Genomic DNA, 61,143 nt, shown 5'->3' with positions numbered 1-61,143 from the left:
ACCTTAGTTGTGGAAGCAGGTAAGGGCGGTGATCTTTTCTAGACAGCAGGGGGGAAGACAACGTGTGTGTGTGTGTGTGAATGCTATCCTGTGTTGTGGAGTTTCCGCATTTTATAGATAATATCTGGAGCACATTCTGTGACAGGGAAGGTATTTGAACTATCCAGTCCCTGTCATAACCAGGAACGTTGATGCGCTGGTCGCAGAGTGGAGCTAAAAAAGGCTTACAGAAGGCAGGGGAAAGAGATGTTGCCAATCGCTTAAAATAGTCACTCCCAAACTGTGTCGGAATCCAAAAGCGGGTCGAAACTCTCTTACAGGTGGGTCCCAAGGGCAGGAGAGACGAGAAGGTGGCAAACATGGGTTCCTCTCCACGTAAGGTATGAAATGGTTACAAAAACTGAGCCCGGTGCTCCGCAATGATATCTATTTATAACTAACGGTCCTGAAAAATCATCTATCAACTGGTTCAAGATGCAGTAAGATTCGGATGCTTTATTTTGGGGAGGAAGGTGAAGTGGTGTGTGGGGTAACTGTGCAAGTGGGTCCTATAAGAGTACGTTTAGAAGTGGGTTCTGCCTCACAAGTCCAAGAACCCTCAGATCTAAAGACTGAAATGCAAGAAAAGGAGGTTTATGTCACCCGAGCTATTGCTCTAATTCATGGACTGGTGCTAAGAAAGGACAAACCAGAACATTATTGTTATATGGATACATCAAGGATGTGGTTAACTAACAGACTTTGTGGACAGATAGCAAGTCTTTTTATTATCACAAGCAATTAGCAAATTGTTGAGCAGATAGGAACAGCAGAATCCTTTTAAAACTGATTGTGTGAGTTAGGTTTAGAGATATTAAAATAAAGGTGCTCTTTTTTTGGTTGATTTTTTAAATGTAAGTTGTATTCAAAATGTCAGTGCTGATGCCTTAAGTCATGATTGTAACTATCCAACTTTGTGATCGCCTGGTACAAGTTATGGTCCCCTTGAGGTGACTAAGCAAGGGAGATTTTTGCAGACTGGATTATGGTTGGTTCGTTCTGGCCATGTAAGTGATCTAAGGATTGAAGCCCCCTTCCATACAAGGAAGGGCTAAAGAATTTGGAACTTTTCATTTGGTGGGGGGGGGGAGACTATCAAGACATGATAGATGTTTTTCAAAACTGTGCATGGTTTGGAGGAAATGGATAAAGATCCATTCGTATCCGTCTTCCATAATACTAGAATTTGGGGTTAGCAAATTGGCATAGATTCAGGACAGACAAAAGACAATGCAAGATTAATTCATAGAATTCACCACCACAAGATGTCATGGGGGACACTGAATTCAGTGGCTTTTCCAGGGGTCCAAAATAATCTTTGATAGAACAGATCTATTGATGGCTATTGGTCCTGATAGCTCAATGAAACTTCCACGTTCAGCAGCAGTGTACCTCTGAATGACAATTGCTGTGGGGAGGGCAGGAGAAAACTGTTTCATGCGCTACCTCTGCACTTCCCAGAACAAATGTCTGGCTTTGGGGAAAACAAGATAAACCTTTGGGGCCTGATCCAGTGGGGCTGCTCTTATGTTCCGGTAAATAACTAATAGGTATATATGAGTGAGCAGGTTAGTAAACTATTTTGTTGGCTAGTAAAGTTTGTGGACTTCTCTGTTTTAAACTGGCTTAGAACCTGTCTTACACTGCCTTAAACTTTTGAGCTATTTTGAAAGTGTTTCTTGGTCATTGTGTGAGGTCCACTTTACAGTGATCAGTTGAAGTGACTTAGACAAAAACAGCCTTCCACGCAGGCAATTTTTTCGTTCATTTGTTTGTTTAACCATTTATTGGGGTTTTTATTTGACATTTCATTCCAAAAGTCCCCAAAGAGATCTCCGGCTTTCAGGAGATGAGCTCTCATCATTAACTCGCATTGGTGAAAGATCAGCCAACTAACTATTAGCAGCAATTTGTCAGCTTTACCAAAAAAATGGCCAGCCAGCAGTGTAATGTAATGAGCCACGTTTGTCCCCCCCCCCCTCCCAGCAGCAAGGTGATTTTTATAGTCATTTGATGGAGGAATTCACATGGAACTGAGAAATTTAGACAACAAATTTAGATGTAGACAACTCAACAGATTTAGACAATGGGTAGCAATACCAGCCAGAACCTCCTAGAGCCTAACAACAAAGAGGTACAGAACCCCTTGTTTGAACTTCAGCAGGTTAAATTTTCCAGTGCCAAAATCAATTTGAGCTTTTCAAAAAAAACTGTTTCATTGCAAACAATAGAGCGGATCCAATCATCCTCCAAAGAACCTTCCTTCCTATTAGAAATAGTTGTATTTCGTTGGGTAGCCAATTTACCCAGTTAGAAGCATTTTCCCCAATGTGCACTGATGAATACTTCAGGCAATCAAATTGTAGAAAGAACTCACAGTTTATTGCAGTAGATTCCATTCACAGCAATATCCTGGAGGAGAAAGAGTCCTATTTTAAAGCATTACTTCTCCTGTGGCTCGGCCAACTAGTTCAGCATCAAGGCTGCATGTGAGTGTGTGGATTCGCCCTTCATTGTCAGGAGCTCTGAAGAATACATCTTTCTTTTGGAAGTCCTAAGGGAAGAGGGAGAATCTCTCAAAAGAAACAGAGAGAGTGGAGGAGCCAGGAGGTGTTCTTACTTTAGACAAAGCAAAGCAGGTTACTTATCAAGACAGGAACACATGCAGTGCCCCCCAACATCCAAGGCATGCTGAGTTACCTATCACAACACTTCCAGCCTCCTTCCAACTTAAGTAGCTCTTCCGCCAATAGAAGAGCCACTTAAGATGGTGGGAGATTCCTTAAGCTGATAACTCCCAGAATTCTTTGAGGAAAGCTGTGAGCTGCTTGGAGAAATGGGGCAGGGAGATAAATAATAGTTATAATTTTGTAACATCCTTAAAGGGTGAATCAGTGGCCAGGGCATGTGCTTTACACATGTTTTTGACCTCCATTCCAATCTTGACAGTAGGCCGTATAGATCCATATGGATGCATATTCCTAGCTAGATCAGGAACCAGATGTGCAAATGGGGGTTGCATACATGGATCAGGTTATCAGGTCTGTGCACAAGGAACCAACTTCAGAAAACTTATCTTTTTTGCATCGAGAGGTTCTGGATTTATCCACCCTCTTCCTCCTTTTTCTGATTTTTGCAGTTGCTGTTTTTCTGATAAGGCTCTGCATGTCTTCGGACCTCTTTTTCCCCCCCTTTAATCCACTTAACTTTGTTAGAGTTTAAGCTCCTCTTTAGTCTAAGCCTCTCGTGAATCGAGGTATGTGTTTAAATTGTTTGCATTAACGTAACTGTTGTTTGCAATGTTTGAAAATCTTAAAAGTAAATCCTTTAAGAAAAAATTAGTTATGCAGCGAAATGCAGCAGCCCTGAGCCCATTCGTGGGGAGGGTGGGATATACGTCAAATAAAATTAAATAAATAAATACAATGGCTTTCCTTAGAAGAAGAAAGGTATCAATTAGTCCATATAGCTGTTGTTAAGCCATAACTGTAGAAAAGATTCCAACAGAGCTCTGCGCCTCTCTGCAGTCCAAGCAACCTACAAGAACTTTGTGATTCTGGGCTATTTCCTGTGAACCTTTCTACTCCGGGATGCTTTATTTATTTATTTATTTATTTATTTATTTATTTATTTATTTATTTATTTATTTATTTATTTATTTATTTATTTATTTATTTATTTATTTCGACTCATATCCTGCCCTCCCTGCAAGGGGGCTCAGGGTGGGTCACAACATCATAAAATCATTAAAACCACAATTTAAATACAAAAAATAGTTAAAATAATTAAAAATAATAATAAAATCGACAGATTTCATTAAAAGTGGAGCAGAACAAAGGAAAACAGGCAAGGGGCCAGCAAGATAGTTCATCAGCTCCGCAAGCACTCTCATAGGCGTGGCGGAACATCTCCATTTTACAGGCCTGACGGAACTGTAATAAGTCCCACAGGGCCCAGGTCTCAACTGGGAGAGCGTTCCACCAGGCCAGAGCTAGAGCCAAAAAGGCTCTGGCCCTGGTTGAGGCCAAGCGAACATCCGTGGGACCAGGGACCACCACCAGATGTTTATCTACAGACCATAATGCCCTCCAAGGACCATACAGGGAGAAACGGTCCTGAAGATATGCAGGTCCCAGTCCGTTAAGGGCCTTAAAGGTTAACACCAACACCTTGAACTTGACCCGGAATTCTCCCAAAGTTCATGGAAAGACTCCCACTAAAGTGAAACAAAATCTGGCCTCATCTTGTCATACTAGAGAGCAGGGCTTTTTTTCTGGGAAAAGAGGTGGTGGAACTCAGTGAGTTGCCCTCAGAGAAAATGGTCACATGGCTGGTGGCTCCACCCCCTGATCTCCAGGCAGAGGGGAGTTTAGATTGCCCATGTGGAGGGCAATCTAAACTCCCCTCTGTCTGGAGATCAGGGGGCGGGGCCACCAGCCATGTGACCATTTTCAAGAGGTTCCGGAACTCCGTTCCCCTGCATCCCCCCTGAAAAAAAGCCCTGCTAGAGAGACAGAACTAGCAGGGGAGTTGAGGGCATTGAATAGCAAAGTGAAGGAGACAGCTCCCCTTGGGTCAAGAGAAGTTATGGGGCTCTGGCTTAGTGGAAGAGCCTCTCATCTGCATGCAGAAAGTCACAAATCCAATCTCAGCCATCTTCAGTTAAAAAGATCGGGCAGTAGATGATGTGAAAGGCCTTTACTGGAGACCCTGAAGAGCTGCTGCCAGTCCGAGTATACTATACTGGCTTTTTAATAGACCAGCGGTCTGACTCTGTAGACAGCAGTCTTGTGTGAAATAAGCTGCAGGTAGAACTTTCGTCCCGTTTCAAATAAAAGGCTTTGTAATGCTTCAGGCATTTGCTTTCCAGTTGAGGAGTGATGTGTCATCAAAGTATGCACACTGGTGAATCAGCACCGAGTCACCAAAAAGAAACACAGCCCGAAGCAAGGCTGGGAAGTTATCCGTACGTTGAGAAGACACTGGTGCCACTTCTATTATTAGACTGATGTCCAAAAATATTAATCATTCCTCTTTTAGAAGAAATAGAGGCTCCCATTAGTCACCATGGTTAGTAGCCATTGACGGATTTCTCCTCCATAAATCAAATCAGATCACTGATCCATCTAGCTCAGTATGAACAAAGAGCGTAGGCAGCTATAATGGTCCACAGAAGAATCCCGCAATCAAAGAAGTCAAGACATTTATTTATTTTATTTATTATTTATTTATTTTATTTTTAACCCGCCCTTTCTGCAAGCGGGCTCAGGGCAAGGTGCAACATTGATTAAAATACAGCTTAAAATCAATTATAAAAACAGATAAAATACAGATAAAAACAGATAGAATACTGTACCCCTTTCCAGGGCAGCCAGCAGTGGACTCTCCATAACCCCTCATAGAGGGAGACCGGTGGAAGGCTTGGCAATGATGGGCTAAAATTAGCCTCCACCATATGCCTGGCGGAACATCTCTGTCTTACAGGCCTGCCTAAATGATACAAGATCCTGGCGGGCCCGAGTGTCCTCAGACCGAGAGTTCCACCAGGTTGGGGCCAGGACTGAAAAGGCCCTGGCCCTGGTAGAGGCCAGCCAAGCCTTCCTAGGGCCAGAGAGCACCAGTAGATGTTTTCCTGATGAACTAAGTGCTCTCTGGGGCACATACAGGGAGAGACGGTCCCTTAGGAATGCTGGTCCCAGTCCGTTTAGGGCTTTATAAGACATACCTTTGGACAGAACCAACCAAAATATCACAGAAGAATAAACAAGCATTTAGATCCCAGATTTCTTCAGACTGGATGTTCAGCACAAAAAAGAGGGGGGAGGACATGATGGTTCAGGGCATGGTGGAATAGACCCCATTTCCAGAACCTTAAAAGAGAATACAGGTATTTTTATGCAGACAGATTTGGGCTGTCATCCAGGCTGCCGGGACAGAGAATCGGGGGTGGGGGGGAATAGCCACACTCCCTTTGAAAACAGAAAGCCCAGAAGTTAATGAGCTGTCTCCCCAGCACTAGACAGAATCCACAGATCGCGTGTAAGCCTCGGCATTGCCTGCACAGACTGGCAGTCGCAAAGAATGGCAGCTGCTCTTCAGTGGAATCAGCTGCCTAGGGAGGTGGTGAGCTCCCCTTCACTGGCTGTTTTAAAGAAGAGGCTGGATGAATATTTGTCAGAGATGCTTTAGGCTGATCCTGCACTAGGCAGGGGGTTGGACTAGATGGTCTGTATGGCCCCTCCAACTCTATGATTCTATGATTCTATGATGAGGGTCTTAGACAGAGAAAGGCCCTGACAGCAGTGACGATTCTGCAACTCAATGTGAGTCATAATATGAATGTGCACAGATTGGAGGAGGGAGGGGAGGAAGGAAACAGCCAGTGCTAGGCTCTCGTGGCCCTTTTTCACATGCCATGAGGAATGCCAACTTTGGGGTCAGGAAGGAATCTTCCTCCAAGCCAGATTGGTCAGGAATCCTGGAGGATTTTTTCTTTCCTCTGGGTATAGAGCAGCAGTCACTGGGGGAGATGGAGGGGCAGTAGTTGTGAATTTCCTGCATTGTGCAGGGGGTTGGACTAGATGATCTTTGGGGTTTCTTCCAGCTCTCTGTTCCTATGTTTCTATGTCTAATGTGTTGACTCCATGATGGGAACGGATGCACAGGTTTACACAGAGCATTGCAGTCATTCAAAGTTCTGAGGAGGGGGAAAGTTTTATAGATAAGTACTAGTATGTCATAAGGAAAAGCAAAATGATATAGCCTTATATCGTCAGATCTCAGAAACTAAGCAGGCTTGGCCCCTGTCAGAACTTTGATGGGAGACCACCAGGGAAGTCTGGGGCCGCTCTGCCGAGGAACGCAATGGCAAGCCACTTCTGCTTCTCACTTGCCTTGCGAGCCTCTTGCATAATTTGATGGCAACTTGATGGCAACCTATACACATACATAACACACATACATGTTAGCATGTCAAATGGAACTGGGAAGCAAACAGATAGAAAATAAACGAGTCGTAAAATGGAGAAGATGTTACCATGGACGAAAATCACTGAGAGGACCACTTTGGATAGAGTGGTCCTTCGAGTGACCTTTTGTCTGTGATCAATCTCAATATGAGGGAGAACCATAGAGTCTTAGGGCTGGAAGGGACCTCCAGTGTTATCTAGAATGGAAGAGGAGATACCCCCCTGAGTTTCGTCCATGAGCTCAAAATGAAAGAGGGAGAGCAAAAAGTCAGTGCAGAGAGCTTCATGGACAGCCTAGAGATCTGAATAGTATTCTTCTATGCTGCCTAACTCTTTGGTTACTGGTTACAAATGCTTAAAAAAACAAAAACATGAGTAAGTTTCACGTGTCAAAGTTGATTATAATAATAATAATAATATTTGATTTATACACCGCCCTTCAGGACAACTTAACACCCACTCCGAGCGGTTTACAAAGTGTCTTATTATTATCTTCATGACAATCACCTTGTGAGATGGGTGGGGCTGAGAGAGCTCTGAGAGAGCTGTGACTGACCCAAGGTCACCCACCTGGATTCAAGTCATGGATTGGGGAATCAAACCTGGTTCTCCAGATTAGAGTCCTGCTGCTCTTAACCACTACACCAAACTAATCGAGTTTGTGTGACCAGACTTCTTAGGCTCTTGCCCCCAGGGAGTGGAACTCCCTGCCACAGAGACCCATTTTACCCCTTCCCCTTATTATTGGCCCTTTTGACAAAGGGCCTGTGGGTAGCTGAGCAACACTCCCTGTTCTTGGTTTGATTTTGTAGATGATGCTGATTGTATTGCTGAGTTTATGGTTTTGGCCATCTGCTGTTTTTACAGATGTCTGCTACTTGTCAGTTTTACTGCCTTTTTTCTTCTTAATCTCTTGGGTTTTATGATTGCGCTCCTTTTTGTTATGGACTGATGCTATCTTGAACACATGATTCCATGAATCTGCCTCATTCTAAATCAGACCATTGGTCCGTCAAGGCCAGGGCCCTTTTCACACTACTTGCCTGCTTGTGGAATGTTGCGAAACATTGCGCAAAAAACGCGGAAGATAGCATCTTCTTGTGAGAGTTTTCCGCGACATCACGCAAAACTCTCGCAAGAAGACTCTTATCTTCCGCGGTTTTTGCGAGATGTTTCGCAACGTTCCGGGAACAGGCAAGTAGTGTGAAAAGGGCCCAGTACTCAGACTGACAGCAGCGCTCCAGGCGCTCAGGAAGAGTTCTTTTTACATCACTTCCTCCTACCTGATCCTTTTAACTGGAGATGCCCTTTATGCCAAGCAGATGCTCTACCATTGTGCTATTTTAAATGTTGAATGTTTAAAATTTTTATTGCAGTGTTGATTTTATTCTTTTACCTGTTTTTTTTTCTGGAGTGCTGTTGTTGTCATTGTCGTTGTCGTTGTCGTTGTCGTTGTCGTTGTCGTTGTCGTTGTTGTATACCGCCCATCAGGATGACTTAACACCCACTTAGAGCAGTTTACAAAGTATGTTATTATTATCCCCACCACAGAAGGAAAGCATAAAAATTTTCTGAAGAAACCACTAATTTCAAAACGTCTACTAACATAGCAACTCACACTGGTACTAGCAAGCAAAATGACACATTCCTTCTAAAATGCACATTCAAATTGGAAAGGGGAGGCAGTCTATAAGAAGCTTTAATGTAATTCCACCGTGTATGAGATGGAAGCATGATCTGAGCATATTCGGTAGGGAGGAAAATCATGGGATTCGCAAACCATGGCCACACACACAGCATAAACAAACAACACTTCCTTCCTTGAGAAGCCAAGAGGTGGCGGAGGAGGCCCTTGCAGAGGACATCTTTTGGAGCCAGCGTTCTGCTTCCATTCCTTTTCTCAAGTGACAAGATTTTATTTTTCCTGTTCTGGGACTGGTTTTGAGAGAGAAGAGTGTGGGAACTCTTTCGCAAGGGCATAGAATGAAACATTGGCTTGACTTCCAAGTGCAAAGATTCCACAAGGGCATCATAAAAAATTAGGACATAGAACATAATATAAGAAAAGCCCTGTTGGACCAAACCTGGGGTCCACCTAGTTTAACATCTTGTTTCACACCAGGGTTCCCAGCCCACGCTCCCTAGCGTCACTCAGCTGGCTGGTGGGGGGAGAAATGGTGGGAAACGGGGACTAATCGGCCACAAGGCATGCTTGCTGGTGACATTATTATTACATCGCTGGGGATGTGCTGTCTTCACTTCCTGTATACCTGGAAGTGATGTCGTTGCTGAGTGAATCCCTGGTATTTAGGCAAAAAACCCAGAGTTTTCACCCAAATACTAGAGAGGTTCTGGCGGGCCAGCAACATGGTGATGTCACTTCCGGAATTGACATCAGCATATCACCAGTAACATCAATACATCATCAGCTAGAGTGCCCTGCAGCCAGTAAGTCCGGTTTCCTGTCCCCCATAGTCCCCCTGCTGATTGCTGGGGGGACGTGGCAACCCTATTTTACACAATGGCCCACCAGTTGCCCTGCAGGGGCACCCTCAACAAAGAGGGTGTACTGGCCAGGGCTTCCCCTGATATTGCCTCCTTCCATTCAGAGTGTCTCTACATGAGACTCCTTGGTGCACATTGGTCGAGTGTAGGGAGACGCAACGTTAGCCAGGAAGCTTAGTTTAAAAAGATAGAGCAGACAGAAATCACTCCTCAGATGGTTTGTGAATTTCATCTTCACCTTCTCTAAGGGCCAAGCTACACATGACGAATGACACTTGAATGGCAAGTGTATTTCTCCCTGTTCACTTGCCCTCCACTCAATCCACTTGCCGTTCAAGTGTCATTCGTCATGTGTAGCTTGGCCCTAAGGCTCTGTCAGTTTCACCTCTTGAGTCTAAAACTGTGTGATATCTCAACCAGAGGGCAGTGAGGAATGGAAATGGGCTGGAACTGCCTTCCAGAGCCAGGCTTGGACCTGGAGAGGTTATCATGGGCTGAAGTTTCCCTTCTGGCATTTCACAGCCCCTTCACGCAGCTCCAGTGTACAGCAAAGCCTTTGCCCTGCTGCTGGCTATGTCTTTTTAAACTACCCTTCCCAGCTAACATTGCATCTCCCGACACATGTTCTTCACATGTCAGATGTCTCAGGTAGAAAGACTGTGAATTTCAGAGGTTTCCTCTAAGTTTCGTCTCACTGGTTCTTCCCTCCTCTGCCCGCTCTCACAGCAGGAGAAAAGGAAGAGAGATGACATCCCCGTTGCAGAGAAAGGCAGGGTATAAATAATAAATAAAATAAAAATAAAATCAAGCCACTGGAATGGAATGGACAGAGTTGTGTTTTGTCTTTGGGTGTTTGTTTGGTTGTTTTTGCATTATGTGCTTGCAGTTGGCAGAACAGCATGTCAAACCATTCATGCAAACAACTCGCCGCGCAAAGGAACATCCATCAGTAACACACTAAAACTAAACAGCTAAACTGCCCCCCAACCCTGCCGCTTGATGAATCAACTTGATTAATCTACCTAATCTTATTCAACCCATTAAAACTTGCAGTCTTAATTGTTCCCAGCTCATAACTGCCAGCAAACCTCTAAAAAACAGACATCCTGGAAAGCATATTGGTTTTGCAGTGCTGTACACACACAGAAGCAACGTAGCTTGGCCATAAGGCAATGCATTGTGCAGAGAAACAGGACTGCTCCTCTGCCTTTAACTACAGCTTGATTTGCAAACAGTTAAGAGGCAAAGCTTGTCCTAACAGAAAGGGAGAATCATAGAATTATAGGGTTGGAAGGGGTACCCAGGGTCATCTAGTCCAACCCCTGCATAATGCAGAAAATTCACAACTACCTCCCCCCCACACACACAGTGACCCCTGCTTCATGCCCAGAAGATGGCAAAACACCGTCAGGATCCCTAGCCAACCTGGCCTGGGGAAAATTGCTACCTGACCCGGAGGCAGCAATCGGCCTTACCCTGGACATGTAAGAAGGGCCACCAGAACTAAGCACTGCTTTCCCTCTCATGATCTGCCCAGGTTCACAGAATCAGGATTACTGTCAGATGGCCATCTAACCTCTGCTAAAAACCTCCAAAGAAGGAGAGCCCACCACCTCCCGAGGAAACCTGTTGCTTTGAGGGACCACTCTGTCAGGAAGTTTTATCCATTACGCCAAGGATCCCCAACCTTTCTGACCCTGTGGACATCTTGGGAATTCTGACACAGAGGGCACAATCACAAAATGGCTGCCACAGGAGGTGGAGCTGACTGCAAAATGGCTACCACAAGAGGTGGAGCCAAACACAAAATGGCTGCCATGAGAGGCAGAGCCAACCACAAAATGTCAGCAAATGAGGGTATGTGTAACTCTAATAGTAACTTTTCAACAATTCAGGCAGAAACTCAGTTTAACAGGATGTATCTTAACATGAACGTATTGTTTAAAAATATTTTCTTGCATACACGCAGCTTACCTTCAGTCACGCAGTGAAGATCCTTGTGCTGTGGTGGCAAATTTTTTAAAATCTGCCCAACCAATCAGATCTCCGATGGTCAATCAGCAGACTTGCAGGACAAAAGTCCCACTTCACACCCGCCACTTTCTAAAACTTCTTGGCCGCTGCCAGGAAATGTGTTGGCAGGTGCCATGGAGCCTACAGGCACCACGTTGGGAACCCCTGTACTACACCATCAGAAAATAACTTAGCTATTAAAGGCAGAGGAGCAAGCCCCGTAAAACTTTAGCAACCGTGTATATGAATTCACAATACCATTCAACTTTGCTATTTAATTTTGTAACAGGCAGGAATCAAGATATGATTAAGGGAATCTTTAGATCCAATCTGGAAAGGGACCGGAGCCTCTCCTGTCCTTGGAAAAGGTGGACATCTTGCAAACATTACTGCCTTTCGCTGCTAGGCATTTGCAACACATCGTTAGCTGTTCCTGCGTGCTCGTTTTGGAAGACGTTTATTTTAAGCCCTGTCATTCATTTCTCTGGAAAGTTATTATTGCCGGCAACCCCGTTCCAACAGCAGTTCATTATTGCCCTTTGTGTGCTCCCTGGCGGTTCCCATCTTCCTTCTGGAGCCATTGGCCCACTTGCAGATCCGACATTGTCCCCTCTCAGGCCTGGCATCTGTCAAAGAGGATTGCACGATCGCATGGGAAACCTGCTTCTCTTTGGCAGAGTCTCACGGCCAGTTTGAAACTTTACAGCTGTCACTGGTTGCGAAAGTCCTCTTTAAAAGATAGCCAAGATGGTGGACAGATAGAAAGGGAGGGGGTAGCATATGGCTGTCTCCCATGCAGAGACAGAGAGATATGCCTAATTCCTGGATGGTTCAGGAAAGGAGGAGAGGGGAAGAAAACAAAGGAATTGAGGAGGAAAGCTCTAAGGCTGTAGCGAAAGAGATACCAAAAATGATGGAGCACCATTAAGGCAAACCTACACATTGTGTGGAATGCCTGGTTCTTTTCCTCTGTAGAATTTTTTTCCACCTAAAGGATCTGAGCACTCTGTGGGCCAAGCTAGAAGTGACGAGTTACACTTGAATGGCAAGTGAACAGACTCACATGTATTCCCCCCTGTTCACTTGCGCTCTGCTTGCACTCCACTCGATCGAGTGTGATCAAGTGGAGCTCAAGGGAACAGGAAGGAATACATGTGAGTCTGTTCACTTGCCATTCAAGTGTAACTCATCACTTCTAATTTGGCCCTCACTTGTATTCCTCCCTGTTCACTTGCACTCCACTTGCACTCCACTATGTGATCGAGTGGAGTGCAAGTGGAGCATAAGTGAACAGGGAGGAATACATGTGAGTCTGTTCACTTGCCATTCAAGTGTAACTCATCACTTCTAGTTTGGCCCTGTGTGAGCTGGGAAAGGCTACTTAACCCTTTCTCTTCTGGTTCTCTCCCCACTCAAATTCCTACCCCTAAACTGCTTTTTCATGAGAGAAGAGGAGAAATTTGGTCCCTATTACCTTCTTGTTCTCTCTTCCCCCTTGTGGGTGCAAAAGCAGCCCTGGAGAGTGATTTTGAGCTGGAAAAGAACTAGAAGTGGTAAAGAGAGGCATGTACCCAACTGCTCAGAGCTGCAGGCTGTCTAGGCCGTCGTCACATGGGCATCTCTTCCGTTAAATTTACAGCATATAGCGTCCTACCTGTTATCGGCACAGTAACGTTTCTTTGGGTCACCTAACGGCTCTTCGCGCCACCAGCTGTCCACACCGAAGCACTCTGTTCTGTTCTCTCTAACCGCGCAGAAGCAGCTCCTCCCCCCCCTTTTTTTAATTATTCTGGCGTTTAATTCCGCTATAACGGAATAACAGCATATAAACATTCCGTTAGAGCAAAACATTACGACCCTTTTGTTTTTCCAACTTTGAAATTATATAAATACCCCTTTGCCCGCAGAAAACTCCCTGTCTGACATGATCCCCATCGCTGAAGACTCTGCCATGGTGATTGAGTTATTTTTACTTCAGCAGAAAGTTTGCATTGTGTTATGTCATTATGGCGTTATAAGGACATAATAAATTTTTTTTAAAAGGGGGGTCGCAGGAAGAAATGGATTCTGGGATTGAAGGGAGGGCATAGGACGTTGCGAGGCGAAATACATCGATGTGAGGCATTCACACTGAGGCACAAAATAGCGCGACTATCAAGCACAAAGCAGAAGAGAGAAAATCGCTACAGTGTTGGAATAAGGTGGGTGTTTGCCGGGAAATAGCGCCATTTTAGCGCTAAATAAAAGCCCGTGTGACGACGGCCTAGCAGGGATCTGTTAGAGGATGTATTTACAGACTGATTATTATGCGGTAGAATCAAAGGACAGACTCCTGTGGTTTTAGCTCTAGAAAATACTTTACATATCAGGGAAAAGGGTACATTTGGTGAGAAAATAAATGAATAGCCATCTCTCTACCTTTTGATGGTTACTAGATCTCAGCACTTCTAGGAGACTGACTCAACAAAGAACAATGAAACCTTAGTATATGTTGTTAGCTAATTGACCCCCAATAAACTGCTTCATCCAATAGACAATCCTAGATCCCTTAATTAAGCATAAAGACTCCCCTTTCTATGGTGGGAACTAGGGGTGTGCAAGGAAAAAACTTTCGGCTTTCTTGTTTCGGGATTACCCGAAACAAGATTCTCTACCGGCATTAGCCGAATGCCGAAACAAGAATCTCTTTCGGGATTCGGGATTCGGCATTATTTCGGCATTCTTTCGGGATTCTTTCGGGTTTTTTTGCTGGGAAAATGCCTCCGTCTTTCAGGACGCCTGGAGGAGGCATTTTCCCACCAAATAAGCCCAAAATTGGTGGGGACCTTCCTCTAACCCTTCTCTAACACCCACCCAAGTTTCAGACAGATTGGACTTTGGGGGGCCATGTTATGGCCCCCCAAAGCAGGTCCCCCCATCCTCCCATAAAGGAGCATCTTCTTCATTATTTCCTATGGGGAAAAAATGAAGAAGCAGGCTTCCTTTGCCAGGGGTGGCATTTTGCATGCAAAATGCCCCCTTACCCTCAGGGGCCCTTCTCCCACCCCTCCTCCCACCCCCCACCAAGGCTCAGCCTGCTCCCACTTGGGGGGGCCATTTCATGGCCTCCCCAAGTAGGTGCTCTAATCTCTACCACTGACAGCTGGGGGAGGCTTGTGTTGCCAGGGGTGGCATTTTGCATGCAAAATGCCCCCCAACCCTCTGGGGCCCTTCTCCCACCCCTCCTCCCACCCCCCACCAAGGCTCAGCCTGCTCCCACTTGGGGGGGCCATTTCATGGCCTCCCCAAGTAGGTGCTCTCAGCCCCTAAAGTCCACCCTTCACAGCCCCACACAAACCCAATTCCCCCCCAGCTGCCACACACAGACCCAAATCCCCCCAGTAGCCCCTCACAGACCCAAATCAACCCCCACCTGCCCCACACCCACCATAACCCCAGGAACAGGCTGGCCTGCCCTCCCCTTTTGGGAACCCCTAAACTCTCTTTCCCAGGGCAGTTCTGCACAGACAAGGGGTGCCACAATGGTGGCAGTGCCAAATCGTCCCTGGGAAAGAGCACCTGCCCTGGCACACAGACAACCACCCCCCTGACCCCCTCACCACCCGCAGAGAAGGCTGGCCAGCCTGCCCCATTGTTCCCTATGCTGGGAACCAACCTCCCATCAAAGAAGGGAACACAGACACACAATCATTAAGTTTAAAAAACCTTTATTTTCTCATTTTCAAATTACAAGTGGTCAACAAATCACAACATATTACACTTATTGTCCCTCATAGCACAACACAACACAATTAACTACACATCAGAGAATCTTAAACACAATTTTTTTTTTGAAATGGACAAACAGTAAAGTTTTGAACATTACAACAGGTCACATAGTGAGCGGGCACAACAGGGCATGGAAACAGAAGATGATCATAATAACTACCAGCCTAATACAACTCTCCCTCCATAAAACGACTTAATGGGGGGGAACCACTGCAACAAAATCCCCCCCCCAACCCTCTGGGGCCCTTCTCCCACCCTTCCTCCCATCCCCCCACCAAGGCTCAGCCTGCTCCCACTTGGGGGGGCCATTTCATGGCCTCCCCAAGTGGGTGCTCTGCTCTCATCTCTACCACTGACAGCTGGGAGAGGCTTGTCTTGCCAGGGGTGGCATTTTGCATGCCAAATGCCACCCTCACCCTCAGGGGCCCTTCTCCCACCCTTCCCCCCACCCCCCACCACATGCATTCCTTGACAATCAAGAAATCTGGAGTTAAATATAATGTGCATGTAAGTCCCTCAAAGACAGAAGCAATATGACCCATTTGATTTCCACAACCTCAGACACAATTAGGGATCCGTTTCCCCTTGGTGGGGGATCCCCCACTCTCACCTATCACCCCGAAGGGGGAAAGTCAGTGAATGAGCCTTCAAGGTACGCTCCAGGGGCTGCTGCCGTGATGTCACTGATGTCATCTGGCTGCCCTGAGAGTATGCCTGTGCTTTGCAGTGGGCTGATTTGGGCCCTGCAGGCCAAAGCAGGATCCCTTGTGGCCCAAATCTGCCTGCTGTGAATTGTGCGTGCTCCCCAGCCTTGTGTGATGATCACATCACTTCCTAGAACAGACATCATCATGCCAGAGCATTGCCATTAAATGATCATGCGTGTGTGAACAGACCCTATGTATCCTGTAGGCTTCAGTGATGGTATAGTAATGTTTTCACTCACATTATAGAGAGAGAGAGAGAGAGAGAGAAGGGGGGGAGGCACTGAAGCTAGATTATTTCTTCTATTTTACTGTCCCCTTCCAAAGCCAGGGTGGCATTGGCACAATGCCCCCCTCCCCCCGGCCAGAGCCTTAGTACCAGTATGCATTGACAGGCCCATGCATCATAGTCCTTTTTGAGACCCAGCCAAGTTGTGTGCCTTTTGGAGAAAAATGTTCAAGTTGCTGGTGGGGGTATGAACAATTTTTAGATATCCACTGTAGTGCAATGGCTAGAGAGTTGGTCTAGAATCTGGCAGACTCTGATTCTGTGCCTTGTAGGCTTGATGGATGTTCTTGGCTCAGCCTAAGTAAACAATTGTGTTGTGTTTTCCAGAGGCAGTCTAGGTGATTTTGGGGCCCTGGACAAATGTTCTTGACGGGGCCCCAGAACCAGTGCCGCCCCACCACTGGCTCCTTGCCAAGGCCAAGCAATTTGGCAACCTAGGCCCCAGATAGAGTGGGCAGGAGTGTGTTGTTTCCTTCCTCCCCCCCCCCTCCACCCCCTCATACAACTAAGAAGGCCATCGGTGGAGTCACTCCAATGTGAGGCATGGAGCAGCTGTCTATTGTTAGCCTGGTTGTGATGAGGGTGAAACAAATCAAGGGAGAACAGCAATGTGTAAACCACTCTAGGTTCCCATGGGGGAGAAAACCGGGGCATAAGATAAACCTTTAATTTGGTGGGGAGGGGGTATATACATTTTATGTGTATGTGTCTGTATGTTTTATGCATTCAAATCACTTGTGGTGTACTTTAGAATTATATTGAGCTCCACAGTATCCCAAAAACCTTGTCCATGTATTGCAAACCGAAGTCAATCTACCACATCTAGGGTATTCTTCTTTTCCCTACTGCCTTCAATTTTTCTTAGCATTATTGTCTTTTCTAGTGAACCTTGTCTTCTCATGATGTGACATAAGCACTATCATCAATTGATATCTTCAAGGGAGAAAGCAGGCCTGATTTGGTCTGGACATGTCTTTTTCGGAGTCCATGGTACATGTAAATTGAAACTTTCTTCCCACTTCACAGTGTGAATGCTTTTTCCTCCTATGAGCTTTGTCTAAATTTTACTGTACTGATACTGCTCATTTGGCCAAAAGGCCTGCCCTTGATCAATGCCACATTAAATACTTCATAATAAAAATATGTTTTTAGAACCATTTAAAAGTGTCCTTAAGTGCCATACGCCGATTTAAAAAACCATAAGCTAAATGTTTGGGAACACAACCAGATATGTGAATGACTGAAATGCAGCCCAATCCCACTGCTACTTAAAATCCATTTTTGATGGAGGTCTGGATTGTCTTACATTGGTGTCATTGGGCTTGGAATCAGGAACCTGGAAGCGTTCCATGGGGGCTACAACTTTCATGCCAAGGCTAAGAGGGTGGGAACGGGATCTCTCTGGGGTGGCAAACTCTGGCCTTGGAAGTTACTGGCAATTTGGGGGTGGGACTTGTGCAAAGGAAAATCTGAGTAGGGATCTCCCCCAGAATCCATGGTCCGCATTTGCCCTCTAAAGAGATTGCCCTTGGAAGCAGCCAGTTTATCTGTAGGGAACTACTCTCTCTAACCTGAACTCAAGCCCAACCAGGAGTTTGGCAGCCCTAGGAAAATTTCTGAAAAAGATGGCAAAGGAGGGCCAGCAACTGATAGAGGCATGGAAGCCCACACCAGGACAGTAGCAGGGGCCTACTTGGGCAAAAGGGACGACCAGTGCTCTCATCCCCCATAGTCCACTCCTTTCAGCCCCACACAAACCCAGTTCCCCCCACCCCAGCTGCCACACACAGACCCAAATCCTCCACTCAGCCCCTCTCAGAACCAAAACCACCCTCAGCTGCCCCACACCGAGTACCCCAGGAACAGGCTGGCCAGCCTGCCCCATTGTTCCCTATGCTGGGAACCAACCTCCCATCAAAGAAGGGAACACAGACACACAATCATTAAGTTTAAAAAACCTTTATTTTCTCATTTTCAAATTACAAGTGGTCAACAAATCACAACATATTACACTTATTGTCCCTCATAGCACAACACAACACAATTAACTACACATCAGAGAATCTTAAACACAATTTTTTTTTTTAAATGGACAAACAGTAAAGTTTTGAACATTACAACAGGTTACATAGTGAGCGGGCACAACAGGGCATGGAAACAGAAGATGATCATAATAACTACCAGCCTAATACAACTCTCCCTCCATAAAACGACTTAATGGGGGGGAACCACTGCAACAGGGTCCAGCAGAACCTATGTCATTTCCTGTGGCTGTGCTTTCAGTTCAGACACACAAAGCTGAACTGGGCACTTCCAAGGCACTGGACAATGGTATTTCTGGAGCAGTTCTGCAGAGGTCTCCCCCCACCCCCACACCAGCCTCAGAATTTACCTGGGAACATCTGTGAGAGATCATCATTGGCCGGTGCCCATCCACCACTCTTCCCGCATCCCCCAACCATGCAAACCCAACATTAACATCAAATTTTTTTTTTTAAACATGAACAGAACATCAACTTTTAAAAAACATAAGCACAACATTTTTTTTTGGGTTTTTTTCCTTTTTTTTACATGAACAGAACATCAACTTTTAAAAAACATAATCACAACATTTTTTTTGGTTTTTTTTCCTTTTTTTTACATGAACAGAACATCAACTTTTAAAAAACATAATCACAACATTTTTTTGGGTTTTTTTTCCTTTTTTTTACATGAACAGAACATCAACTTTTAAAAAACATAATCACAACATTTTTTTTTTGGTTTTTTTTCCTTTTTTTTACATGAACAGAACATCAACTTTCAAAAAACAGTACAACAATTCTTCTACAATTTTTTTTACAATGATTTCATCTGATAAAAACACCTAAGCAATCCCTATCTAACCTGTTTCTCCCTCCAGTAGCAATCCATGTTTCTGGGGCATTATTTTTCATAATAAATTTGGTCCCACAGGGTATGTCTCAGTGATGGGAGATGTTTTGAATACCCTGGGGGGGGGCTTTCAAATTGCTGGGTGTTTTCCCTTTGCCACTGGTTCCTAACCACCCTCCCTCTACTGGCCGGTTTTAACTGTATATACAGGGTTTTATACAGGGGAGAGCGCGATTCCAAAGGATTGGACTCATAGAGGATGCAGGCCACAAGTTGGGCTCACCTCAGTCACTCTGGAAGTCCAGTCCTGAGAAATCGAAGAGGCGAGAGTTGACCTTCAGGAAGGTCAACTGCTCGACTCTCCATGGGAGAAGGCGAGTGCGATGTGGGCCGACAATGTCGCCCGCATGTGAAAAGACGCGCTCGCTCTCCACGCTCGTCGGAGGGCATGAGAGCAGCCGCTGCGCCTCGAGGGAGAGGTCCGGCCAGACCGACTCCTTCCTGGCCCAGTAGCTGAGCGGATCGGTCACACTAACACCAGTCCTGCAGTCCAGCGATGTTCAGGCGGTCTTGCAGCTGGTCCTCCTCTCCTCCACGATGCTGTCAAGAAAATTGGAAATGTTAGCAGAGTCAACACCACACGCCGCACACGCAACCCCAAAATTCAAGGCCCCGTTGCACAAGCCAAGTCAGCCCCCCCCCCTTAAAGGCTAGGGCCAACCAGCAGCAAAACAAAACACATCCACCCAGCAGAGCTTCTGGCCTGTGCAGGCCAGAAGCTGGCACACTCATTTTTTAGTCCTGTGAAACAGCAGTTCATGCCCACCCCACACTCAAACTTGAAAAATGAAACATGAAAGAAAGCAGGCACTGCGATCAATGCTGGCCCCCCTAACCCCCAAACAATATCCTCTTGCCCAACCAGAAAATGGCCCCCCCCCCGGCCCAAGCCATAAAGACAGAGCCAAAGCATATGCTCGCAGGTAGGCACAGCAGCAGACATAAGCTCAAAAACCAAATTTAACAACAACCCTACCAGTCCACCAGTGCAGATGTCCAGCAATGTTGATCCTCCACGCAGAGATCTGCAGGCCGATGTCCACCAAGTGCAGTCCAGTCCAGAAGAGGTCCACCAACGATAAACAACCTGAATGTGAAGCAAAACAGTGAGTGCCAGGCCAGCAAACGGGAAGGGTTACCAAAGCCGGAGCAGCAGGCCTGTGTGTGGGCCGAAGGCTGGCACAGTTGATCAGGACGGAGCCTGTTGGGAATCCTTGCAAGCAGGGGACCAGACACAGAAACGCAAGCCACACCATTCCAGATTGTGGAGCACAACTGTGAGTGCCAGGCCAGCAACCAAAAAGGGTTACCTTGGCCAAAGCAGCATACCTGTGTGTGGCCCACAGGCTGGCACAGTTGATCAGGACGGAGCCTGTTGGGAATCCTTGCTAGCAGGGGACCAGACACAGAAAGGCAAGCCACACCATTCCAGATTGTGAAGCACAACTGTGAGAGCCAGCCAGAAGAAAGGCTTCTGGCCTGTGTAGGCCCGAAGCTGGCACACTCTGGTTTTAATCTTAAAACAGTGGATCAAGCTTAAAGAAGGCAAGCACAACAACCAATGCTGAAACCCCCCCCCCCCCACCATCAAAGATTGTCTGCCCAACCTGTCCCCCAGGCCATACCTGTGTGTGGCCCACAGGCTGGCACAGTTGATCAGGACGGAGCCTGTTGGGAATCCTTGCTAGCAGGGGACCAGACACAGAAAGGCAAGCCACACCATTCCAGATTGTGAAGCACAACTGTGAGAGCCAGCCAGAAGAAAGGCTTCTGGCCTGTGTAGGCCCAAAGCTGGCACACTCTGGTTTTAATCTTCAAACAGTGGATCAAGCTTAAAGAAGGCAAGCACAACAACCAATGCTGAACCCCCCCCCCCCCCCACCATCAAAGATTGTCTGCCCAACCTGTCCCCCAGGCCATACCTGTGTGTGGCCCACAGGCTGGCACAGTTGATCAGGACGGAGCCTGTTGGGAATCCTTGCAAGCAGGGGACCAGACACAGAAAAGCAAGCCACACCATTCCAGATTGTGGAGCACAACTGTGAGAGCCAGCCAGAAGAAAGGCTTCTGGCCTGTGTAGGCCCAAAGCTGGCACACTCTTGTTTTAATCTTCAAACAGTGGATCAAGCTTAAAGAAGGCAAGCAGAACAACCAATGCTGAAACCCCCCCCCCCCCACCATCAAACATTGTCTGCCCAACCTGTCCCCCAGGCCATACCTGTGTGTGGCCCACAGGCTGGCACAGTTGATCAGGACGGAGCCTGTTGGGAATCCTTGCTAGCAGGGGACCAGACACAGAAAGGCAAGCCACACCATTCCAGATTGTGAAGCACAACTGTGAGAGCCAGCCAGAAGAAAGGCTTCTGGCCTGTGTAGGCCCGAAGCTGGCACACTCTGGTTTTAATCTTAAAACAGTGGATCAAGCTTAAAGAAGGCAAGCACAACAACCAATGCTGAACCCCCCCCCCCACCATCAAAGATTGTCTGCCCAACCTGTCCCCCAGGCCATACCTGTGTGTGGCCCACAGGCTGGCACAGTTGATCAGGACGGAGCCTGTTGGGAATCCTTGCTAGCAGGGGACCAGACACAGAAAGGCAAGCCACACCATTCCAGATTGTGAAGCACAACTGTGAGAGCCAGCCAGAAGAAAGGCTTCTGGCCTGTGTAGGCCCAAAGCTGGCACACTCTGGTTTTAATCTTCAAACAGTGGATCAAGCTTAAAGAAGGCAAGCACAACAACCAATGCTGAACCCCCCCCCCCACCATCAAAGATTGTCTGCCCAACCTGTCCCCCAGGCCATACCTGTGTGTGGCCCACAGGCTGGCACAGTTGATCAGGACGGAGCCTGTTGGGAATCCTTGCAAGCAGGGGACCAGACACAGAAAAGCAAGCCACACCATTCCAGATTGTGAAGCACAACTGTGAGAGCCAGCCAGAAGAAAGGCTTCTGGCCTGTGTAGGCCCAAAGCTGGCACACTCTTGTTTTAATCTTAAAACAGTGGATCAAGCTTAAAGAAGGCAAGCACAACAACCAATGCTGAAACCCCCACCCCACCATCAAACATTGTCTGCCCAACCTGTCCCCCAGGCCATACCTGTGTGTGGCCCACAGGCTGGCACAGTTGATCAGGACGGAGCCTGTTGGGAATCCTTGCAAGCAGGGGACCAGACACAGAAAGGCAAGCCACACCATTCCAGATCGTGAAGCACAACTGTGAGAGCCAGCCAGAAGAAAGGCTTCTGGCCTGTGTAGGCCCAAAGCTGGCACACTCTTGTTTTAATCTTAAAACAGTGGATCAAGCTTAAAGAAGGCAAGCACAACAACCAATGCTGAAACCCCCCCCCCCCCACCATCAAAGATTGTCTGCCCAACCTGTCCCCCAGGCCATACCTGTGTGTGGCCCACAGGCTGGCACAGTTGATCAGGACGGAGCCTGTTGGGAATCCTTGCTAGCAGGGGACCAGACACAGAAAGGCAAGCCACACCATTCCAGATTGTGGAGCACAACTGTGAGAGCCAGCCAGAAGAAAGGCTTCTGGCCTGTGTAGGCCCAAAGCTGGCACACTCTTGTTTTAATCTTCAAACAGTGGATCAAGCTTAAAGAAGGCAAGCACAACAACCAATGCTGAAACCCCCACCCCACCATCAAACATTGTCTGCCCAACCTGTCCCCCAGGCCATGCCAAGAATAAACTGCAACACCTTTTTGCAGAGGCAGGCCACAGCAGCACATTGCCCAGCATCAAAAAAATTTACAAAAATTTTAAAAAGGCCTACCAGGTGTCCTCTCAGGATGTCCAGCACAGTTGATCCTCCAGGCAGATGTCCTCCAGGCTCCAGGTGCAGTCTCTCTTCTTCTCCTCTCTCGGTCACAGCTCAGCAGCAGCAGCAACAGAAGTGTTCCAGACAGTCTTGCTCCAAATTTAAATCCCCTGCTGCAGCCTCAGCCAAAGATTTAAATCTATTGGCTGGCATGAGAATGCAGCAGTGGGATTGGTGACTCCTAAAGTCCCCAGTCCCCTGCCTTTCCCCACCCACACTCCAAGAGCCACCCTCCTCCTGCTCCCCCTCCCCTACCTGTTAGTTTTGGCGGGAATCTCTGCTGCTTTGCAAATGCAAAGTGCAATGCAATGCTTGCACCTTGCATTTGCAAGGCAAAGCAGGATTCCCTATCCTCCTTTGCAAGAGGGGTGGGGGGTGACAGAAGGAGTGAGTGATTCACTCCTTCTCCCCCCCTCCCCTCTTCTAAGAGCCTGCAGGAAGCCTTTGCTTCCAGCAGGATTTTGCTAGCCGCTTGCTAAGGCAAACGGCTAGCAAAATCAAAATGGCGATTCTCGAATGCCGAAAGAATGCCGAAAGAATCCCGAAACGTTTCGGGTTTTTCTTTCGGCAATCCCGAAACGTTTCGGCATTCCCCGAAACGTTTCGGGATTCTTGAAGAATGCCGAAACACTTTTGTTTCGGCATTCTTTCGGCATTCAGAATGCCGAAACGCACATCCCTAGTGGGAACTTTTACTCGAGGCCTAAGTGGTCCTATGCTAACTAGCTATCTGTCTAAACAAAGAAAACAACAATTTAACTCTTTCATAACTAAATGGTAGGACACTTATAAAAATAATAACAACAAAAACAACAACATTCGATTTATATACCACCCTTCAGGACAACTTAACACCCACTCAGAGTAGTTTACTAAGGATGTCATTATTATCCTCACAACAACAATCACCCTGTGAGGCGGGTGGGGCTGAGAGAGCTCCGAGAAGCTGTGACTGAGCCAAGGTCACCCAGCTGGCTTCAAGTGGAGGAGTGGGGAATCAAACCTGGCTCTCCAGATTAGAGTCCTGCTGCTCTTAACCTCTATAGCAAACTTGCTAAAAGCTCAACAGGATCTCATTTCCCCGGTGGGGGCAGGGGATCCTCCGCACCCAGCCTCCATCCCCTGCTACCACTTACCTGGCCAGCGGGAAAGAAAAGGAGCGGGAAATGAGATGTCATTCCTAGAGTGACAGGGAAATCCTCATGAGCACACATTAACTTCCCCCATGACCCTCCCATCCCCCAGTTTGGGCCCCGGCTTTTTAAAAATTCCAGGCTTTTTAAAAATTTAAACACACATACACTTTTGGAGGACAGAATCATGGGGTTCAATATAAAGTAGCATTTAAGCCTTAAAAAAATCTACTTCAGACTACATTACTTTCATAATCCTCTAATGCATTTGTGGAGGAAGCTGAAGCTAGATTCTCCCAATCATTTTGGACAGGGTGACCTCCAGCCCTTCTCACATGGTAAATATTCTTCTGGGTGCTTGCACATGCATGTTCTCACACACTGAAATCAGAAAGCTTGGATTTTCCAGCTCTTGGAAAACGATCACGGACAAAACTTCAGCAAACCCTCCCATAAGACTCACAGTTGCTAGGAGGTTTTAACTTGGCCTGGCTCTGTGTCCTCCGCCACCAGAAGCACAATGGCTGGTAGCTCAGGACAGGGCTTTCTAGGTGGTGGCACCACATGCTATTAAGCTCCATTCCTAGGAAGTTTATTGTACTCCATCCCTCTTGGCTTTCAGACAAAGTAAAAGTCTCTCTGAAGGCATTAGGATAGCTTGCTAAATGGATGCCATGAAAATCTCCCCCCCCCCCCGCCCATAATTTGGACTGCTGGATTTCTGGAAGTCATTACTTGAATCCAATAACTCCCTTCCGTGAAGTTACCTCCATTGACTTCCCTCCACTAAATCTTCCCCCAGGAGTCAAAAAGGCCTTCCAATGGAAGGAAAGAAGTCAGAGAGAGATTTAACAGAAGGAAAATAATTGGATCTGTTTGGTTTGTTCTATGAGTTCTTGGGCTACGAAAGTGGGTGATTCGTACCTTAAATGAATAAATAGCCAGTCCAAGAATCCTATAACTTTGTAAGTCCCGCTATGATCCACTCATTGAACATTCCAGGAAGTGTGATAAGAAGGTTCAAAAAGGGACAAGAGGCTATTTGGGGACAAGCACATCATCGGAGCTGTTCCTGTTATTTCTCTTCAGGAAAAAAAAGGCCACGTTTGATTATAGCCATATTCAGGGCTTTTTTTCTGGGAAAAGCAGTGGTGGAACTCAGTGGGTTGCCCTTGGGAAAAATGGTCACATGGCTGGTGGCCCTGCCCCCTGATCTCCAGACAGAGGGGAGTTTAGATCGCCCTCCACGCCATGGCGCGGAGGGCAATCTCAACTCCCCTCTGTCTGGAGATCAGGGGGCGGGGCCACCAGCCATGTGACCATTTTCAAAAGGTTCCGGAACTCCGTTCCACCACGTTCCAGCTGAAAAAAATCCCTGGCCATATTTACAATCCTGGACTCCGCTGACCCAGGATTTTTACCCCTTTCTGATGCTCCTGTGAAGTATCATTTAGCTTCCATTTGGGTCTCTCCTGTTCATGTTCTTATTTGTTCTGTTGGGCCCAGAACAGCAGTAATTTCTCTCCAGCAGGGACAGGCTGATTAAAGCCTGGCACAAATGCATCTGGGATTCCACTGAGCAGCTAAGATCCAAGCTACAAGAGATGAATTGCACTAGGAGTAGCACATGAAGAGAGTTGCAATGTTAGCCGGGAAGCTGAGTTTTAAAAGAGATCAGGAGGCTCTGTCAATTTACCCTCTCTGCAGAGCCAGGGAGATGCTGCTCAGAGGGTTTGTTAATTTCCTCTTTGCCTCCCAATGGCTCTGTCAGTTTCACCTCCCCTTCTAAGAGGCAAAGAGGAAATAGACAAACTGGTGGTGTGTCTGGGCCTTCTTCTTCTTGCTGCTAAGTGCTGGTTGCTCACACTGCTGCCTCTACAGATGTCCTCTCTTTCCTAGACTGGTAACTATTGCCCCACCCTGAACCTCTCTCCCTCTTCCTCCCTGATTTTCTAGTTAGCACTGTGTGTGTGTGATTTTCTGTCCATTTGCCTTTTATTGCTTTGTTAATTAAGAAACTTTCCCTTTAGAACATCTGCCTGGTCATTTAGGAGTTTCTCTAAGGGTACAATTCTGGTATACATTGGTAGGAATCCCAGTTACCCCCTCTCTTTTTTTTTATTGTATATTTTTTATGCATTTCCTTCAAAACATCCTTATTCCCGTACATATATACCCATTGCCCTCCAACCCCTCTCCCTAAGTTCATATACAGTTTCTATATCTTCGGCAGAAGTCCCTTGTAAGAATCATTCTTCTATTTGTCTTGTTTCTTCACATCCGGATAAGAGGAGTTAGTCTCTGAGTCCTCTCCTTCTTCTATTCCTCCTTGATTCTCCTTCCTCTTCCTCCTCACTTAATTCATCGCCGAAGATATTGTATCCTATAGCCGGGGAGGGTTGAGAGTTTTAGTGTATTTTGGATGACTATTTCCCATTCAAATTATTCATCTGTATTTCCATACCCTTATCCCTCCCGCCCTCCCTTTAGCTACTCATCCTATCTAGCCAGGGGCACAAGCTTAGGAGCTTCCACCGAACGTCCCGTTGTTGACCCTCCATGACCCATTTTAAATATAAATGCCATTTTTCCTTAATCTTTCCTATTCTTAATTCCCATGACTCATCCTGATTAATTATGGCTATAATGTCTGATTGAATGTATTCGAATAAATAATCCTGCCAGTTTAGTTCCGTCCACTTAGTTTTGTCTTTCCAACCAAATGCTATTCCTGCTTTACCGGCAGTTACCCCCCTCTCGCTGCATCCCCTTGAAGGCTAATTCCCCCAACTCACAAGGAGAAACCACCACCACCTCTCCCAGTTTACAGTAACAGCAGGAACCAGTTACGGGGGGGGGGGGGTTTCACCTCCCTAAACTGTTCACATTTCTGGCCGTACTGGTGATACGCAACCAGGAAGTGTTTGTATTCAGTTATAATGACACAGTTCAAGTAGGATATGCGCAGGGCTTTTTTTCAGCTGGAATGCAGTGGAACGGAGTTCCGGCACCTCTTGAAAACGGCCACATGGCTGGTGGCCCCGCCCCCTGATCTCCAGACAGAGGGGAGTTGAGATTGCCCAGAGGCAATTGAGGGTAACTTAAACTTTACCGAGGGTGACTTAAACTTTTCACCGAGGGTGACTTAACTTTAAAAAATTCCTCCTTGTTCCAGCTGACCCAAAGTGATGTAATTTTGTGGTCCTGGGAGCATGCGCGCACTGCACACACGCATGTGGTACCAGGGGCACCACCTCCTGCCAAGAGTTGCCCCCTCTGCTGGTAACCCACTGAGTTCCACCACCTCTTTTCCCATTAAAAAAGCCCTGGATATGTGTACGTGACTACACAGACCAACCACCCTGGTTTACGGTTGATAGTTTCTTTTGCCTTTCCCTCCGTATCCCCTCCCCGCCCCCCCCCAACACTGCTGCCACTTTCTCTGGGATTTTGCCACTTGGTTAGCACTTGCTGCATGATAGAATTCTTTCCGTTACAATTCTTTCCATTACAATAAATAGTACCGCCAACAGTGTTGTTGAGGCAATGAGCTCAGCATGGAAGCCGCTGGCCCCTCGCTCATCTTAATTGGTGTCAAATAGGGCATCACCTCGTCTGCACTCCCAAGCAGCTAAAGACAGGGTTTGTTTACCCAACCGATTCTGACACATGGAAATCCATTTATCAAATGTCTGCTACTGGAACAAAATCTGCGCTCACATCCCCAGGGCTCTTTGCTGCCTGTCCTCTCTTGGTCCCAGTGTACTAAGAACGCATTACTTTGCGGAATCAAGCAAGGCTCATCTCTTCCAGAAGTGCATCTGGGTGGTCTCTGCTGGAGATGTCCCTGCAAAGATTGCCCAAGCCAGGAATTGATTTTCCCAGCATCTGGCATCTGGAAGTACGAGACTGCCTCTGGTTGTGGAGGCTCTATTTTTAGCAGACCTGCCTGATCGCTGCTGATTGGTGTATTGGTCATCATAAGATCCCTTCGTAATTTCTAATTCCAGATTGACAGGTCCCACCTGGAGACTGATAACCGTATATGGCCAACACAATATGGCCGTTTCTTATTTCTCGGTAGTTAATAGCTCACAGCTGGGGTGCTTCAAGAAGCACTTCTTCCCAAATTGTCCAATTAAGATCTTCTTGCAAGCTCTGGTCTCTACACCCCAACCTGCAGAGAAGGGGCCAGTGGTGACCAGCAAGAAGGCTTTTTCAGAGGTGGCATCTTGGATGCCCTCCTCTCCCCTTGAATGCCCTCTCTTTGAGGGTCACCTGGAACCCATTTCATTGTCTTTTGAGCACCAGACCAAGATTGTGGATAGGTTTTCTCTCTCTTTGAATTTATAATTTTATTGTATGGATTTTTTAAACCCTGGATTTTTTAAAACCTCAAGCTGGACTCTGGAGAGACGACGTACAATTTTAAAAAAAATAAATGATGCAATCCCTTGTAGCTGTGTGCAATTAAAAGGACAAGGGCTGGTACTTTTTCCCTGCAAGTAGAAATCTGTGTAATAGGTATAGTACGTTACCTAATGTTTCACTTAATTAATATTTATTTAATTTTTAATTCAGATTAATCTATTAAAGAAATGATTACATTTATTTATTTATTTATTTATTTATTTATTTATTTATTTATTTATTTCAAATTTCTATTCTGCCCTCCTCGCGAGCAGGCCCAGGGCGGATAACAACATATTAAAATACAATCAAAAATTCATCAACATTAAAACATTAAAATTACAGTGTATTAATATACATTTAAAACAGGATGGTGGACAGCCTTCACAGGGAGGGTTTTATACTCCTGTTTTTTCCAGGCCGGCGGAGGCCCAGCCTCAGCCATATGCCTGGCGGAACAACTGTCTTGCAGGTCCGGCGGAAGGATAGTAGGTCCTGCCAGGCCCTGATTTCAGCAAACAGAGCGTTCCACCAGATGGGAGCCAGGATGGGAGCCCTGATCGGAGTGTCCTCCGGGGAATATATGGGGAAAGATGGTCCTGTAGATACGCTGGTCCCAGTCTGCACAGGGCCTTATAGGCCAATACCAGAACCTTGAATCTAATCCGGTACTCCACTGGCAACCAATGTAGCTCGCGTAAGAACGGTGATGAATGGATGCCAATTTTAAGGCAAATTTTAACCAGCAGAGCTGTACATTTAAAGACGCCATTACTTATTGTTTTAGAATCTTCCTATAATTAGAGGATGAAAAAAACCCAGAAAGGTCAGAAAAAAGAAAACATGCCCTAGCCTTGTAACAATGAGTAGTAACATTTTTTAATATTGTACATTGTCTCTAACTTCCTTCAATCGTTTAAAAAACAAACCAGTATTAAGATTTTGGTAATATGGAAATATATTTCAATGTAATGAATTGAACAGACAGTCAAACAACATACGTTTAATTAACTGGCAGTGAAATCCTAAGCAGAGTTAAGCCAGTCTAAGCCCATTGAAATCAAAGGACTTAGACTGGAGACATTCTGCTTAGGATTTCACTGTAAAACTCTTTAATCAGATGACTGCCCTACCTGGGACTTGTCAGGGACACTTCTGCAGTCTGAGAGCCAAGCTACAAGTGACGCCTGACAAAGGTTGGACACTTGTCAGCTTCCCTCAAGTTTTGATGGGAAATGTAGGCGTCTTGGTCTTGCAGCTGCAATGGAGAGCCAAGCTGTAAAACCAGGACGCCTACATTTCCCATCAAAACTTGAGGGAAGCTGACAAGTGTCCAACATCTGTAAGGCATCACTTGTAGCTTGGCTCTGGGAGTGCTCCTAACCCCAGGTCTGCTTCTGTCAGCTGTGGCCAGAAAAGGTTTCCCCCCCATCTGCTCTATGTAAGGTTCCACCAGCGGCTGAGTGGCAACTAACAGAAATATACTTTTTGTTGAATTGTCAATCTAGGTACGCTCCTGGGAAAGGTGGAGTTAGTGCAGGCCTTTTTTCCAAGTTGGTTGCCAAGCTGAGACTTTATGTGAAGCGGCTCAGATAAAGCAGTTTTATACCCTTGACTTGCAGGTGTGGGCTCCAAGCTTTATATGCTACCTGTCTTTTTTCTTCAAAAAATAAAGAGATTGCTATTATTTTGCATACCTAACTTCTTGACTGCTGAAGGAGACAGGGGAGGAGGGAGGGGATGTGAAGGGCAGCTATCAGTGATGACATGATGTCACTTCCAGGAAAAACCCTTGCGTGGTATCAGCCCTCTCTAGGAATTGCCAGAGACATTATGATTTTACTCAGGAAATTCCTAGAGAGGCATGACATCACTTCCGGGGTTTTTCCCAGAAGTGACATCATGCCATCGGCCCAGTGGCCATTTTTAATTTTTTTCCCAGTCGCCACCCCAGGGGACTAGCAACCATAATTGCTACAATTAGAGTGGCGAGGCCACAGCCTGCAACTCTGAGAGCATTTGGGGCAGGGACAAGAACGTTGGCATCACACAAGCATGCAGATGCCAATTCTGGCAAAAACCAGAAGTGATGTTAAGATGTGGTGGGCACCGTAAGACTTCCAAATATTCTGTGTTTAGACTATAGAGTATTTGGTAAATCCTAGAGCATCTCTCCCACATTGTGATGTCACACACCACACCAGTGCAAGGTACCCATGCATCCCAATTCCCCCTTCCCCCCCCCCCCCAGTGGCATTTCCGGCACTGGTGGGCAACATCCCTTGCAGGGCTACATGGTTATTTCCTGGGCTTCCTCTTGGAAGGAAATTACAACAATTTCTAGAGGGGAAAAAACAAGGATAAAGCTGTATTCAACCTAGGATATTTGAGGGGAGACTACCTAGTACAAAAGCCTTTTTATGATGGTCCACTCTCTACTATATAGAATTCTGCTCCAAAGGATGCTAGATTTTGCACAACTGGTGGTACGGTTGAGGGCGGAGAAATGAGGAGGGTGACATCAGCTTCATCATTACATCACTTCTGGGGGAAACCCAGAAGTAATGTAGGGTATCTCTAGGAAACAGCAGAAACTCTATGGTAAAGCCACAGAGATTCCAGTGACTCCTAGCGCTACCCTTCATTTCTGGGTTTTACCAGGAAGAGACATTGTAACATAACTGACATCACGTAAAAAAAATATATCTCACCACCACTCAGGATGGCAACTTGGAGAGCCAGTTTGGTGTAGTGGTTAAGAGCAGCAGGACTCTAATCTGGAGAGCCGGGTTTGATTCCCCACTCCTCCACTTGAAGCCAACAGGGTGACCTTGGGCTAGTCATAGCTCTCTCGGAGCTCTCTCAGCCCCACCCACCTCACGGTGTTTTGTTGCGGTGATAGTAATGGCACACTTTGTTAACCGCTCTGAGTGGGCATTAAGTTGTCCTGAAGGGTGGTATATAAATTGAACATTATTATTATTATTATGCTAACTGGCAAACAAGGCTGAGACCCTGTAAAAAGTCACCCATAATATCATTTCGGCATGACTATAAAAATGTAAGATGCCAGAATATGGATTTTGAATTTTACTCTCTGTGGTTTTCTCTCTATTTGTGTTTTACGACAATCTATCATTCTCATTTAACGCGAGTTAATTTTTAATGTCTTTTTTTTTGTTACTGGAAGCCACCTTGAGAACATTTGTTGAAAGCCATGGTACAAAAGTATAAATAAAGAAATAAATAAGGCTAAACCACTCAGCAGATGGCTTAAATGCTCAGCAACTTCTCTGTCACTTCATAAATATCCAGCAGACCCAGGGCGGTGAGCCAATTCCTTGCAAAGATATTCTGAGGATTGACAGAGAACAAGAGTTTGACTTTTCTTTTCTTTTTCCCCTGTTTGGTTCCCAGTGCCTCTTCCCCACCCAGCTGCCCCTCTTTGCTTGCAACACTATATTTAGAAGAGAGAGTGCAGACAAGAGAGAGAAGATTTTTTAATATATTCTGGATGCTTTCTGCTGCGGATAACTCCCAAGCATCTTGGATTACAAGAACCGATTCCCTAGCGGAGGGTTTGTTTGGGTTTTGTGGCTCCGCGTCCATCTCTTGTGAAGCCCCAACTTTTAACTGACAGGTAAGTCCACCTCTCTTATCCTTCTCCTGAAGCATTGTTTCACAAGGCCTGAGGGAAGGTTAGCTGCTCGCAAAATCGAGCACTAAGGCCAAAATCCCCCTATATACTACCTCTGTCCCCATCTCAGGAAATTACTTGAGATTTCATTTAACCCCCGTCCCCAACACAGACATTAAAATGTTACCAAACAGTGTTCAGTTGCTAGCTTAATTGAGGAAGAGGGACAGCAACATATCGAGGCATAAGAGCTTAAAAAGAAAAAGAAAAAAGGGTTCCTAACCTTCAGGTAGGGCGAGGGGATCTTTGTATTACAACTGATCTGTAGACCACAGGGATCGCTGTCCAGCTTTGGAATTCAATCTATGACATGATATTCCTGTTGAGCGCCCTCCCTTTGTCAAACTTCATCCTCCCCAAAATCTCCCCCAAATCTCCAGGAATTTCCCAACCCCTAGTTGGCAACCTTATCTCTTCATAGTCATGGGGGATAAAATGCCACATCCTTCTATGTTGAGATTTATGTTGATTTGTAGTTGAGGGGATTTTCTGATGCACAGCATGAGCAGGAGATTAAAACTATTTTCAGTACATTTACATTTTTAGAGAATAATGTAGATGAAAATACCAGGATCTCCTTTATATAGACCCTAACCTGGATAGCCCAGGTGAGCCTGATCTCGTCAGATCTCAGAAGCTAAGCAGGGTCAGCCTTGGTTAGTAATTGGATGGGAGACCTCCAAGGAAGCCCAGGGTTGCAGAGGCAGGCAATGGCAAACCACCTCTGTGAGTCTCTTGCCATGAAACCTCACCAGGGGTTGCCATAAGTCAGCTATGACTTGAGGGCACTCTTCATCACCTTTATATAAAGTCAGACCCTCTTTCTCTGCAAGCCTCATCACTTCACACACTGTGGAGAACTCGGGTTGGGTGTTGATCTCTGAGATGTCAGACGTACACCATCACACACCAGTTCACGGGTTTCCTCCTTTATTCCTGCATGTGACACCCTGTTGGACATTTAGCAGAATGAATAAAACACAGCAGAATAATGTAGCACAGACACGTGTGTGTTTAGCTTCTAAGAAAAAATTTACTTCTAGAACCCCTGGGGGGACGCTCTGTCAATGGAGACCCGGGCCCAGCGTGACATATTATCATTCCGCCGGGCCTGTAAGACGGAGCTGTTCCACCAGGCGTTCGGTAGTTGAAGGGGGCGGTGCCATGTCGGCCTCCTACCTTTGGGGTGGGGGGTTCTCCCCACCATTGCACCTTAATGTATTTGGTTAATTTATTTTATTATTGCTTTTTGTATGTTGATTTTAGAATTATTGTTTTCTTGTTTTTATTGATTTTAACTGTTGTTCACCGCCCAGAGCCCCTGAAGATGGGCGGTTTATAAATTGAAATAATAAATAAATACATAAATACATAAATACATAAATACATAAATAAATAAATAAAAATAAAGTGGAAAAGTTTACATGAAAAGAAAAACAACAGCCTAACTAAACTCCATCTTGCTTTTTTGCTCTCTCTTTGTGTGATTCCGTACACGTTGGATAATGCACTTCCAATCCTCTTTATAGATCATTTGGAACAGATTTTTTTGTGTGCGGAACAAAAAAATCCACCTCAAACGATTGATAAAGTGTGTTGAAAGTGCATTATCCAACGTGTGCGTAATCAGCCATAGTCACTATCTCTTCTGCTCTGTGGGCATGCAGGATAATATTGAACTATTCCCAATATATCAATTAACTAATAGTCATTCTTAGGGTCAACTCATTGAGAATAAGACCTCCCCTTCTTTGTCCTATGCTAAACTTGCTATCATTAGCCTACAGAAACTTCAGCGCAACTGTTTCGTGACAGAAGGGAGGACACGGGCAAAACTCAACAAACCCCCTGGGACTTTTCAGGCTGGATAAACGGTCGGGGATGGGGGAAGCTAAATCCACCTTCTTAGAAATTATTTGGGCAAGCAAGTTCATGAAGTGATGAAATTGGACCCTGCCAGTCTTCTACCAGTGAAAGATGAAGGAAGGGAGACCCTTTTGAGTACTCGAAAGACAATGCTGGGAATCAAAGGACCTGCATGGACAGAAGCCATGTCAGAGGGAAATTTCAGTGAGGAGGGGAATCTGGTGAGATCCTTTCCTTGTCATATGCAGGGTTCATTTTGAGGGGGAACGCACAGGAACGCAGTTCTGGCAGTTCCCCAAAGAGGTCACATGTCAGGTGGCCCTGCCCACCTGACTCACAGCCATTTGGGGCCTGTTTTGGCCTGGATTGGGTCTGAAATGGCCCGGATCGGGCCTCTGATGGATGGTGGATCACTCTCCTGCTCAGCAGTGGCCTGATCCTGACCATTTTGGGCCCCTTTTCAGCCATTTTCAGCCCCCTTTTTCCCATTTTGGGCCCAATTTCGGCTCTGAATGGCCAGGATTGGGTCCAAAACAGCCAGAATAGGTGATGTCAGGGGGTGTGGCATATGCAAATCAGTTATACTAATGACACACTTCCGGTGATGGCAAGAGGCTTGTCATATGCTAATGAGTTATGCTGATGAGTTCCTCCAGCTCTTTTTCTATGAAATGACCCCTGGTCATATGTATACGTTTAAGACTCCCATCCGTTCATTCATTCCATTATTACTACCCAGCCCTTCTGCCAAAGAGCTGACGGCAGCTTACATGGGCTCCTTTTCCTCCTCTTTTAATCCTCACAACCACCTTGTGAGGTAGTTCAGGCTGAGAGGCAGCAACTGGCCCAAGATCACCCAGAAGGGGGCGGGATTTTGAACCTAGGTCTCCCCCTGTTCTAGTCTAATGCTATAACTGCTACACCATTCTCACTCTCCGGTAATTACTGCCAGATGTTGTGCTCTTTTAAAAAGATTAGATAAGTACACACAGAATAAATTGACCCTATGATTATCAGCCCTTATCATTAATTAAAAATAATAAATTCTTTGAGAGCATAGCATGGCATCAGCTGCTGCCAGGAGAGGGAGAGCGCCTCCTTTTCTCCCAAGCTTCCCCCCCCCCCTGTGCAAAAACAATGCACAGTGGGTAGGGAGAGTTTTCCCGTTTCTGCTGCCACACATGCACAGAATCTCTCCACATGGAGCAGCAGAAATGGGGAAATGTCTCTTCCACATTTTTGCACAGGGAAAAAAGCTTGGGAGAATGGTAGGAGCTCACCCTCCCCCAGCGGCAGCTTTCTGAGCCCATTCGCACTCTCCACTTTTTATAGAAGCCATTCCCCAGAGCTGCTGTGTGACTGCACGAAGCGCAGGTTGCTTCTCTGGCAAACTTGTAAAAGAAGTTAGGTCTAGAGTTACCCTCTAGATGTGTAAAGCAGCGGATAGGCCTGGGTTTACTATTGCCTGAGATGTAGAGAGGGCAGGGCTTTTTTTCTGCTGGAATGCGGTGGAATGGAGTTCTGGAACCTCTTGAAAATGGTCACATGGCTGGTGGCCCCGCCCCCTGATCTCCAGACAGAGGGGAGTTTAGATTGCCCTCCAGGCTGGTGTGGAGGGCAATCTAAACTCCTCTCTGCCTGGAGATCAGGGGGCGGGGCCACCAGCCATGTAACCAGTTTCTCAGAGGGCAACCCACTGAGTTCCACCACCTTGTCAGGGCTTGCCGCAGCTGCCGCTGGGCATGGCACTGGGCAGTCTGCTCCTGACATCACAGGGGGGGGGGCAGGGATTCTGCAGGACCCTGCTCTGTGGAAGGAGAGGCGGTATACCTCACCCTGACTCCCTCTCAATCCACTCGCTGGCCTGCTCAACCTGGCCTGCTTACCCCCTGCATCTTCCACCATCTCTTCCTCCCAAGACTCTCCTTCAAGCCTCCACTCTCCTTCTTGCCTTTTCCTTGGCTCCACTCCAACTCTGCTCCATCACTCCTACTCAAACCCACCACCTCAGGGCTTTTCCCAGCCAGCTTTTATAGGGCTTCCTTCTACTGCCCCACCCCTCTTCCAGCCTGGTCTTGGGCTGCACCAAGCAGTTGCAGCTGGGGTAGCTGATCTGGCCCCACTGACCAGCACCAGCTGTGCCTTGTTCTCTGGCTGCCCAGCCTCCCTGCCTTGGCTGATTGCTGAAGACCTGTCCAGCTGCAGTCCCCTGGCTAGCAGCCCGGCCTCCCTGGTTGAGCTGATGGCTGAAGGTGGGTCCAGCTGCAGCTCCTTGGCTTGTTGCCCAGGGCTTCCTGCAGAGTGCCTCTAATAGCCCCACCTGGAGTGGCTTGGCTTTTGGCAACTCCTGGGCCAGGCTACTATTTTCTAGCTGGGGCGTGGCTTTGGGCTGTTGGGGCTGCTGCTGCTTCTCCTCCTCAGGTAAGGTCTTTGGTTGGGTGACTGCTGGGCCCCCAGTCCCTCTGCCCTTGCCCCCTTCTGCCTTGCTTAGTCCCCTTTCCTTCCCCAGGGGAGTGGGACTCGCTGGCCTCTCTCTGTCTCCCCCTGCCTCCTGAGGCCCTGGGCCTTTGCCCCTTGCCCCTGGCACAGACAGGTTCTGGCTCCATTTGCCCGTGGGAGGGGTTGACCTGCTGTCCCCCGGCTGCCCCCTCTGCTTGCCAGTCAGACCGGTTGACCTACTGTCTGCTGGCTGACCAGTTGACCTGCCGTCTGCTGGCTGACCAGTTGACCTGCTGGCTGCTGGCTGCCCCCTCTGTTTGCCCGTCAGCCCGGTTGACCTGCTGTTCCCTCTTGTCAAGTCTGGGGGCTGGGGCTCAGACCCCGGACACACCTCTTTTCCCAGAAAAAAAGCCCTGAGAGAGGGAAACCACTATAGCTGCATCATCCAGCAGCTACTTTTCTTCAAGTCATTCTCTTGATGTGAAGTGACTAATAGAGGTGCTGAGAGAAAGAGGAACTGTGCAGAATCAGGTTGGATTTTTTTTCCCTGTTCCCCTGCCCCAAATCCTTGTCAAAAAACAAGAATTAGGAAGCCCCTTCAAAGCAGAACCTGTAGAATTCACTGCCAAAGGATGTTGAGATCGGCACTCCGTTCAATAGCTTTATTAGTCAACATCCTAAAGGAGCAGACCTACCAATGGATATTAGCCATGACTGTTATTCTGTACTTCCAAATTCAAACACTTGTGGCTCAGGATAAATGATAGCAATGCTTTCTGTTGGAAACTGGTTGGCTCCTGTGGGAACTAGAATGCCGGATTTCCTGCACCTTTGTCTGTCCCAAGAGGGCATTTCTTACATTCTTACGGCACAAGTTTTCCTTGCAGATGATAATCCAGAAAAAGCAGATTAGCTGAACATGTTTCCAGTTAGTTATCGTGGCCGTTGATGGCCCTAACCTCAGCAGCTGAAGAGCTTAGGTCTGGTTGTGAGTTTTCCCATGCATCCACTACACAGGCGCTAGGCAATACACAGCTTGGTTTTGGGGGGAAAGAGGACCTCTCAAGCCCTTGGGGGCCCACAATAATTAGCTGGCTATATTCAGTTTGGTGGGCCAAACCCATTCAGCAAACTTGCTCGTAGCCAGGGGTCATTTTGTAGAAAAAGAGCAGCAGGAACTCATTACCATAACTCATTAGCATATGCCATGCCCCTTGACATCACCAGAAATTTGTCATTAGCATAACTGATTTGCATATGCCACACCCCATGACCTCACCTATCCTGGCTGTTTTGGACCCAATCCTGGCCATTCAGGGATGAAATTGAGCCCAAAAAGGCAAAGGGGGGCTGAAAATGGCTGAAAAGGGGCCAAAATTGTCAGAATTGGGCTGCTGCTGAGCAGCAGAGTGATCCACCACCCGTCAGAGGCCTGATCCAGGCCGTTTTGGAACCAATCCTAGCTGTTTTAGGCCCAATCCTGGCCATTTTGGGCCCAATCCAGGCCAAAATGGGCCCAAAATGGCCAAAGATCAGGTGGGTGGAGCCACCTGACATGTGACCTCTTTGGAGAACTACCAGAACTGTGTTCCTGCATGTTTCCTCTCAAAATGAGTCCTGCTCATAACTCAGCTTTTACTGATTTATGAATTTTGTGTATCGCCTTTCTGCCCAAGGAGGGCCACCACAGCAGCTAACAGGTTAAACATTGTTTAAAAAATCATAAAAACAATCAAAACCAACATTAAAATACATATTAAAAGCACACAAAACGTAGGGCAGAAGGAGGGATCATTGGGGGAATGCCCGAGGAAACAAGAGTGTCTTCACCAAAGTATTGTCGAAGGCTTTCACGGCCGGAGAACGATGGTTGTTGTGGGTTTTCCGGGCTGTATTGCCGTGGTCTTGGCATTGTAGTTCCTGACGTTTCGCCAGCAGCTGTGGCTGGCATCTTCAGAGGTGTAGCACCAAAAGATAGAGATCTCTCAGTGCCCGGAAAACCCACAACAACCAGTGTCTTCACCAATTAATGGAAAACAGTGATAAAAGGAGACGGACAAATACCTCTGGGGAGAGAGTTCCATAGTTTTGGCAAGTGACAGAGAAGGTTCTTGCTCTGGTTGCCGCCCACCTCATCTCAAAAGCTGGGGGCATTCGAAGCAGGGTCTCAGGTAGCCAACATTAGCGGTCAGGTAGGTTCATATGGGAGTAGGCAGGCCTTCAGGTTCTTGATTTTGTTCTTGAACAAGAAGACCCTGTCAGCTGGGAGTATATTTTTCTAAAAGGCCAAACCGCAGAAGCCAACACGTGAAGTAAAGGTTGAGATAATTAGAAAATAGAGATCCCTTTGAGTACAGAAGAGCTTTCAAAAACAGCAGTTGTGACTGTAGAAAGTAGCGCCTCAAAAGAAACGTTTGTGTTAGTCAAGTCTTCTGAAAGCCCAGTGAGGGTATATTTCCATGTGTGCACCTAACTAGGAAGAGAGCATCTTTAAATCTTCCATGCTGCAATTTCACCCTTATTAGGCAGCTCACATTTTTTAAAAATAAATATTGTGGCACTCTGGGGATTAGAGGGACAAGGGGGTATTTACAGAGTGAGCGTCCTGGGTCATGTTTTCGGAATAAACTCCTTTCTTTCATGTAAGTAACTCGATGTGGCTAGAGCTGGATTCGGGTGACTTTAAAGTCTTGCCCAAATGGCCGGAAGCCAGGTTCCAATTGAATGTTGTGCCACAGAACTTGGATGGTTGAAATCGTGTGATGGAGGCACTTTGTCCATGCTTGTGCTGAGAAGGGGAAACTGACTATAGGCCCTGTACACTCTTCCAATTGAAGCTATTCCTAATCCTTCTGGATTACTCATCTAATGTGGTGTAGTGGTTGGAGTGTCAGACTTGAATCTGGGAGACCTCACGTTCCGACTCTGCTATGAAATTCAGTCGTTCTCATGGAATCCTTACATGATGCTTGAAATGCAAGACGGGTTAGGGGTTTCCCAGTCCAACTTGCATTTCACATATCATGTAAGGAGACCCTCACTCTTAACCTTACCCGCTTAACAGAATTGTTATGAGGAAAAATGGAGGCGAGGAAAATGTACAGATGCTAACATCAAGTTGGGATCTGGGGTTCTCCTAGAATTACAACAGATCTGTTGATTACGGAGATTAGCAGCACCTCTGCAGGAAATAACAGCTTTGGAGGGTGTGCCATAGAGTCCAGGAAAAACAGAAGTCCAAGAGTAACCACAAGAGATGGGCACAAACCGGGAAAATTCCAAACCATGCAGTTCGTGGTTCGTCGCATTTCACAAACCACAAACCATGAACTTGCTCCGGTTCGCGAACTGGTTCATTCGGTTCATGAAAATGTCACTTCCAGGTCAGCAGAAGGTCTGCAGAGAACCCATCCCCCCATCGCCTAGGAAACTGATTGATCAGCACCAGGCTTTCTGCAGTGACGAACCGCAATACGAACCAAACGAACCAGGCTAAAATTCGTCCCAGTTTGTGAGAAATGAGCTCCCATGAACCGCCGGTTCGCAAACCACAAACCAGCCCAGTTCATGGTGAACTTCAGTTTGTATTTCGATTCGTGCCCGCCTCTAGTGACCACCCATCTCCACTGAGCTCTCTCCTCAAATTCCACCATTTCCAGTCATCACCCCCAAATCTGTAGGAGTTTTCCAAATCTGACTTGGCAATCCCAGAAGGAAATGGGGGATAAACGTGTACTAAACAAATGCATTCTGGAGTTCTGTCCGTAATACATGGAAAATTAGATTCTACTCTGTCTCCCCAACCTTTCATCATTTCACTACAGGTGTGCCAGTTGTCTGTCCATGCCAGGCAACCTCCTGCCCACACTTCATTTCTCATGCTTGTTTGTTGGAACCGCAGAAGAAAGAATGGGAGGGGGGGAATGATGGACCAGATGCTGCTACATGACTTCCAGGTGAGCACCCAGTGACATCAAGTGGAGTGATGTCAAGTGACATCATGGAGTCTGCAACAATCTATGAAATCCCCCATATCTCTATGGTCTTTATCATAGAGCCTGGAGGAATTCCTAGAGTGTCATGGATGCCATGATGCCCCTTCTGGGCGCTCTCCCAGAAGTGATTTCACAGCATCAGCAATGGTTTCTCTCCATAGACTCCACCCTTCAAACGCTTCCAGGAATTGCAAGCAAGGGACTGACCACCTTATAATTTAGTACCACATGAAGCCTGTAACTGCCCAGTAAATAAACCATTATCCATTAGGGATCTGTTTAGGATATAACTAAATATCCATAACAACACTATGGTCGCAACCTAATCAGGTCTAGGGTCACTGCAGGGACAACTGGAGCAACTGTTCAGGATAACCAATTTTCTAACGGCACCAGTAAAGCCAGCGATATAGGTTTTCCAAGAAAACGAGAAAGGGAAAATTATCCAATACCTGCAACAGAGGATGAACTGATTTAGCTTGTTAATTTTGACTTAAATTTCTTAACCACATTTTAAAGTACCTGTTGGGGAAAATGTTATTTAGCAGAGTGAATAAACGCACAACGGAATTGCTGGTGGTCCTGCCCATATGTACAGAAATACTAGAAAAAAATTCTAGAAGTTATGGAAAAGATCACAGGACACAAAATAGAGAAATGTCCAGAAACCAGCTCGCTCAACTTATGGAACGATAATGGTGTTTCAAAACTGAGGAAAGAACTCGTTTCTTTACTGTGGTCAGCAGCTAAGACTGCATTCGCTCGAAATTGGAAGACAGAGAAGATCCCCACTGTCAAACAGAGGTTGCTGAAGGTTTGGGACCTCTTGATAATGGAGAAAATAACTGATCAGAACATCTATGAATAATCCCAATTATCAGTCTTCGTATATAGAAAAATGGTCCCCATTTTTTGAATTTGTAACAAACAATGCTACAACTGACAACGCTGTACCAAAAACAATAAGGATTTTCTTTTATATTAATTGTATATGGTATATATCAGGTTGTTTAGCTCAATATCCTAAATGTTGCTATATAAATCACTCGTTTGGAGTTAAAAGTTTATATTTTGTTAACGCTGGAAAAAAAATTATAAAATAAAAATAAAGAGTTATTTAAAAGCACAACGGAATAAGGCAGCCACAGTTCATGTTTATGTTTAGCTTCTAAGAAAAGGTTTACTTCTACAATAAAAGGGGAACGGGTTAGATGGATAGAAAAATGACAACAGCCTAACTAAACTCCATCTTGGCTTCTTTGCTCTCTGTCTACTTTCTCACTACTTTCTCTCTTTACTCTTTCATCTCTGTAACTGGAAGTGTGACTGATGTCTTGCATACATGCAGAATAGCTAAATTGCCCCCCGCAATGTATTGATCAGCCAACAGTCAATCGTAGGATCACTTTATTGAGAATAATACCTTCCTTTCTCTGGTGGGAAGAGTCTGCTCTACCCTTAATTCGCCCTATGCTAAACTTGCTATCATTAGCTAACACAATCAGCTTAACTCTCGTTACACTTGCAAAACCAACTACTCCATGTTAATTTTATGTCCCAATAGCAACACATAGTTGAACTGAAATATTTAAGCGAGGGGATCAATTATGGTTTAGACGTAAAAAAAATGCAATGCTTTATGTGAAAATTATTGAAATAATATTTGTGAAAATGTAAAGACATTGGCGATTCGCTCCTGCTGCAACACTGCTCATTTCCTCTGCCCCTAGTATTTCTGTTTGTGCAAGATCAGTGCTAGAGGCAAAGGCATTGCAGCTGGAGCAATATTATTATTATTATTATTATTATTATTATTATTATTACAATTTATAAACCGCCCATCCTCAGGGGCTCTGGGCGGTGAACAACAGTTAAAATCAATAAAAACAAGAAAACAATAATTCTAAAATCAACATACAATAAACAATAATAAAATAAATTAACCAAATACATTAAGGTGCAATGGTGGGGAGAACCCCCCACCCCAAAGGTGGGAGGCCGACATGGAACTGCCCCGTTCAACCACCAAATGCCTGGCGGAACAGCTGTGTCTTACAGGCCCGGCGGAATGATAATATGTCCCACTGGGCCCGGGTCTCCATTGACAGAGCGTTCCACCAGGCTGGGGCCACGACTGAAAAGGCCCTGGCCCTGGTTGAAGCGAGGCGGGCTGAGGAACGCGGTCATAGGATCCAAGCCAGTGTATTCTGTCTTGGCAAATGGCAATGGCATCCATTCATTGATATTACTTTTATTAAACAATTAATCTTTAAAAACGGAACATTTCCCACAGGAAAAAAACAAGCTCTTGGAAAATGTTCCTTCACACATCTCTAGATAAAGCAGAACATGATCCAAGAGTGGTGACCCCAAGAACTCATACAACTTGGCAAGGAGGCTTCAGGGAACTTGTCTTGGGACACCAATTCAGCCTGCTCATTGTTGCCCAATTTAGACTGAAGGTGGGAACTGTAGTGGTCCCATTGACGCCATGAATGTCTGGGCTGCCAGGTAAAAAGATGGCTGTTGTGACTTCAGTTAAGTACTGAAAACATCTCATGTCACAAATCTGAGCTGCCTGTAATGGATTGAGACATTCCAGTAACCAAGAAGTTGGCTGAGATCTAGGCGATGACAGGGCCAATGAGGGGTGGCAGCTCTCCTGTCACCACTTCCTATGCTGCCACCATTTGGGTCTGAGCTACATGGTGCTGCCAATGCCTCTAGGAGCTGGCTTGGCTTGCTCTGGGCCACCAGCACCCCTCCTGAGCAGCAGTCCTCCAGTAACTTGCCCAATAAGTTAAACGATCTAAATGCCTAGAGGTATCTGAGAAGGCTTGAGGTGAAGGAGATAGCTTAGGACTAGAGATGAGCAAGAACCAAAATATGAACCAAAGTTCGATGAGCCGCAGATTCACGAACCGGTGGCTCATCAGAGCCCATTTCTTTTTCTTTTTCTTTTTTTTTAACTCGTCAGAGCCCATTTCTGATGAACCACCATGAACTTTAGGCCAGTTTGTTTGGTTCGTTTTTTGTTCGTCACTGCAGATAGCCTGGTGCTGATCAATCAGTTTCCTAGGCAATGGGGGTTGGGCTTTCTGCAGACCTTCTGCTGACCTTGAAGTGACCTACTGTTGATCCAGAAGTGACCTTCTGCTGACCCAGAAGTGACAATTTGCTCACCTGGAAGTGACATTTTCACGAACCAAACGAACTGGTTCACGAACCAAGGCAGGTTCATGAAAGTTCGCGGCTTGTGGTTCGTGAAACGCAACAAATCACAAACCTCATGGTTCGTTTTTTTTCTGGTTCGAGCCCACAACTACCTCTGTGAATTTCCTGCATTGTACAGGAGTTGGACTAGATGGCCCTGGAGGACTTTTCCAACTCTATGATTATATGATTCTCCAAACAATGTGATATATAATCACACAATCCAGTGAAAGTTAGAAGTGGCTGTAAGAAGATTCACACTTATCTGCAGTCCAGGGTTTCACTTTACTGTGTGTCCTTCTGCAGCACTTCAGGCATGTGGTTGGTCTGTGTGCATGAGACATAACTCGTTAATCCTCCATAAGGCCGGTTAACAGAGTATGGTGTGATAGAATGGGCCACGCTACTTCAGACTGCAGGGGGGGAAACTCATATTTTTAATGCCATCATGTCAAAGCTCGCTACAGATAAAACGTCAGCACATCTGAATGAGAGAGGAAAGCAGCTCTAGTCTTGCTTTCCATGCAGTGTGCTAGTTTTACACTTCCAAGGATTTATTCAGATAGGGGAACTATGAAAAATCAGGTGCTCTACTTTGCCCTGCAGTCTGAAGTGAACCTAGGCAGATCTTAAGAAGGAGGGGAGGAAGGTTCACATCAGTTCTTGTGGCCCCTTCTTAGATGCTCAAGGTAATGCCGATTGCCACTTCGGGATCAGGTAGCAATTTTCCTCAGGCCAGTTTGGCCAGAAATCCAAGATGGTGTTTTGCCATCTTCTGGGCATGGTGCAGGGGGCACTGGGGTGTGTGGGGGGGAGGAAGTTGTGAATTTTCTGCATTGTGCAGGGGGTTGGACTAGATGACCCTAGAGGTCCCTTCCAACCCTATGATTCTATGATTGTATGAATCCATTCTGCTGTCCCCGTACTGTGGCACCTCATTAGCTTCACTGCCTTTACATTCTGCTTTATATGATCCTGGACCTTACATTCACAATGTCCAGACAGAACATTGCCAGAGGGACGTAAGTGAGAATTTGCTTTGCTCATATTGAAATTCATGAAATGCACAGTCCGAACCTAGGCATGTTGACTCCCACATTTGTCTTGCTACGTTCCAAGAAAGTCTTTTGCATACTTTCTCAGAATTAAGCTGCATCGAACTTTCTGAGGGCCAAGCTACAAGTGATGAATGACACAGGTTGGACACTTGTCAGCTTCTCTCAAGTTTTGATGGGAAATGTAGGCGTCCTGGTCTTGCAGCTTGGCTCTCCGACTGCTGTCCAATGGATTTTTCAACAGTCACTTGTCCAACGTTCCACCAAGCTGCCTACATTTCCCATCAAAACTTGAGGGAAGCTGACAAGTGTCCAACCTGTGTCATTCGACACTTGTACTTTGGCCCTCAGACATCCTTCCAAGGCCTAGGGTCAAGATGCGAGAATTTTTGATTCTCTTTGGATTTAATTGCAACTGCCTTTACATTGGATCATGCCTCTGAAAACTATCAAAGGTTTATGAGTATGGGGCTGGGAAACTTGTACACTAGAACCCTCCCAACCTCACTAATAAAATATTTTAATGAGGTTTTAAGTGTGCTATCATATAAACATAAAGATGAGTGACGGAGACGTAGGGATGTTTGAACACCCACTAGTATAACTCGTGTCCTGTTTGCCATTTGCGAACGAGGAGCTGATTTTTCAATGCTTGGCTTGGTTTTCGATGATTGGTTTATCAACCCATTCGTGGTTGTTTGGCAGGTTACTTTACGTATTCCTTCCTAATCATGCAGTACTGTGCAATTGGCTTCTTTCTGTTGTGCATTCTCACAACTATCTATCCCCTCTCCATCTCTGCAGTGTAAACACACCACTGAGCAGACAGTTGTTTAATAAGACAATTAAATCAACCACAATCATATAAATCAGTCATCAACAGATGCAGTGGAAATAAAACTCTGCTCTTTGGTGTTTGTCACTAGCTGTGCTAATGCTTGCCAACAGGTTTGCATTGGCACCATCTTTGTGTATGTGCGGTTTTGCAAAAATCCGAAGCCAACCTGATAGGCAGTCATTCACAGCTGTTCAGCAGGAACCAAACAGGCTGAGCGATTGGCTCACATCTTATTGACACCTCCAAATATGGTTAAGTTTGACTGTTGAACACGTTCAGGGTGAAATTCACAGCATTCCTAGTGAGAGACAGACTCTTCTCCAGAGAACCCAGCCATCCATATCACAGAGTCTCTTCAAAACATTTTTCCCCATCACCTTGTTACCAGGTGAAAAAATATGCCCTGAGATCCCTTGAGAATGCAAATGTTGAGCTTTTCAAAATAAGGTCAATAGAAGAAGACACGGGTCCCACAAGTCAGGGGCAGAGAACAATCTCTGCTATCTTGTGTTGGAAGAGGAGGATTCAATGCTGTCCCTTTCCCCAGGTTTCAGAAGGGGACAAAGCAAAGAGTTAGAAAGATAGAGAGATCAGGGCACTCTGTTTACTGCTCTGACTGTCCTTTGATATGTAGATTGCTATTCTCAAGATTTCCTCCTTCTGATTTCCTCCCTCTCACTACTTCTCTTCCTAGCTTTGTTCCAAGTAACATCTTTTTCTTTCTCTTCCCTCCATCTTGGCAGCATGGATGCAGGACTTGTTGCAGCATCCATGCCCATCCTTAGACTAGATAGGTAGTTAGGGATCTATCTCTCCTCCTTTCCTATCAGCGTATGGAGTTCCTACAATAAAGAACTCTTATTTCTTATCATTGTCTCTATTCTAATATTTGTCCCTAATATTAAAGGTAAAGTTCATACGTATCTCTATAAATTTTAGTACTCATCCAAAGACCACAGTTGTCCTCTCATGTCCCAGTTATTTTCCAAATAGTCCTTAAACTTTCCCCAATCCTTCAAAAATTCACTTGGACTTTGCTCTTTCAACTTTCTTGTCATTTTATCCATCTCCGCCATGTACAACAGTTTTTGAATCAAATCTTCAATTTCTGGTATCTCTTCTTGCTTCCAATATTGTGCATATAGTAATCTTGCTGCCACCATCATATAAAATAGCAGTTTCCTGTCCTTTACATTGACCTTTTCCATATTCAGTCCTAACAGTAGCAGTTCAGGGCTCTTCAACAGTTTACTTTTCATAATTAATGACATTTCTGCATAAATCCTAGACCAAAAAAGGTTGGCTTTTTCACCCATCCACCACATATGGTAAAAAGAACCTTCATGTTTTTTACATTTCCAGCATTTGTTTGACATGGCATTACTTACATTTGCTAATTTTTTCGGTGTTAAATACCACCTGTACATCATCTTATACCCATTTTCTCTTAGATTTACACATGTAGATATTTTCAATGTATTTTTCCACAAATATTCCCATGCCTCCATTGTAATTTCTTTATTAAAGTTAACTGCCCATTTCACCATTCGAGTTTTAACCATCTCATCCTCTGTATACCATTTCAACAGGAGTTTGTACATCTTAGAAATCATTTTAATTCCCCCTCCAAATAAAAGCTCTTCCAATTCTGAGTTTTTACTTCTACTAAATCAGGTTCAGTCTCTTGATATAAGTCACAGGGTGGAGTTGGGGCTGTGGCTGCAGGAGAAGTGCTGCCAGCCGTAGAGATTTCTGAGTTAGACAGGCCAATTGCCTGAAACGATGGAAGACTGTCATATGCTCCTCATACAAACTTCTTTCATCTCAGTGTTTCAAGTCCTGCTCATCGGTTTTATGAGACTTCATGTCTAATAAATACATGAAAGTAATTGGAGTTCTTGGTTTTTTCTCTCTGGAATTTCCCCACTTTGAACAAGAAGTAAATGTTTATCTGCAGAGTCAAGTGCCATTATTTAATCTAATGCCACTTAATTAAATTGGGAGGTGATTCTACACATTGTCACAAAGAAACGCTGCAGAGATGGGGGCCTGGGCAGCATTCCAGAGGTGCCAAAGAAAGGAATTGGACCATTAGAGGTAGCTGCTACAGAAGGCTTGATAGTTCACTCAAGGATTTGGTGAGTCCATCAGCCTTCCTCTGCAGGGACACATTATAGGGTTGCCAGTTCTGGGTTGGGAAATTCCTGGAGATTTGCAGGAGTAGCCTGGGGAGGGCAAGGTTTGAGGAAGGACCTTAGTGGGGTATAATGCCATACAATCCGCCCTCCAAAGCAGCCATTTTCTCCAGGGGAAATAACTTCTGTTGTCTATAGATCAGTTGTAATTCCAGGAGATCACCAGGCCCTACCTGGAGGCTGGCAACCCTAGCACATATTTGATTCACATCATTAAGAAAGTTACCTGAACTTTCATTCCTTTTAGTCTGTTGATGGGGAATATATTTCTAAATATCTGTTCAAGGAAGAAAGGGTTTTGCAAAATGTATTAATTCAAAAATATGGGCTTTCCCACATGCCATATGAAATGGTATAGCTGATTCTATCACCTTAGGACTCTATAGGGCTTCCAGGTCCCCTTACCTTCCCATTGGGAGGGGAGGGACCCTGCACTCACTTTTTTTGGTCCTCGTGTGAGCGCTTTGCACTTTCGAGGAAGTGATGTCATTGTGCATGCCTGGGAGCGCCAGCATGCTTTGCAGTGGGCCCAAATCGGCTCACTGCAAAGCGTGGGAGCACTCTTGGGGCAGCGCAACAACATTGCTCCCAGGACTGACATTGTTGTGCCGCCCTGGGAGCACACCCAGGAGGCTGTTCCCCTTCCTCCCCCTGCCCACCGGCCAGGTGAGTGGAGGTGGGGGGGGTGGAGGGTGGGAGCAGGTGATCTCCCACCCCCACCGGGGGCCCTGGGATCCCCAGAACTCTACCATCTCATTCTCGTGCATAGCAGACCAGGCCTCAGTGGATGAACTGTCTCCATTGGAATCTAGAAAGATCCACCTGTAGAGCTGGATTCCCTTTTCTGGACCTTCTCCTCTTGGCTGGCAGGTCTTAAGCCCACAAAGGGGGAGAGGGGAGAACATCTCTGATTATTTTTTTGTTTTTTGGATTGTATTGCTACAATCAATACTGTCCCATACCTCCCTTTCACTGCGCTGGGACTTGTGAAGGCAACCTTCACTGGTATCCTCAGGGAGGAGAATATTGTTGGCAGGTAGAGAAACAACAAACAGTGGAGGAATTCTGCTTGAAAGCCACATTTATCTTTAGACAGAGTGCCCAAGGAAGTTATCCCAGAGAAGTCCCCCTGAAAAGAAACACAACCTCCAGGCCAGCGAGCAGATGAAGCTGCCCTGTATCGGATCAGACCATTGGTCCATCAAGGGCAGTATTGCCTACTCTGACTGGCAGCAGCTCTCCAGGGTCTCAAGCAAAGGTCTTTCACATCATCTTCTACCTGGTACTTTTAATGGGAGATGCCGTGGATTGAACCTGAGACCTTCCGCATGCAGAGCGAGGGACTATTCCGCTGAGCCACGGCCCCTCTTACTGCCAGCGCACAGGTGAAAGCTTCCTTATCCTCAATCAGACCCTCGGTCTATCAAGGTCAGTATTGTCTACTCAGACTGGCCACAGCCTTCCCAGAGTCTCAAAGCAGATGCTCAACTGCTGAGCCACACGTGTCCCACTGGCACCTGGGCAAGATGGGAAGATACAAAACGAGTCATATCCTAAACTTTCAGGGCGAGGGGTTGTTGGGATTTTAGCAAGTATTTCCATTTCAGTCATGAAAGAGTTAAACTATTTGTGTTACTAAGTTAGGAAACGTATTTGCATATAACCACTTAGGCCTCGAATAAGGATTCCCACCAAGGAAAGGGGAATCGCTAGTCTTAATGAAGTAGAATTAGGATTTTCTATTGGGCAACCTGTTTATTGGGGGTGGGGGGGATTAAGTGATGCTATATACTGAAGTTTTATTGCTCTTTGTCTCAGTTGCTATTCTTAGAGCCAAGCTACAAGTGATGTCTGACACAGGTCGGACACTTGTCAGCTTCCCTCAAGTTTTGATGGGAAATGTAGGCGTCCTGGTCTTACAGCTTGGCTCTCCATTTAATTGAAGTTTACAGAAACCTCTCTCACACACACCCAGTGGAGGGAAAGGGGGGTGCCCGCTGAGAACCCGACGCCTGCACTCCCCTCCCGACCGCATATTCTACCTCCCATAGACTGCCACTCTGTAAACTTCAGTTAAATGGCGAGCCCAGCTGCAAGACCAGACTGCCTACATTTCCCAATGAAACTTGAGGGAAGCTGATAAGTGTCCAACCTGTGTCAGGGGTCACTTGTAGCTTGGCTTTTAGTCTCTCTCACTCACTTTTCTAGCAAGATGTAGTCAGTTTAGCAATTTCTTATTTTCCTCCAATGTGACCCTATTTTTTATCCTTTAGTAAAGTATTCTTACAGAGCTACACTGGAGTGTGCATCTGTTCTCATTAATTCCAATGTACAATCTTTGCATTAACTCTGCTCATTTCCAACAGGGGTACCCAGAAAGGAAGCAACTTAGCAGGTTGGCAAGTTAGATGATACTTGTAAGCTGCCTCAAACAGGACACTGGAGAGGCAGCACAAATATTTTCTAGATAAATAAATTATAAATACTCTCTGCCTGCATAGGTTTAGCTCACCCATTCTCCAAGGATCTCTGGGTAGCATATATTATTATTCCCGCCTCTACTTTATCTTTACAACAGCCCTGTGAGGTAGGTTAGGCTAAGAGAGAGTGAGTATCCCAACATTTTCCAAGTAATAATGAGGATTTGAACACTGGTCTCCCAGATCCTAATCTAACACTCTCACCACTACACCTCACTTCTTTTGATGTTGTCTTAGGGCCAAGCTACAAGTGACGAATGACACTTGAATGGCAAGTGGATTGAGTGGAGGGCAGGTGAACAGGGAGAAATACACTTGCCGTTCAAGTGTCATTCGTCACTTGTAGCTTGGCCCTCAGACAATAAAACCAGATAATTTTTGTAGGCTTGCTCTAAACTTGGCCCCAAAACCTCTAAAATAAGCCCATATGACCCTTTCTGTTTCTTTTTGATCCTCTGTGTTTGCATTGTTGTTGATTTGGGTCTGCCTCATTTTCTCTGTTGTCAATTCTTTTTGCCATTAATGTGCCATTTTTATGCCACTGATATCCAATCGAGACGACCATAACCTCTGAAAAAGTGTTAATTCTGATGGGGAAAAGGTGGCCCAAAGAAACAGAAAACGGTGTGGAAAACTAGTCATCCTCCTGGTTAGTTTCTCCCAAAGGAGAAGCAAAATCAAACGTCAGTGTTCAAACTGAACTGGCAAGTTTGCAAAATTCAGTTTTCCTATTTCCAGTTAGAACTTCCCTCCCTCCACTATCGGGTTTGGCATCCTTTCTACCGGCTCCGCACAGGACTCTCTTCCATGCGTTACAACATCCTACCATCCCCCCCCAAGACCTTCCTGTTCTCCTCTGCTTGTACATGGCACTTAATGCTCCAACATAGCAGGCAAAGCTGACCTTCCCGCTTTTCACAAAAGAAAAGTACCATATTTGGCCAATTTGAGCCGTAGTCGAACTAGAACTTGCCAAGATACAAAGCAAACCTTTTTTAAAAAAAATAATGAAGAAGTTTAACCCTTCGTTTATAAATACAATGATAAATCACTTGAAGCCAGTTTAAACATAGAGCTAATGGAGAATTAAACAGAATGGGAAAAGGTCCCCAGACGGCAGGAGTTATACAGCCACAGGGTAAGAAGTTGAAAAATCAGCCGGGCTGCTTGGCGGTTGGAATTCAGGATGCAGAGATGTGAAAAGCCAGAGCTGTTTGTTTGAATGATATGGGACTTCTGTTTGTTAATGTGCTTTCAATACTCACCCAAGGCCATGTGGATTCCAGGAACCAGGGGTCATTTGGCAGAAAAAGAGCTGGAGGAACTGATTAGCATAGCACATTAGCATAACTCATTAGCATATGCCACACCCCTCGACATCACCAGAAATGTGTCATTAGCATAACTGATTTGCATATGCCACACCCCCTGGTGTCACCTATCCCGGCTGTTTTGGACCCAGTCCTGGCCACTCAGGGCTGAAATTGGGTCCAAAACAGCAAAAAGGGGCTGAAAATGGCCAAAAAGGGGCCCAAAATGGTCAGGATTGGGCTGCTGCTGAACAGGAGAGTGATCCACCACCAATCAGAGGCCCAATCTGGGCTGTTTCAGCCCCAATCCAGGCTGAAATGGGCCCAAATCGGCTGAGAGTCACCCACCTGACATGTGACCTCTTTGGGGAACTGCCGGAAATGCGTTCCTGCGTGTTCCCCCTCAAAATGAGCCCATTTCAGGAACAATTCAAAGCGAACATGCATATGAAGCTGCCTTATACTGAATCAGACCTGTGATCCATCGAGGTCAGTATCATCTACTCAGACTGGCAGCTGATCAGAATCTAAGGCAAAGTTCTTTCAAGTCACCTACTGCCTGTTTTAATGGGAGATACCAAGGATTGAACCTGGGACCTTTGGCATGCAAAGCAGAGGCTCTTCCACTGAGCCATAGCCCCTCCCCATGATTCTTCAAACCCTAGGGCCAAGGTATCTGAGGATCACTGGCTCCTGTGAGAACCTGTCCATCAGTTAAGATCTTTGGAGGCCCTGTTCCATGCACACATGCAATTTCTGAGGTTACCAAAGACATGGCCTTCTCTTGTCGCTCCTTGCCCTTGGACTACTCCTACCTATACTTGTTCATTCGATGGCAAGTTTCCAGTAGCACCTATAAAACTAACACAATTTGTGGTCGGGAATGAGTTTTTTGTGAGCCACAGCTCACTTCTTTGGATACAGCTAGAATGTGAGTCCATCTGTTCTTATATCTGTAGGAAAATACAGCAGAGTAAGTGCAAAGATTGCACATTGGAAGTAATGAGAATAGACTCACACACACTCCAGTGTAGCTCTGTAAGAATACTTTACTGAAGGAAAAAATAGGGTTACCTTTGGAGAAAAGAATAAATTGCTAAGCTGACTATGAGCCAAGCTACAAGGGACGCCTGACACAGGTTGGACGTCAGCTTCCCTCAAGTTTTGATGGGAAATGTCGGCATCCTGGTCTTGCAGCTGTAATGGAGAGCCAAGCTGTAAAACCAGGACGCCTACATTTCCCATCAAAACTTGAGGGAAGCTGATAAGTGTCCAGCCTGTGTAAGGCGTTACTTGTAGCTTGGCTCTCTATCTTGCTAGAAAAGTAACTTAGAGAAGACTAGAAGACGAAGTGAACAAAGAGCGATAAAACTTCAGTACATAGCATCAATTAATTGCCCCCAATAAACAACTGCCCAATAGAAAATCCTAATCCTACTTCATTCTGCTTAGTGACTCCCCTTCCTACCACAGGAATCTTGTTCGAAGCTCTACTGGTTACATTCAAAGTAAGTTTACTAATTAAGTAGGTAACACAAACATGTATTGTCGAAGGCTTTCACGGCCGGAGAACGATGGTTGTTGTGGGTTTTCCGGGCTGTATTGCCGTGGTCTTGGCATTGTAGTTCCTGACGTTTCGCCAACAGCTGTGGCTGGCATCTTCAGAGGTGTAGCACCAAAAGACAGAGATCTCTCAGTGTCACAGTGTGGAAAAGATGTTGGCAGGTCATTTATATCTACTCAGGAGGGGTGGGGTTGAGCTGAGTCATCCTGTAAGAGTTTCCCAGGGTGTGGAATGCTAATGGCGGGAGGCTTCACTGTATCCTGAGGAGGTTCTTTTGCATATGGATTGGTGCTTGATGTGCTAATCTTCTCTGCAGGGCTATTGTCGGGTATAGAGCGTTTTGTTAGCCTGGTGTTTTTCAGAACTGGAAACCATGCTCTGTTCCTTCTTAAGGTTTCTTCTTCCCTGTTGAAGTTTTGCTTATGCTTGTGAATTTCAATGGCTTCCCTGTGCAGTCTGACAAAGTAGTTGGAAGTGTTGTCCAGTATTTTGGTGTCCTGGAATAAGATACCGTGCCCTGTTTGAGTTAGGCTATGTTCAGCCGCTGCTGATTTTTCAGGTTGTCCAAGTCTGCAGTGTCTTTCATGTTCTTTTATTCTTGTCTGCATCCAGGACTGAAATGAAAACACTTGCTAAATCCCAACGATATCATGAAGAGTAGAATGATTGCAGAAGCCGAATGATAATAATGCCCAGCGTGTTGATTTTTTAAGTCCCAGCCAAAGGCATTCCATTTTTCCCAGGCATTTGCAGATGGCTCATTTTCTTTCTTTCTCCTTTGGTTCTTGTTTTCGACATTGCCTCTATTTTTAACCAGTGATGGTTTTTTGCTTTAAACTGGAAAAATGTTTTCCACTGGAGCCGTTCTGTGCTCTTGGGTTGGATCCAAAGGTAGTTTTCCACCAAGAGGAGGCACTTCTGCCCATGGGATGGAATTTTCCTATCTTCTGCTGCAACCCACCAAGTTCCCCAAAGAGCTTCTCTTGGGGGGACAAGAGACCCTCAGGAACAGCATGGAGGGCACATCTGGGGGGATTGCATTAAGAGAAGGGGTCTGGCAAACAACCCCCACCACACACACTCCTCTATGGGTAGAGAATTATCTTTGGTTCCAATCAAGCATTTTATAGTTTCTGACTACAAGACTAGGAGAGAAATATTTGGATTAATAAATAAAGCAAGCACTTCATCACTGAGTGATGGTCCTTGCGATGAAAGATTAAGAAGAGGCGACAGATGGATGAGTTGATGCTTTGTGACAGGAAGATAATATCAGTATTTTCATTTAGATGGCAAATGGAATGCTGGAATTCCAACCCGGAGATATTGTTGCATTAAGCTTTTGCTATTTGGTTGTTGGAGGTTTTCCGGGCTGTATTGCCGTGGTCTTGGCATTGTAGTTCCTGACATTTCGCCAGCAGCTGTGGCTGGCATCTTCAGAGGTGTAGCACCAAAAGACAGAGATCTCTCAGTGTCACCGACAGATCTCTGTCTTTTGGTGCTACACCTCTGAAGATGCCAGCCACAGCTGCTGGCGAAACGTCAGGAACTACAATGCCAAGACCACGGCAATACAGCCCGGAAAACCTCCAACAACCATCGTTCTCCGGCCGTGAAAGCCTTCGACAATACATCTTTTGCTATTTGTTGGGGAAATGAACTTGAAGCAGCAGTCAGTTAAATGTGAAATTTTGTAGAGTTTCAAAATAGTACTCCCTTTATTTGATGTAAACTCTCCTGAATTTTAAAAAGAAGAGATAGATTGCAAAGACTCAGGGCCAAGCTACAAGTGACGAATGACACTTGAACGGCAAGTGGATTGAGTGGAAAGCAAGTGAACAGGGAGAAATACACTAGCTGTTCAAGTGTCATTCGTCACTTGTAGCTTGGCCCTCAGCTTTAAAATTTAATCGTGCATAGAAAATGTATGGATTTTTCGACAGGCGCAGGACTTTTCTTCTCTTTAAATGGTTACTTCATTTATACCCCACTTTTCTGTCAAATTTATTCATTCACTTAATTTATATCATGGCCTGAAATCTACTATCAGTGATTGAAAGTGAAAGGTACCACCACTAAACTCTGTTTGGAGGATTGCTGATTTGATTGGGGCTGGGGGGGGGGGACCAACAGTAGAATCCTAAGCAAAGTTCCTCCATTCTAATCCCACTGAAATCAATAGACTTAAACTGGTGTAACTATGTTTAGGATTGCGCTCAGGGCCAGTGCCAGAGTATCTGGTGCCTGAGGCTGGGGGCAGCTTCAGGGCTGTTGTCACCCCCACATGCACACACGAAGCACACATGCACCCGGACCGCATGATGACACAGCTGGGACAGTGAGTGGCCTCCATGCCCTCCCGCTCAGTTGCCCCATGCCACCCCGGCCGCCTGCTGCACCTGGCCCACAGCTGTGTGTAGACGGTGGCGGTGGCAGCACAGGGCAACTGAGCGGGAGGGCTGGGAGGCTGCCCGCTCAGGCTGTCCCGTGCTGCCACCACCAGCACACACTCCCAGCCAGGTGCAGCAGCTGCGGATCAGGTGTGGCAGGCGGCAGGGGCACCATGTGGGTGGCTTTCTAGCCCTCCCACTCAGCCGCCAGTGCTGCCACCGCCAGCTCCATGGGGTGAGCCCCTGCCCCCGCCGCCCCCTCCAGCACCTCAGTGCTCAAGGCAGCTGCCAGACCCACCTCCACGGACGCGCCAACCCTGATTGCACTGCAAGTCTCCCACTATAGTGAAAGACATCCACTGCTTCCAGCAACCAGAAGTGACATCACATGTCCCTGCAATGCTCTAGCAGTCCCACAAATCTCTTTGGTTGCTGACATCATTTCTAGTTATACAACCTGAAGTGACATTGTGGTGTCACACTATGCCTAGCCCCACTCTCAAAAGTTCCCAGGGTTCCCTAATATGACACAGTATATGAAAATTTCACAAGTTCATCTATTCACGTGTTCTTGAACGAAATATGCAAGTCAGATATGTGTTCTTATATAATAACGTATTGTTTGATGTTAACTTAAGTCTGGGGATTTGAACTGGGGCTACCTAAAGATCAGATTTGCAAACTCTTTTCAGTGCTTTTTCTTAAAGAAACTTCTCAGCATGTGCGAAATGCCATTTACCTTATCATGGAGTAGCACCATATATTTAGAAATAAGATCAATTAGATAAATGCATTGTTCCATGGAAACCCCTTTTTTATTTTTTTAAAAAAAATTATAAAATACTTTATTGTTTTATTCCGAATATAACAACCCGTCACCAACATCACCCGTGTAGGGACCTCCAGGCGGAAGATACATAAATATTATTCCATACAATATTATTTCATGTTCACAATTACTCCCTGTACAACTCATTCCACTTAGCCTTATAATTAAATTAACCTCTCAATTTCCTATTAACCAACTAATCATCTCAAATTGTTTAAACATTTCTAAGTACCCCACCATCCTTCTAAACCAATTCTCCTCTTGTTCTCTAACCTTTAACCCATTCATTCTACGTATCTTCATCGTAAGGTACTCTAAAACTATTATATTATTCATATTTCCCCTCCACTGATTAATCGTCAATTCCTCAGCTTCTTTCCAATTCCTTGCTATAACCTGTCTTGCTGCTACTAACATCAAATTTATCCACTTAGATTCCTCTCTTAACCTTAGCCCTATTCCATCCAAATTAATAAGTGCCATTGCTTTAGATATGCTTACCCTTCTTCTCACTATCCTCGACATTTCCATACCAATTTGATCCCAAAACTTTTTTACTAAAGGACAGTCCCACCACATGTGACTGAACGTTCCCAATTCTCCACATTTCCTCCAACAATTTTGACTCCCCGATTTTGAAATATAATATAACTTAACCGGTGTATAGTACCATTTCTGTATCATCTTCAGACCTTGCTCCGTGGAAACCCCTTATTGACTTTTTGTGAGAAACAGAGAGACATGAATTGATGGTCTTTGCCTTTAATAATAACAACAACAACAACATTTGATTTATATATCGTCCTTCAGGATGACTTAACATCCACTCAGAGCAGTTTACAAAGTATGTCATTATTATCCCTACAACAATAAACACCCTGTGAAGTGGGTGGGGCTGAGAGAGCTCCAAGAAACTGTGACTGACCCAAGGTCACCCATCTGGCTTCAAGTGGAGGAGTGGGGAATCAAACCCGGTTCTCCAGGATAGAGTTCTGTGCTCTTGACAACTACACCAATCTGGCTTTTTGAAGGTTAGGCAGCAGAAAATAAAATGTTTACAGGGAAAGGAGCAGTACAGAATTTGGAGTCAAGATATAATATTGATTGTACCGGTAAACTTGGAGTTAGGGTATGATAGTTAATACTTATATACTTTTTCACAGAGAAAATTAGTACTTATTCCCAATTTCTTTTTGTTCTTTTGTTCTTTTTTCCCTTCTAGCTACATATGTTTTCTTTATTCTCTTTATTCTTTTTTACCAATTGTTCATTAAAAAATTAATAAAAAATTGCTCATAAAAAAAGAAATAAGATCAGTGGCTTCCAGGTAAGCCCTCCCACCCAGTACCTTCATTGTCAAAAATTAAAAATTAATGATGTTGCCATAGTAAATAATGTAAACTCCAAAAACTCTGACCCTTTGTTTATCTTTTATTTTACAGGCCAAGGCAAAACTATCTAACCATGAAAACCTCCAATAACAGCACTCTCTTTGAGGGTCTATTTGACAAATTTGTACACCTCGATCAAGAACTGTCGGACAAATTTTATACTTTGTGGATTGTACTGCTGGTGTTCAATGTCATTATTTTCCTCGTGGGCGTGGTCTTGAACTCGTTGGCTCTTTATGTCTTCTGCTTCCGCACAAAGACAAAAACCACTTCCGTCATGTACACGATCAACCTGATCGTCACCGATTTGCTGGTGGGCTTTTCCTTGCCTATCCGGATCATCATGCACTACAGCGCTGGAGACTGCAAGCAGTGTGCCCTCATCCACATCTTTATCTACTTCGTCAACATGTATTGTAGCATCCTGTTCCTTACCTGTATCTGCATCGACCGGTATTTGGCAATCGTCCAGGTGGAAGCCTCCCGCAAGTGGAGGAATCCCAATTACGCCAAAAGCATCTGTGCCTTCATTTGGATCTTTGCCACGGTCGTGACCTTCTCCATCCTAACCATGGCGGTGAAGTTCTCCTATTGCTGCATCGCCAAGATCTTGCCCCTGATGGTCTGCGAGTATTTCTTTCCGCTGGTCATCATCACGTTTTTCACCACCAGGATCATGTGCGCCCTCTCCAAGCCGACGCTCATGCACCAGAGCCGAGAGAGGCGGATGCGGGCGGTACAGCTCCTTATCACCGTCCTGATCATCTTCATGATTTGCTTTACCCCCTTTCACGTGCGTCAGCTGGCCATTTCCATCAACCCCAAAATGCCCAATGACATCAGCTTGGTTGTGTACCACGTGACCGTCACCTTGAGCAGCCTCAACAGTTGCATGGACCCTATTGTCTACTGTTTTGTTACTAACAACTTCCAGTTGACCATGAAAAACATCTTCAGGAAGTCGGAAGCAGAGCAGGCCAGTGGAGATATAATCAGCGTGAACAAGGGCTCAGGCTCAAACACAATTATACCCTTCTCAAACGCTCTAGGTGACCCTTTGGGCTTGCCTTCACATAACAATACAGTGAAGTCGTAGAGGCGGCAGGATACCAAAGTACGTGGTTCGAAATGTTGAGGTATGCAGGACTGTCCTCTTTTTCTACAAGTACTTGAGAACATCACATTTATCAACAACAAACTGGCAACAGAACTCCCCGTTGTTCCCAGGGACGTCGTCGATTTATACACGGCAGCTGGTTTGTGTTTTTTGTCTTCATTCGGCAATGGTATCCTGTTTCGAACTAATGCTGCTACACACGGGGCCATCCATATCTCCACAATCATTTGGAGGACGGGCAACAAACGTATAGTTCTCCATCTGCCTGTGCTACAGAAGTTACAAGTGGAAATAACAGACAGAAATACAGAAAAAGCTTGTTTTCAGAAGAAAATAGTATTGTTTTTTTTTAAAGTTACGCAAAAAGCAGGGGAGGTCATTTGAAAGCCATTATGCCAGACCGAATAAATGCCCAAACTGTGATAAGTTTGTGTCATAAGCAGGAGATCTGAAATAACTATTAACTCGAAATACTGAGAGGGAATTTATTTCTTGAAAATTCTACGTTGTTGGCAAAGGGTTACTCAAGGTTTTAGGAGATGACTTTATGTGGCACGGATAAGCAAAAAGTAACCCCAACAGGTCAATTATTTGCAAAATAAGGGAGGAAGCTATTTTCTGCAGAGAAGCAGCAGGACACAGGATACTTAGTCCACACAAACAGTTTTCCTGCTGTCGTCTGTCTCCAAACTGTTTTTTCTGCACAGGACTCCAAAGAAAATTTGCAAGAATAGATGTATTTCTGGAGCCTCTTGTGAGGAAAAACTCTTGGGCAGAGGGGAGGGTTGCAGAAGAAAAGAAGCAGGCTACTTAAGTACTTCCTCACGTTACTGTCCCGCTGAAAATTCTCCCTCCCCAAACTTAGCTTTCTGGGGGTGGGGAAAGAGGACGCTATGGTTTTCTGACATAGAATTGTGCCATTTGGTTCAGACTCCAATGACACCAGCAGGTCGGTTCATTGCTCTGGAAAACCCAACAAACATTTTGCCTTTCATACAGACATTTCACAAGTAACAAAAGGCCGCACAGTTGTTTTCTCTTTGTACTGTTTGTAAGTGTAATGTCCCTTTCAGACTTTTCAACCCAGGTTACAATACTGCCAAAATATTTAGGAGGATGAGACAACACTGTATGGTCTGACGTGGCGAGGTTTATACATAACTAGCTGGCATTTCACATAAAAAAATATTGTTTTTTAAACAGTGTGAGAAGATGACTCTAACATTTTCATACCTTCGCGCTCAAAGCTCTGCTGTCAACTTTTCCATGGATATATTTATCAGCTGGATCCAACCAGTTTTTCCACTGGTGAAAAGGGGAAGAGGGTCCTCTTTGACCAAGAAAAAATGGCTAAGGATCATTAGACCTGCATTGGCAAAAGCCATTATGGTGATGGACAGGGGTCATTTCATAGAAAAAGAGAGGTAGGAACTCATGAGCATAACTCATTAGCGTATGCCACACCCCTTGCTGTCACCGGAAGTGTGTCATTAGCATAACTGATTTGCATGTGCCACACCCCTGACATCCCCTATCCTGGCTGTTTTGGACCCAATCCTGGCCATTCAGGCCAAAATTGGGCCCAAAATGGCAAAAAGGGACTGAAAATGGCTGAAAAGGTGCCCAAAATGGTTAGGATCGGGCCACTGCTGAGGGCCAAGCTACAAGTGACGAATGACACTTGAACAGCAAGTGGATTGAGTGGAGGGCAAGTGAACAGGGAGAAATACACTTGCTGTTCAAGTGTCATTTGTCATTTGTAGCTTGGCCCTCAGTCAGAGAGTGATCCACCACCTGTCAGAGGCCCAATCTGGGCCTTCGGCCCCAATCCAGGCTGAAACGGGCCCAAAATGGCCGAGAGTCAGGTGGGTAGGGCCACCTGTCATGTGACCTCTTTGGGAAACTGCCGGAACTGCGTTCCTGTGCGTTCCCCCTCGAAATGAGCCCTGGTGATAGATAGGAGTGTGGAAAGCTGGCTGGATCCAACTTATTATCTGTCTGTGAGTGACTTAGCAGGATGTACTCGCTACATGCCGAGAACAAGACAGAAATGAAACAATTGTGGAAACAGGCGACGAGATAACACAGATTCTATTTTGCTAAACAACTGATTCATCGTAAGTATGATTTGGGTCCAGTGGCACCTTGGCGACTGACAACATTTTCACAGTATAAG

The 61,143-nt window shown here is 45.7% G+C and overlaps 1 protein-coding gene across 1 annotated transcript; it reads left to right on the top strand.

The window, feature by feature from the left end:
• The first annotated feature begins 32,162 nt into the window (after positions 1-32,162).
• GPR20 (G protein-coupled receptor 20) lies at positions 32,163-60,123 on the top strand. Its single transcript, XM_054985508.1, has 2 exons — positions 32,163-32,228; positions 57,902-60,123. Exon 2 carries the CDS (start codon positions 57,924-57,926, stop codon positions 58,944-58,946), a length of 1,023 nt encoding a protein of 340 aa, XP_054841483.1. The 5' UTR covers positions 32,163-32,228; positions 57,902-57,923; the 3' UTR covers positions 58,947-60,123.
• The last annotated feature ends 1,020 nt before the right edge of the window (positions 60,124-61,143 follow it).

The sequence above is a fragment of the Eublepharis macularius genome, chromosome 7 (genome assembly GCF_028583425.1).
Source record: "Eublepharis macularius isolate TG4126 chromosome 7, MPM_Emac_v1.0, whole genome shotgun sequence".
Lineage (NCBI taxonomy): Eukaryota > Metazoa > Chordata > Lepidosauria > Squamata > Eublepharidae > Eublepharis > Eublepharis macularius.
The sequence above is the reverse complement of the archived record's forward strand: the minus strand, read 5'-3'. Positions and strand labels throughout refer to the sequence as shown.

Bases quoted from the DNA above. Each gene is read 5' to 3' on its own strand.
- GPR20 (XM_054985508.1), top strand. From the start codon at position 57,924: ATGAAAACCTCCAATAACAGCACTCTCTTTGAGGGTCTATTTGACAAA.